The 71919-nt window shown below is 45.7% G+C and overlaps 5 protein-coding genes and 1 pseudogene across 5 annotated transcripts; 4 read left to right on the top strand and 2 right to left on the bottom strand.

The window, feature by feature from the left end:
- The first annotated feature begins 17779 nt into the window (after positions 1 to 17779).
- Positions 17780 to 20142, top strand: LOC125511097 (L-type lectin-domain containing receptor kinase SIT2-like). The gene has a single exon (XM_048676382.1). The coding sequence runs from the start codon at positions 17872 to 17874 to the stop codon at positions 19891 to 19893; it is 2022 nt and encodes a 673-aa protein (XP_048532339.1). The 5' UTR covers positions 17780 to 17871; the 3' UTR covers positions 19894 to 20142.
- Positions 20143 to 23241: 3099 nt separating this feature from the next.
- Positions 23242 to 25574, top strand: LOC125511096 (L-type lectin-domain containing receptor kinase SIT2-like). The gene has a single exon (XM_048676381.1). It carries the CDS (start codon positions 23306 to 23308, stop codon positions 25352 to 25354), a length of 2049 nt encoding a protein of 682 aa, XP_048532338.1. The 5' UTR covers positions 23242 to 23305; the 3' UTR covers positions 25355 to 25574.
- An 11535-nt stretch (positions 25575 to 37109) lies between these two features.
- LOC125511095 (calcium-dependent protein kinase 8-like) lies at positions 37110 to 41628 on the top strand. Its single transcript, XM_048676380.1, has 8 exons — positions 37110 to 38094; positions 38543 to 38666; positions 38978 to 39121; positions 39204 to 39356; positions 39578 to 39693; positions 39841 to 40008; positions 40101 to 40334; positions 41128 to 41628. Exons 1-8 carry the CDS (start codon positions 37579 to 37581, stop codon positions 41275 to 41277), a joined length of 1605 nt encoding a protein of 534 aa, XP_048532337.1. The 5' UTR covers positions 37110 to 37578; the 3' UTR covers positions 41278 to 41628.
- Positions 41629 to 48180: 6552 nt separating this feature from the next.
- Positions 48181 to 49673, bottom strand: LOC125506234 (protein ELC-like). Its single transcript, XM_048671093.1, has one exon. It carries the CDS (start codon positions 49353 to 49355, stop codon positions 48405 to 48407), a length of 951 nt encoding a protein of 316 aa, XP_048527050.1. The 5' UTR covers positions 49356 to 49673; the 3' UTR covers positions 48181 to 48404.
- Positions 49674 to 57156: 7483 nt separating this feature from the next.
- LOC125506233 lies at positions 57157 to 57688 on the top strand (annotated as a pseudogene).
- A 12717-nt stretch (positions 57689 to 70405) lies between these two features.
- Positions 70406 to 71129, bottom strand: LOC125507511. The gene has a single exon (XM_048672071.1). It carries the CDS (start codon positions 70868 to 70870, stop codon positions 70406 to 70408), a length of 465 nt encoding a protein of 154 aa, XP_048528028.1. The 5' UTR covers positions 70871 to 71129.
- Between the last annotated feature and the right edge of the window lie 790 nt (positions 71130 to 71919).

Here is a 71919-nt window from a genome sequence, read left to right as displayed (position 1 = left end):
AAGTTGTTGTTCTAAGAATGATCATGATGCCCTCATGTCCGTATTTTATTTTTATCGACACCTCTATCTCTAAATATGTGGACATATTTTTCGATTTCGGCTTTTCGCTTGAGGACAAGCGAGGTCTAAGCTTGGGGGAGTTGATACGTCCATTTTGCATCATGCTTTTATATCAATATTTATTGCATTATGGGCTGTTATTACACATTATGTCACAATACTTATGCCTATTCTCTCTTATTTTACAAGGTTTACATAGAGAGGGAGAATGCCGGCAGCTGGGATTCTGGGCTGGAAAAGGAGCAAATATTAGAGACCTATTCTGCACAGCTCCAAAAGTCCTGAAACTTCACGGATGATGTTTTCCAAATATATACAAAATACTGAGCGCATGAACCTCACCAAGGGGGCACACACTTCCCACGAGGGTGGGGCGCGCCCTACCCCCAGGGCGCGCCCCCCTACCTCGTGGGCCCCCTAGTGGCCCTCCGGTGGCCACCTTCTGCTATATGGAGTCTTTCGATGGGAAAAAAATCATAAGCCATCTTCTCGGACGAAACTCCGCCGCCACGAGGCGGAACCTTGGCGGAATCAATCTAGGGCTCTGGCGGAGCTGTTCTGCCGGGGAAACTTCCCTCCCGGAGGGGGAAATCATCGCCATCGTGATCACCAACGCTCCTCTCATCGGGAGAGGGCAATCTCCATCAACATCTTCATCAGCACCATCTCATCTCAAAACCCTAGTTCATCTCTTGTATCCAATTCTTGTCTCCAAGTCCGGGATTGGTGCTAGTAGGTTGCTAGTAGTGTTAATTACTCCTTGTAGTTGATGCTAGTTGGTTTAATTGGTGGAAGATCATATGTTCAGATCCTATATGCATATTAATACCCCTCTGATTATGAACATGTTTATGCTTTGTGAGTAGTTACTTTTGTTCCTGAGGACATGGGAGAAGTCTTGCTATTAGTAGTCATGTGAATTTGGTATTCGTTCAATATTTTGATGAGATGTATGTTGTCTCTCCTCTAGTGGTGTTATGTGAACGTCGACTACATGACACTTCACTATTATTTGGGCCTAGAGGAAGGCATTGGGAAGTAATAAGTAGATGATGGGTTGCTAGAGTGACAGAAGCTTAAACCCTAGTTTATGCGTTGCTTCGTAAGGGGCTGATTTGGATCCATATGTTTCATGTTATGGTTAGGTTTACCTTAATACTTTTGTTGTATTTGCGGATGCTTGCAATAGAGGTTAATCATAAGTGGGATGCTTGTCCAAGTAAGGGCAGCACCCAAGCACCGGTCCACCCACATACCAAATTATCAAAGTACCGAACGCGAATCATATGAACGTGATGAAAACTAGCTTGACGATATTCCCATGTGTCCTCGGGAGCGCTTTACATCATATAGGAGTTTTTCCAGGCTTGTACTTTGCTAGAAAAGGATTGGGCCACCTTGCTGCACTTTATTTACTTTTGTTACTTGTTGCTCGTTACAAATTATCCTATCACAAAAGTATCTGTTACCACTTATTTCAGTACTTGCAGAGAATACCTTGCTGGAAACCGCTTCTCATTTCCTTCTGCTCCTCGTTGGGTTTGACACTCTTACTTATCGAAAGGACTACTATAGATCCCCTATACTTGTGGGTAGGCCTGGGCGTTCGGTTCCCCCGAACCGATTGGTTCGGTGCTTCGGGTTTCCACAAAAATCGGTTATTAGATTTTGCTGACCGATCGGTTTCCTAAATAAGCACTAACCGACAAAATGGTTCACGTACACTTCGGCTTGGGCTCGGTCAAGACCGAACAACACCGATGTTCTGCAAGACCAACTTCGGTCTCGAAAACAAAACAGAATCACAGTCTTGAAGGTAAGTGACAAAAGGAAAACCAAGCATGCAATAGAGATTCAGACATCCAGGCTATATGACATCGATCAAGATCAATTATAGCAAAAATACACACTAATTACAAGCTGTAATTCATCCATCACCTCAGCCCTCTCCATCCCCGCTGTTAAAAATTAGAGCCCCAGATCCATGCGCCTACCCACTTCCTTCTTTATTCCATCACATACCAAGATTTCCAACACGGATCTGTGCATCGGGCTTGAGCAGAAGAGACGGTCGCTGCCTGGCCGGTCATCTTCCATCTCCACGAGCAGGAGCACTGCCGTCAGATGGATAGGAGGGTCGGGGCTGATAGGTGGAAGTGGACCGCGCCGCCGGCCACAGGGATCAGTAGAAGTAGAAGACATGGGGTGGCAAGATTGTGAGCTGTAGGAGTGCGTTGTAGGCGAGGGGCACCTTCTGCTTGGCGTGGATGCGGAGGCCGAGATGCTGGCCGTAGGTGGAGTCGGCGCCGCGCAGCCGGAGGGAGGTCTCCATCGCCACTGGCGGCAGCGGCAGCAGGTGAGGAGTGAGAGAGAGAGATGGATATGGTTAGTTGTTGCGGCGGTCAAGAGAGTAGCGGGCGGCGGCTAGGGATGCGGTCGAGGTGTCGATGCGGATGCGGATGCGGCAGGGATTGGGAGAAGGATTTATGGCTCTCGAGGCCGAGTAGTTGGGTTGTGGGCTATGGGCTATGGGCCTGTGACTATGTAGGTTTCTCTCGAGTCCATCTTCTTTGGTACTTCGGTGTATTCGGTTACTCGATACGTACACCCGAATTGACCTAAGAGAGTACGGTTTTTCAGATTAGCTGACCGAATTTATGGCTGAAGAATTCAGTTTCGGTGACTTCGGGTTCGGTCACGGTTAGTTCGGTTCGATACGTCGGTCATCGGTTTATATGCCCACCCCTACTTGTGGGTCATCATACTCCTCTTGGGGTGCCTCCTCCTGGTCGGCCGCACCTCCCCCTTGCTCTTTTATATATGGGGGCAGGGGGCACCCCACAGACACAACAATTGATTTGATATTTTAGCCATGTGCGGTGCCCCCCTCCACCATAGTCCACCTCGATAATACTGTAGCGGTGCTTAGGCGAAGCCCTGCGTCGGTAGAACATCATCATTTTCACCACGCCGTCGTGCTGACGAAACTCTTCCTCAACACTCGGCTGGATCGGAGTTCGAGGGACGTCATCGGGCTGAACATGTGCTGAACTCGGAGGTGCCGTGCGTTCGGTACTTGATCGGTCGGATCGTGAAGATGTACGACTACATCAACCACGTTGTGCTAACGCTTCCGCTTTCCGTCTACGACGGTACGTGGACAACACTCTCCCCTCTCGTTGCTATGCATCACCATGATCTTGCGTGTGCGTAGGAATTTTTTTGAAATTACTACGTTCCCCAACAGTGGCATCCGAGCCAGGTTTTATGCGTAGATGTTATATGCACGAGTAGAACACAAGTGAGTTGTGGGCGATACAAGTCATACTGCTTACCAGCATGTCATACTTTGGTCAACGGTATTGTTGGATGAAGCGGCCCGGACCGACATTATGCGTACGCTTACGCGAGACTGGTTCTACCGACGTGCTTTGCACACAGGTGGCTGGCGGGTCTCAGTTTCTCCAACTTTAGTTGAACTGAGTGTGGCTACGCCTGGTCCTTGCGAAGGTTAAAACAGCACCAACTTGACAAACTATCGTTGTGGTTTTGATGCGTAGGTAAGAACGGTTCTTGCTCAGCCCGTAGCAGCCACGTAAAACTTGCAACAACAAAGTAGAGGACGTCTAACTTGTTTTTGCAGGGCATGTTGTGATGTGATATGGTCAAAGCATGATGCTAAATTTTATTGTATGAGATGATCATGTTTTGTAACCGAGTTATCAGCGGCAAGAGCCATATGGTTGTCGCTTTATTGTATGCAATGCAATCACCCTGTAATGCTTTACTTTATCACTAAGCGGTAGCGATAGTCATAGAAGCATAATATTGGCGAGACGACAACGATGCTACGATGGAGATTAAGGTGTCGCGCCGGTGACGATGGTGATCATGACGGTGCTTCGGAGATGGAGATCACAAGCACAAGATGATGATGGCCATATCATATCACTTATATTGATTGCATGTGATGTTTATCTTTTATGCATCTTATCTTGCTTTGATTGACGGTAGCATTATAAGATGATATCTCACTAAATTTCAAGATAAAGGTGTTCTCCCTGAGTATGCACCGTTGCCAAAGTTCGTCGTGCCCAGACACCACATGATGATCGGGTGTGATAAGCTCTACGTCCATCTACAACGGGTGCAAGCCAGTTTTGCACACGCGGAATACTCAGGTTAAACTTGACGAGCCTAGCATATGCAGATATGGCCTCGGAACACTAAGACCGAAATGTCGAGCGTGAATCATATAGTAGATATGATCAACATAGTGATGTTCACCATTGAAACTACTCCATCTCACGTGATGATCGTACATGGTTTAGTTGATATGGATCACGTGATCACTTAGATGATTAGAGGGATGTCTATCTAAGTGGGAGTTCTTAAGTAATATGATTAATTGAACTTTAATTTATCATGAATTTAGTCCTAGTAGTATTAGCATATCTATGTTGTAGATCAATAACTCGCGTTTAGCTCCCCTATTTTATTTTTGATATGTTCCTAGAGAAAACTAAGTTGAAAGATGTTAGTAGCAATGATGTGGATTAGATCCGTGATCTGAGGATTATCCTCATTGCTGCACAGAAGAATTATGTCCTTGATGCACCGCTAGGTGACAGACCTATTGCAGGAGCAGATGCAGACGTTATGAACGTTTGTCTAGCTCAATATGATGACTACTTGATAGTTTAGTGCACCATGCTTAACGGCTTAGAATCGGGACTTCAAAGACGTTTTGAACGTCATGGATCATATGAGATGTTCCAGGAGTTGAAGTTAATATTTCAAGAAAATACCCGAGTTGAGAGATATGAAGCCTCAACAAGTTCTATAGCTAAAAGATGGAGGAGAATATCTCAAGCAGTGAGCATATTCTCAAATTGTCTGGGTACTACAATCGCTTGAATAAAGTGGGAGTTAATCTTCCAGATAAAATAGTGATTGACAGAATTCTCTAGTCACCATCACCAAGTTAGTAGAACTTCGTGATGAACTATAGTATGCAAGGGATGACGAAAACGATTCCCGAGCTTTTCATGATGATGAAATCGATGAAGGTAGAAATCAAGAAAGAGCAGCAAGTGTTGATGATTAACAAGACCACTAGTTTCAAGAAAAGGGCAAAGGGAAAGAAAGGGAACTTCAAGAAGAACGGCAAGCAAGTTGCTGCTCAAGTGAAGAAGCCCAAGTCTGGACTTAAGCCTGAGACTAAGTGCTTCTACTGCAAAGGGACTGGTCATTGGAAGCGGAACTGCCCCAAGTATTTGGCGGATAAGAAGGATGGCAAAGTGAACAATGCTATATTTTATATACATGTTATTGATGTGTACTTTACTAGTGTTTATAGCAACCCCTCGGTATTTGATACTGGTTCAGTTGCTAAGAGTAGTAACTCGAAACGGGAGTTGCAGAATGAACAGAGACTAGTTAAGGGTGAAGTGACAATGTGTGTTGGAAGTGGTTCCAAGATTGATATGATCATCATCGCACACTCCCTATACTTTTAGGATTAGTGTTAAACCTAAATAAATGTTATTTGGTATTTGTGTTGAGCATGAATATGATTTGATCATGTTTATTGCAATACGGTTATTCATTTAAGTTAGAGAATAATTGTTGTTCTGTTTACATGAATAAAACCTTCTATGGTCATACACCCAATAAAAATGGTTTGTTGGATCTCGATCGTAGTAATACACATATTCATAATATTGAAGCCAGAATATGCAAAGTTAATAATGATAGTGCAACTTATTTGTGGCACTGCCGTTTAGGTCATATTGGTGTAAAGCGCATGAAGAAAATCCATGTTGATGGGCTTTTGGAATCACTTGATTATGAATCAGTTGATGCTTGCGAACCATGCCTCATGGGCAAGATGACTAAGACTCTGTTCTCCAGAACAATGGAGCGAGCAACAGACTTGTTGGAAATAATACATACTGATGTATGCAGTCTGATGAGTGTTGAGGCTCGTGGCAGGTATCATTATTTTCTGACCTTCACAGATGATTTGAGTAAGATATGGGTATATCTTCTTGATGAAACATAAATCTGAAACATTTGAAAAGTTCAAATAATTTCAGAGTGAAGTGGAAAATCATCGTAACAAGAAAATAAAGTTTCTACGATCTAATCATGGAGGAGAATATTTGAGTTACGAGTTCGGTCTTCAATTAAAACAATGTGGAATAGTTTCACAAACTCATGCCACCTGGAACAGCACAGCGTAATGGTGTGTTCGAATGTCATAACCGTACTTTATTTGATATAGTGCAATCTATGATGTCTCTTAACGATTTACCACTATCGTTTTGGGGTTATGCATTAGAGACAGCTGCATTCACATTAAAAAGGGCAACATCTAAATCCGTTGAGACGACACGGTATGAACTGTGGTTTAGCAAGAAACCTAAGTTGTCATTTCTTAAAGTTTGGGGTTGCGATGCTTATGTGAAAAAGTTTCATCTTGATAAGCTCAAACCCAAGTCGGAGAAGTGCGTCTTCATAGGATACCCAAAGAGTAACTGTTGGGTACACCTTCTATCACAGATCCGAAGGCAAGATATTTGTTGCTGAGAATGGATCCTTTCTAGAGAAGGAGTTTCTCTCGAAAGAAGTGAGTGGGAGGAAAGTAGAACTTGATGAGGTAACTGTACCTGCTCCCTTATTGGAAAGTAGTTCATCACGGAAATCTGTTTCTGTGAATCCTACACCAATTAGTGAGGAAGCTAATGATGATGATCATATAACTTCAGATCAAGTTACTACCGAACCTCGTAGGTCAACCAGAGTGAGATCCGCACCAGAGTAGTACGGTAATCCTGTTCTGGAGGTCATGTTAATTGACCATGACGAACCTATGAACTATGAGGAAGCGATGATGAGCCCAGATTCCGCGAAATGGCTCGAGGCCATGAAATCTGAGATTGGATCCAGGTATGAGAACAAAGTATGGACTTTGATTGACTTGCCCGATGATCGGTGAGTCATTAAGAATAAATGGATCTTCAAGAGGAAGACGGACGTTGATAGTAGTGTTACTATCTACAAAGCTTGAATTGTCGCAAAGTGTTTTCGACAAGTTCAAGGTGTTGCCTATGATGAGATTTTCTCACTCGTATCGATGCTTAAAAGTCTGTCCGAATCATGTTAGCAGTTGCCGCATTTTATGAAATCTGGCAAATGGATGTCAAAACTGTATTCCTTCATGGATTTCTTAAAAAGAAGAGTTGTATATGATGCAACCAGAAGGTTTTGTCGACCCTAAAGGTGCTAACAAAGTGAGCAAGCTCCAGCGATCCATCTATGGACTGGTGCAAGCATCTCGGAGTTGGAATATATGCTTTGATAAAGTGATCAAAGTATATGGTTTTATACAGACTTGCGGTGAAGCCTGTATTTACAAGAAAGTGAGTGGGAGCACTACAACATTTCTGATAAGTATATGTGAATGACATATTGTTGATCAGAAAGAATGTAGAATTTTCTAGAAAGCATAAAGGAGTATTTGAAAGGAGTTTTTCAAAGAAAGACCTCGATGAAGCTGCTTACACATTGAGCATCAAGATCTATAGAGAGAGATCAAGACGCTTGATAAGTTATTTCAATGAGTACATACCTTGACAAGATTTTGAAGTAGTTCAAAATGGAACAGTCAAAGAAGGAGTTCTTGCCTGTGTTGCAAGGTGTGAAGTTGAGTAAAGACTCAAAACCTGACCACAACAGAAAATAGAAAGAGAATGATAAGTCATTCCCTATGCCTCAGTCATAGGTTCTATAAAGTATGCTATGCTATTTACCAGTCCTATTGTATACCTTAGCATCTTTCTGGCAAGGGAGTACAATAGTGATCTAGGAGTATATCACTGGACAGCGGTCAAAATTATCCTTAGAGGACTAAGGAAATATTTCTCGGTTATGGAGGTGATAAAAGAGTTCGTCGTAAAGAGTAACGTCGATGCAAGCTTTTTACATCGATCTAGATGACTCTAAGTCTCAATCTGGATACATATTGAAAGTGGGAGCAATTAGCTAGAGTAGCTCCGTGTAGAGCATTGTAGACATAGAAATTTGCGAAATACATACGGATCTGAATGTTGCAGACCCGTAGACTAAACTTCTCTCACAAGCAAAACATGATCACTCTTTGGGTGTTAATCACATAGCGATGTGAACTAGATTATAGACTCTAGTAAACCCTTTGGGTATTAGTCACATGGAGATGTGAACTAATCACATAAAGATGTGAACTAGATTATTGACTCTAGTGCAAGTGGGAGACTGAAGGAAATATGCCCTGAGGCAATAATAAAGTTATTATTTATTTCCTTATATCATGATAAATGTTTATTATTCATGCTAGAATTGTATTAACCGGAAACATGATACATGTGTGAATACATAGACAAACAGAGTGTCACTAGTATGCCTCTACTTGACTAGCTCGTTGATCAAAGATGGTTATGTTTCCTAGCCATAGACAAAGATTTGTCAGTTGATTAACGAGATCACATCATTAGGAGAATGATGTGATTGACTTGACCCATTCCGTTAGCTTAGCACTTGATCATTTAGTATGTTGCTATTGCTTTCTTCATGACTTATACATGTTCCTATGACTATGAGATTATGCAACTCCCGTTTATCGGAGGAACACTTTGTGTGCTACCAAACGTCACAACATAACTGGGTGATTATAAAGGTGCTCTACAGGTGTCTCCGAAGGTACTTGTTGGGTTGGCGTATTTAGAGATTAGGATTTGTCACTCCGATTGTCGGAGAGGTATCTCTGGGCCCACTCGGTAATGCACATCACTTAAGCCTCGCTAGCATTGCAACTAATGAGTTAGTTGTGGGATGATGTATTACGGAACGAGTAAAGAGACTTGCCGGTAACGAGATTGAACTAGGTATTGAGATACCGACGATCGAATCTTGGGCAAGTAACATACCGATGACAAAGGGAACAACGTATGTTGTTATGCAGTCTGACCGATAAAGATCTTCGTAGAATATGTGGGAGCCAATATGAGCATCCAGGTTCCGCTGTTGGTTATTGACCGAAGACGTGTCTCGGTCATGTCTACATAGTTCTCGAACCCGTAGGGTCCGCACGCTTAAAGTTTCGATGACGGTTATATTATGAGTTTATGAGTTTTGATGTACCGAAGGTTGTTCGGAGTCCCGGATGTGATCACAGACATGACGAGGAGTCTCGAAATGGTCAAGACATGAAGATTGATATATTGGAAGCCTATATTTGGATATCAGAAATGTTCCAGGTGAAATTGGGATTTTACCGGAGTACCGAGGGGTTACCGGAACCCCCCGGGGGCTTAATGGGCCATAGTGGGCCTTAGTGGCCGCGCGCCCCTCCCCCTCTAGTCCGAATAGGACAAGGAGAGGGGGCGGTGCCCCCCCTTTCCTTCCTCTCTCCCTCCTCTTTCCCCCCTTCTCCTAATCCAACAAGGAAGGGAGGGGGTCCTACTCCAGGTGCGAGTAGGACTCCTCCTGGCGCACCTCCTCCTGGCCGGCCGCACCTCCCCCCCTTGCTCCTTTATATACGGGGGCAGGGGCACCCCCAAACACAACAATTGATTTGATCTTTTAGCCATGTGCGGTGCCCCCCTCCACCATAGTCCACCTTGATAATACTGTAGCGGTGCTTAAGCGAAGCCCTGCGTCGGTAGAACATCATCATCATCACCTTGCCGTCGTGCTGACGAAACTCTCCCTCAACACTCGGCTAGATCGGAGTTTGAGGGACGTCATCGGGCTGAACGTGTGCTGAACTCGGAGGTGTCGTGCGTTCGGTACTTGATCGGTCGGATCATGAAGACGTACAACTACATCAACTGCGTTGTGCTAACGCTTCCGCTTTAGGTATACGAGGGTACGTGGACAACACTCTCCCCTCTCATTGCTATGCATCACCATGATCTTGCGTGTGCGTAGGAAATTTTTTGAAATTACTACGTTCCCCAACATTAGCAGGAGCAACCATAGGTGGGGGAGCAGCAACACGATTGTCCAGGACATGAGTAGTGTTAGAGCCAACGTTGTGGGTCAGGAGACTCACCAACCTCCTCCTTCAAATGTTGATGCTCCTGCCCATCCCCTGCATGCAAGAAGGGGCACCCAACTCGACTAAAATGTTGATGGACTCTACGTCAAGCGGTGGTTCATTCAGATCAATCATTATGAACAATCAACCTACAACAAACTGTGTGTTAGCCCACCACAAAAGCATGCATGACCTTTTTGAACAAACTAGTTGTAGAATATAAAGGAGCAACTACAAACACTTGTTTGGGCAACTATAAAGTTAAACAGAGGCAATTTCTATCTTCTTTTTTTCTCAAAAGTTTCTCGTTTCTTTTTTTTCTTATATGTTTTATGTTTCTACCAGTATGACACGCATAGATAGCAGCAAAGATTTTGTTCACATGACATGCGCTGATTCATTTGTGCCTTTTTTCAGCAGCAAATTACAACTTTTGATGATGGGAAACAACGTGCATATCTGACAGAGAGCTTACCAGGAGCAGGAGGCCTATCATTTGATGTAGTTTATGTCTTTTTTATTTTTTTAGTGAGACCATATGCAATGTAGCAAAGTATCCTAGTGTGGGATTGTTCGAATCTGTTTATCATGTGTCCTTTTGTTTTGTGCGTTTGTCGTTTGTGTCTTTTTAGCGAGAACCATACTGATATGGAAAAAGTTACTACTTTCTACCCCCTTGCTTTCTAACATGAAGTTTTATGTTCTTGATAGTACACATTTTAATGCACAGGGAGTTGCATGTGTTTTTAGTACTAGAGTTGCCATGTTCTTACATATGGTAGAGGCAACTGTAGATTTTTTGAACAGCTATGCTTGCACAACTCTTTTTTTACCAGAGTTGCTTCAAAAATGAACATGGTTGCCTCACTTAACTGTTCGAGTTGTCAGGTTTTGTACCCTGATCAGGGTCGCTCATGAACCCCAAGCACCTTATAATAGGATAGGAAGAAAGCCAAACATGTTTCGATGCATACAATATAGAGAAATTATGTTTTGATGTTGCAATGCACCTGCAAAACTGTGCAATGGTCCTGCATTTTTGTTTCGCACTATAGTTGCCCTATTTTTGTACTGGTGATGCTTTTTTGTATCATAACAGTTGCTCAAGATGCATGCCATACATAGGGTTGGCTCAAAGCAGTCTACAAGTTGCTTTTTCACCAGATCAAAAGAACGAACTAAAAACTGGACTAGTTGATGTTCAAGCAGGGAAGGGCTGGGGTGGTTGAGTAGGGAAAGAGAGAGGAGTAGGGTGGAGGTGCTGCTTACCTTTTTGGGGGGAGGTAGGTCTCTTTTTTGTCTCCAGATCTGATTTTTGGAGCAAGGAGGAGGAAGGAGGCGTTCCTGCGTCGGCTTTGTTCTTTCGAGACACCATTGATGGAGCAGATCTTGTTTAGAGGAAGAAATGAGGAGCAAGGAGGAAGAAGGGGCCCCTTGCGTGGGCTTGTCCTTCAAGGAAAAGGGAGGAGGGGGTCGTGTGAGGAGTCCGCAAGGGAGCGTGGGCGGGGGTGCAGGGAGGGGGTGGGGACCGAAGCTTGGGGGCGACGAAGCGGGGACCAGGGGGATCAGGTGTGATCGGGGTGCACACGCGATCCACTCGTGATTCACGCGGGCTTGGATTGGTCGGTTTCGCGCGGGGGGGATTCTTTCCTTTTTGGGCTGTCTGGTCACGCGCACGGGTGGCTCCTTCCTTTTCTGGGAGAGCGCTCGGTGCTGCGATCGGGTGCTCGTGCGCCAGCGAGCCACATCCAAATTTGTATCGTTGGTTGGAATCGAACCCACGACATCTCGCTGGATAGCCTCGACATCAGCCACTGCAACTAGCGACTGGGATTAGTAGTATTAAAGTACAGCCCAAGTTTAAAGTATTATGGTCAGCGGCAGATCCGTATTTTTAATCTTCATTCAAAATATTGTTTTCTTGAAGAAATTTCAAAACTCAAACAAACTCTTAAAGAGTGTTTTTTTAAACATGAACAATTATCAAAAACATGAAAAGAAAAATATATAGGATGAACGATTTTCAAATATACATTGAACATTTTTGAGGTCTACGATGAACAATTTTTAACTACAGGGTGAACATTTTTGTGATATACATTGTAATAATTTAAAACATATTAAACATTTTGATGATATATGATGAACAAATTTTAAATATTGAACATTTTTGTAATATAATCTGAACAATTTTTAACTACACATTGAACAATTTTGTGATATGCGCTGAAAAAACATTTAAATACCTGTTGAACATTCTATGATATACACTGAACAATTTAAAATTATGAACAAAATTTGAAAAGGTGAATAAATTTGAAAACTCTGAACGAACACTTTTTGAAATCACGAACCAAAATTGTGATTTCAAAACTTTTTCTTTAAAACAGAGTATAAACATAAAAAACGAAAATTGATAAATGAAGGAAAAGGAAAAAGGAAATAAATAGAAACAGAAACAGTAAAAAACAGACACAAAAAAGTAAAAAGAAAAAATAAAAAAAGAAACAAGGAAAACCCGGCAAAAGAAAAAAAACCCGGTTCAGGGAACCTACTAGAAGGTTCCCAAAACCGGGTACTGGTTCAAAGTGGGCCGGCCCGTGTTGCCTCGTTCGCTCGCTTCGCTTCAGCGAAGCAGCGACGATCGGACGCACACGGGCGTCTTCTGTTCCACTTCCTCGGAGCCACGCACCATTGCGCCCACACATACACACACCTGCCGCCCATGCAGGCGCATGCCAGAGCCATAGATCCTACACTATCAAGGAGCGCAGCCTACGCCGTACCAAGCCTTACCTTTTTTTGCGAGAAAACGTTTGATCTATTTATCAGTCGTCAAGGTAATACAAAGAACATTAGAAGTAAATACTATATCCAGGTCCGTAGACCACCTAACGACGACTACAAACACTAGAGCGACCCGAAGACGCACCGCCGTCATCGCCCCTCCCTCGTCGAATTCGGGCAAACATTGTTGCAGTAGACAATCGGGAAGTCGTCGTGCTAAGGCCTCATAGGACCAACACACCAGAACAGCACTCGCCGCCGATGAAGAGAACCGTAAATCGGAAGGATCCAACCTGCAGAGACACAAACATAGACGAATGAAGACCGGATCCAGTCAGATCCACCGAAGACAAACACCGACCGGATCCAACAAGATTCGTCGGAGACAAACCTCCACGCGCCTTCCGACAATGCTTGAAACATCACCGGGATGGGGGCTAGACGGGAAGGACCTTATTCCATTTTCAAGAAGTCGCCGCCGCCGCCTCGTTTTCTTGAGTATTGACACAAACCCTAACAAAACTCAGAAAAGCACCTAAAGACGGAGCCCTCCCGCCGGCAAGGGTCAAAATCCACCACGTCTTCATTGTCCAAGGACCATAGGAGATGAGGCGGACCGGCGGTGGCGCCGGCGAGAGGCGGGGAACCCTAGATGAGTTCGCACCTACCAAGACGGCCACGGCATCGCTGTAGCTGGCGACCAGCACAGAAATATTTGAACCGATGAATGCTCCTAGCGCAGTAATTTTTCTGAAGTGTTGTGCAATAATTATTCGTTCTCAAATCTTCCCATTGCCATTATGATTGAAACGTGCAGGCTGTAGCACAGTTGCAGTAGATTAAACATGTAAACCATACTCATGGTTTAGCAGCATTGGCTAGGGTTTAACTCCTAAACAGGATATAGCTCATTCGGTCAGCCAAGTTTGTATTCTTTGCTTCATCATTTCTGGCAAGCATTTTGACTGCTACTTTTTGTGTTTGTACATCGTCTTTTAGTATGTCCATTAACACATGCTACAAGTCATGAAACACATTTTTCATTTAGTACGTACATTGTTGCTTGGAAATTACTCTCTTCGTTCCTAAATATAAATCTTTTTAGACATTTCAAATGGACTACAATATACGGATGTATGTAGATATATTTTAGATTGTAGATTCATTTATTTTGCTCCGTATGTGGTCACTTATTGGAATCTCTAAAAAGACTTATATTTAGGAACGAAGGGAGTATATGCCATGTTAAAGCGGTGCATTAGGGTGGCTTTGAAACGACCACACCTTTCACCAAACTTCACGCCGTCTGGAACAACAACTACAGCAAATTCTGAGTGGACAATAGCTGGGTGATCACGATGTGCTACAAAATCCGCGCCATACCGCAAACCTGACCGCACCACCCACTTCTTCGACCTAAGAAGCGAGTATGCCTTGTACACTGGGAGTAATATGTGTGTCAGGGTAATAGATCGTCGCCATTAGTTTCCATATACAGAATAACAGAAACTACCATGTAGATATACTGGACAACCTGAGACAAGCGCATCCTGTTGCCATCCCCTTCGCCTTGAAATTACGAGGTAACCAAGCATCAGATGTTGGAATGAGAAACTCCAGGGATATCCAATTTATGGGCAACGTTTGATTATTACCATGACATCAGACAGAATGTAGTTGTGTTTCTCCTTAATGCAGGATGTGTTTCAGTTGAACTGCCTGCGAGATCGTAGATGTATAGCAAGCCTGCGAGATCGTAGACGTAGCAACCTGTCGTCAGGAAGAAAAACAAGTCAGTGCATTTAGTATCCCACAGATAGAAGATAAAAGCATCATCAACAACAATATAGACTGAACCCCGCTTACACAATCAATACAGATATGCACCTACTCCCTTCGTTCCGAATTACTCGTCACAGAAATGGATGTATCTAGAATTAAAATACACCTAGATACATCCATACCTGCGACAAGTAATTCGAAACGGAGGGAGTAGTAAATATAGAGGATATGAGAGAAGTTTCACATTAGACATGCACCTAGGGGCTAGGGGTAATAAAAGCATTGTCTTGCCTATAGTTTAGACCAGGCAATGACATAGCTGACATAATACATCATTCAAACTTGGGGCCAACAAGATGACCCAACAAATAGGCGAGAGTTTGGGTTCACAAATGTTCCTTCGTTTCTTATTCGTACATTTAGCATAGACTGATTACTGAAACACTTGTAGCCGTTTGCAGTTTACTCATAATCGTGAACCCACGAGAAGAAAAAAGGCTCTGCTCGCACGTAGGTTACTGAACATTTCACTTCACCACGAAAACAAGACGTTCTCTGTAACAAGCCTGCAGACCAAATGAAAGACCATGTCAGTTTAACAGGATGGTTTACCAACCAAAGAAAATGCAGAACATAGCAAGGTTAATTACACAAATCGTACTTGTGATCTTCTGTATATGGCATCTGTTGTATGCGCAATGAACATGGATAGTCTTTGTTAATAGCTGCGCCCCATTCATTGCTTCCTCAAAACTTTCATACTCAACAGAAAAAATAGAGGGCGTGGACAGAAATTAGAGAGCTTCTCGATAAATAAATAAAAACCATATTTAGCATAATCTCTTGTTTCTTTGGTAAGCCCTAACCAATAATCTTGACCATGTGTGCGTCTGCAGTCAGTCCTTCTGATAAAATCACAACTGAAAGTAACATAGCAGCCTACCTCCTAGCTCCTAGAACTAGTAACTGACATGGAGAACTGTAGGAGAGGTCCCGACGGTAGGATTTTGTTAATATGTTTTATACACAGGATATTTACTTGCCAGGGTTCTTGTGGCCAGGCTTACAGGTTGCCCCCGACAAACAACCATACTGGTAAAAAATATACATATTTGAATACACTTTAAGCATCGATTTAGAAAACAATGTATCAAATAACAAAAAGCTTCACATTCCATTTGAAATATTTTGGGCGGTAAATGGCAAGTATTTTCAGTTACCGCCAGTAACCGATACTCAACTTTTTTCTCTCAAGTTCAGCCGACATACACAAGATATTAAGTATTATCTACAAGTAGAACTGTATCTACTCCCTCCAGGAAAAGAAAAGGAGAATTCCAGACTTTGTACTCAATCTGAACTCTTAATACTTAGATGCCAGGTTCCCTTGATCCTAGATAATCTCCAGACAACTAGTCAGACAACAATGCTGCCGTCTAGACAAACTGTTCCATCGTTTTTCAGTTATTGTCCAGTTTTAAATGCAGTTGTTTACTTTTCTTCCTGTCCACTTTACTGATATTTTTGACAGAAAAGACTACAAGAGGTTGACTAGGATCGCCTGCCCTTTCTGCAACGGAACAGTGATGTTCAGATTAAAGCTGGAGCTTCGAATTGGGTACGCTTACTAGGTGCTGTGACCTTCTGCCCTCCGATTCAGACTGCAGGATAAATGACTCAAAAGGACAACATCAGAATAATGTCATGGAAAGCAACATCAGTGGCAACAAAAATCAAAGTCTAAAGCACAAGACGTTGAATGTTTCTTTTTCCCTTTTTCCGTAAGCTGAGATATTATTTTCTAGATGATATTTCTGCAACGGTGGCTACATTAGAAATTTGGTAAGCTTCAAAGGTTCCTAATACATGAGGCTACACAGGTTTTCCACAGAATGCAATTAAATGATCGATTCGGACAGCAAGATTAGTGGACTTGAAGGACAACATCAGAGTCATGACATGGAGAGCAATTTCAGTGGCAACAAGAATCAAAGTCTAAAGCACAAGACATTGAATGTTTCTTTCCTCTAACTGGGATATTATTTTTAAGATGACGTTTCTGCAAGGATGGCTACACTAGAAACCGGAGAAATCTGGTAGGTTTGAAAGGTTCCTCATACATGAGGATACACAGGTTTTCCACAGAATGCAATTAAATGATCAATTCAGACAGCAAGATTAGTGGACTTGAAGGACAACATCAGAGTCATGACATGGAGAGCAATTTCAGTGGCAACAAGAATCAAAGTCTAAAGCACAAGACATTGAATGTTTCTTTCCTCTAACTGGGATATTATTTTTAAGATGACGCTTCTGCAAGGACGGCTACACTAGAAACCGGAGAAATTTTGGTAGGTTTGAAAGGTTCCTCATACATGAGGCTACACAGGTTTTCCACAGAATGCAATTAAATGATCGATTCGGACAGCAAGATTAGTGGACTCGAAGGACAACATCAGAGTCATGACATGGAGAGCAATTTCAGTGGCAACAAGAATCAAAGTCTAAAGCACAAGACATTGAATGTTTCTTTTCCCTTTTTAATAAACTGGTATATTATTTTTAAGATGACGTTTCTGCAAGGACGGCTACACTAGAAACTAGAGGAATTTTGGTAGGCTTCAAAGGTTCCTCATACATGCTACACAGGTTTCGGACACTAAGCAATTAAGAATACTACAGCTCAATCATAGGAAACCATTAATATCGCTTAGGTGGGTGAGAAATAATACTAGACCACATGTCTGGCCATCTTTTATATTCAAGTAATATCCATTGTCTATCTCTTATCCCAGTTAGAGGAAAGACCTTTGATCTTATTTGAATGCTATTGTCTAACTTAAATGCAGTTGTTTACTTTTAGTCCCGTCTTCACCAATTTTACCATCATTTTCAGTTATTGTCTAACTTTAAATGCAGTTGTTTACTTTTAGTCCAGTCCACCTCACCGATTTTACCTGACAAAAGACTACCAAGAGGTCGATTGGGATCCTCTACCCTTGCTGCAACGGAACCGTGATGTTTAAATTAAGCCGAATCTTCAAACTGGGTACACCTACTAGGTAGTGTGGCCTTCTTCCCTCCGAGCAGAGAGAAAAGTTGAGTGTTTCTTTCTGCACTGCACAGACATATTCATCCACACACCTTCTCTTGCCATCGTGTCCATGGTCAGGCCAAACATGAAACCCATTGTCCAGTTCTTTCTAAAGCTCCTCCTCATTGTCCTTAGTGCACCACAGTTTATTGCCGGCGATGACAACCAGCGGTTTGTCTACTCCGGCTTCGCTGACACTAGCCTCGCCCTTGACGGCATAGCCTCAGTCACGCCAAGCGGACTGCTCGAGCTGACCAACGGCACGGCGATGAGCATGGGCCACGCCTTCTACCCACCTCCGCTGCGCCTCCGCGACTCGCCCAACGGCACGGTGCAGTCCTTCTCCACATCCTTCGTGTTCGGCATCATCTCCATCTACGACTTGAGCAGCCATGGCCTAACTATGTTGGTCGCACCGAGCAAGGATTTCTCCAAGGCCACACCAGTACAGTACCTAGGCCTTGTGAATGGCTCGAACAATGGCAACACAACAAATCATATCTTCGCCGTCGAGCTCGACACATGGCAGAACACCGAGTTCGGGGACATCAACAACAACCACATCGGCATCGATATCAATGGCCTCAGCTCCGTGCAGTCCCATCCAGCCGGTTTCTTCCATGACCACAACGGCATGTTCAAGGACTTGACTCTCAGTAGCCAAGAGGCAATGCAGGTGTGGGTGGACTACGACAGAGAGAAGATTCAGATCGATGTTACCATGGCTCCTCTCGACATGGCCACCAAGCCCAAGAGACCAACAGTGTCCACCAGGTACAACCTCTCAACTGTGCTCAAAGATGTGGCGTACATCGGCTTCTCATCTTCAACGGGCAAGATAAAAACACGGCACTACGTGCTCGGATGGAGCTTCACCATGAACGGTCCTGCTCCAGTCATCAATGTCACCATGCTTCCAAAGCTTCCTCGGCATCATCCCAAGGGTAATCGATCCTGGGTGTTAGAAATAGTTCTGCCAGTAGCAACAGCAGCAGTCCTCCTGTCTTTGGGCACCATTGCTTTTCTCTTTGTCCAGAGGCATTTAAGGTATGCACAGCTACGAGACAGCTGGGAGATGGAGTTTGGTCCACACAGGTTCTCGTACAAAGATTTGTATCATGCAACGGGGGGATTTGAGGACAAAAACCTTCTAGGAGTTGGAGGATTCGGGAGAGTGTACAAAGGGGTGCTTCCGAGATCAAGATTGAAGATAGCCGTGAAGAGGGTGTCACATGATTCAAAACAAGGCATGAAGGAGTTCATCGCAGAAATTGTCAGCATAGGCCGCCTTCAGAACCGTAATCTTGTGCCGTTGCTTGGCTATTGTCGGCGTAAAGGTGAACTCCTCTTGGTATATGAGTACATGCCCAATGGAAGCCTCGATAAGTACCTGCATGGCAAAGGGGATAACACAGTGTTGAGTTGGGCTCAAAGGTTTCATATAGTCAAAGGAATTGCATCTGGTTTGCTTTATCTTCACGAGGAGTGGGAAAAAGTGGTTGTTCATCGAGACATCAAGGCAAGCAATGTGCTCCTTGACGACAAGATGAATGGGCGATTGGGTGATTTCGGCCTTGCAAGGCTATATGATCATGGCATCGACCCACAGACTACACATGTGGTTGGCACCATAGGCTACCTAGCTCCAGAGCTAGCACACAGCGGAAATGCCACTCCTCCTACAGATGTCTTTGCTTTCGGCATGTTCATCCTTGAGGTCACCTGTGGACAAAGGCCTGTCAATTACCAAAACGCACAAGGCAACCAGCTCATGTTGGTTGATTGGGTGATTGACAATGTGCAGAAAGGATCATTCGATGATACAATGGATGCTAGGCTAAAAGGGAGGTATGATGTTGATGAGGCCTATTTGGCGCTAAAGATAGGGCTACTATGCTCACACCCATTCATCAACGCGAGGCCTAGCATGCGGCAAGTTATGCAATACCTAGATGGGGAAATTGAACCTCCAGAGTTAAGGTCCGAGTCGCTAGCCTTAATGCAAAATGATGGGTTCGAGCCATACACCATTTCCTATCCTTCGTCAACTACAAGCATTGGCACAGTGTCCCACGTCTCAGGAGGAAGATGAGTATATATATTAAGTGTGATGAGTACATATATATACCTTAAGGATGTTTTAGTTTGTCTGTACAAACATCATTGCTCGTTTGGTTCTATCTGCATCTAGATATGTTGTGTATTTGTTACCGCTGATTATTTTACTGGAGCATCTTGTTGTATGAGATCCACCTCTTGAATAATCGATATCACTAGTGCCAAAAGTCACTAAATTTACCTATATAAGGTCTTCTGCCAATAAATGCTCACAGCATTCAAATGGAGTATGCTTCTTTTGGTATAACAATTCATATGTGCCATCCGGGAGAATCTTAAAGCCAGATGGATAAAAATATGACAAGACAAACCAAGCTAGATACAACTTGTTCATTCCCCCATAAATCCACATATATTCTATCTTTCAAGAATGTTTAGCGCTTTGGACAGGCAATTTTGGTGGGCAATGTATGAAACACCAAGGGTTTATGTTACCAATGTATGCATACTTATGATTATTTGCAATTTGGTCATAAATAAAGTAGTACAAGAATATCTCATTGTTCTTTAAAAAAAGTACTCTCTCTGATCCAAAATAAGTGGATCGGAGGTAGTATATCAATTCACTACATATATGTAAGAAAAATTTATGTTAATCAAATTACAACACCAGCTATTTAGAACGTAAAAGTTTTACTGAAAACAATTCAGGTCTTGCAAGCATTGGGAAGAAAAACATCACCTAATTGGGTTCTAAGTTGTTCAAGTAATGCATGTATGGTAAGCATGTTTGAAATACTAGACGTGTAATACCGCTCCGCTAGTTGACATTTATTGACTTGAGGGATTAAAATTAAAAAGTATCACTTGATGACCGATTCAGACTGCAAGATATAGACTCAAAGGTCAGCATCAGAGTTATGTCACGAAAAGCAACTTCTATGGCAACAAGAACCAAAGTCTAAAGCACAAGACGTTGAATGTTTCTTTTTCCCTTTTCTCGTAAGCTGCAATGTTATTTTGAAGATAATGTTTCTCCAAGGGTGACCCCCTGTAAACCAGAGAAACCGGTAGGCTTCAAAGGTTCCTCATGCATGAAGCTATAAAGGTTGTCCACAGAATACAATCAAGACTACTAAAATTCAATCATAATAAAATATTAGTATCTCTTAGGTGGGTAAAAAATACCACTAGACCACATGTCTATCCAAGTTCCCCCCGTCCCAGGCAACATCCGCAAGTGACAGTCAGACAACAAAACTTTGGACAAACAGTCCATATTATAGGTACGCAACAAAGCTGTACGCGTTGCAAGAAGCTTCATTTTCAGTTATTTCCCGTCTTTAAATGCATCTTTTCAACTTTCCTCCGTATTTAAATGCAATAGCATTCAGGTAGCTGATATTTATTGATTTGAGGAATTAAAATTGAAAAATATCACTTGATGACCGATTCAGACTACAATATAAATAGACTCAAACTTCAACATCGGAGCCCTGTCATGGAAAGCAACTTCATTGGCAACAAGACTCAAAGTCTAAAGCACAAGGCGTTGAATGTTCCATTTTCCTTTCTTTGTAAAATGAGATATTTCTTTTTAAGGTGTCGTTTCTGCAAGGGTGGCCTATAAGGCTATAAACTAGAGAAATTGGTAGGCTTCAAAGGTTCTAGATACATGAGGCTACAAAGCTTTTCCACAGAATGAAATTAAGATTACTACGATTCAATCAAAGAAAATATCAGTATCTCTTAGGTGGGTAAAAAAATACTACTAGACCATTTTCCCGGGTACTCCGATTCAAATACCCATGGATTTTTTGTTTCTTTACTGGCTTCATATAATTCTGAAAACACAAGTTTTCTTGAAGCCTCTTGCTCATATCACTCATCGAAGGGTATTATTCTATAATGTTTCTTTAGCAGATCCCCCGCTAATAATCTGAGTGAGCTTTCAAATATTTGTGTCTATCCATCATTTTTCAAACAACATCCATCGTCTATCTTTTATTAATAAAACTATATACATGCATGTGGGTTAAATAGATAAATACTCCCTCAAGCCTTATGGCTGATGTAGGTCTCTCCTTTTTTTAACAGGGGCTTCCAACCCAGCGTTAACAAAGGCTAGACAGACACCCGGCACCGATTACAGGCAACGATACTGAACTACGGCTAAGTGTGTTTCCTTTAGATACTTTCCTCAAGAAACAGACCATATTCTCAAGTCCATTCTACTGAATGTACATCTCAGTCAGAGAAAGAATAATGTCTAGAGAAATTGTGCTATGACCATACGATACGCATCAAAACATTGAATGTTGCATGAATCTTTTTTCAGTTATTGTCCATCTTTAAATGAATCTGTTTACTTATGCCCATTCCACATGACAAAAGAGAGAAGACTATAGAGGTCCATGCATATGCTCTGCCTTGCTGCAACGGAACACGCAGATTAGACCTTTTCTGCAAGTAGGACTTTTTTGTTTAAGTACGATAACAGCTTCTGGCCTTGCTACATTCAAGTTCCCCCCATCCTACGCAATATCCGCAAGTGACAGTCAGACAGCAACACTTTGGACAAACAATGCATATCATAGGTACTCAACAAAGCTTTACACATTGTACGAAGCTTCATTTTCAGTTATTTTTCCATCTTTAAATGCATTTTTTCAATACCATTCAGGTTGTTGATATTTATTGACTTGAGGGATTAAATTTGAAAAGTATCACTTGATGACCGATTCAGAATGCAAGATAAATAGACTCAAACTTCAACATCAGAGTCATGTCATGGAAAGCAACTTCATTGGCAACAAGAATCAAAGTCTAAAGCACAACACGTTGAATGTTTCTTTTCCCTTCTTTTTTTTGTTTTGTAAACTGAGATATTTCTTTTGAACATGATGTTTCTGCAAGGGTGGCCTGTAAGGCTGGAAACCAGAGAAACTGGTAGGCTTCAAAGGTTCCCTATACATGAGGCTATAAAGGTTTTCTACAGAATGCAATTAAGATTACTACAATTCGATCATAGGAAAATATAAGTATCTCTTAGGTGGTACAAATACTACTATAGCATCTCCCAAGCTACGCCAGGAAATTAATCTGAACCACTCGAAACTTTCTTTACGACATGCTATTTTAACTTTATGCCAGGAAATTAATCTGAATTACTCGACATGGACATGCTATAGTAACTAAATGGGACTAAGAATATTTGTTAGGGTGCTCCTTATAATCAATTTGAAGATGTTATCGACAAACCTGAAGAAATATCACTGTCCCCATCAACTATTAAAATTGTAGACAATGATAGATGTTGAAAAACCAGAGTAGACTTGGTATGGATGCTGCAAGGTAATTACAATATAAAGTTATAAACCACTGCACCACAAAGTGCAGCCTGAAACAATATATTGTTGATTGCCCACAAAACACTTACCTCTCGCATGCCGCTTATTCAGTTGCAGCTTGCAAGTCCTACAATGAAGCATACATCCTTCCTTCAACAATTTGTCTTCCTGTTTGGTCTTATCGTCACAACCTTGGTCTCTGGTGATGATCAATTTCTCTTCTCCGGCTTCAGCCAACCCAGCCTAACCCTGGACGGATGTGCCATGGTCACAGATGGTGGCCTTCTTGATCTGTCCAATGGCACGACTGTTCTCAAGGGCCATGCCTTCTATCCCACTCCTCTGCACTTCCGCAAGTCACCCGGTGGTAAAGTTCAATCCTTCGCAGTCCATGTAGTCTTCAGCATCTTCATCTCTTACGCAGACTTGAGCGCTGATGGCATGGCTTTCTTCATTGCACCCACAAAGAATTTCTCTGATGCACGGGCAGCAAAGTACTTTGCCCTCCTCAACGAGAAGAACAATGGCGACACAAGCAATCACATCTTCATGATCGAACTTGACACCTACAGAAATTCTGAGCTCCAAGACATTGATGAAAATCACATTGGTATCAATATCAACAGTGCAGTCTCCATGCAATCCAGTGCATCTGGCTTCTACGAAGACAAGGGTGGTGCCTTCAAGAACATGACGCTGAATGGCAACCAGGCTATGCAGCTCTGGGTAGACTACAATGAGGGTGATACGCAGATCAATGTGACCTTGGCTCCGATCAACGTGGGAAAACCATCAAGGCCACTGCTCTCTGCAACCTATGATCTCACAACTGTACTCTCGGACTCAGCTCAGTACATTGGATTCTCATCCATGGCTACTCCCATCAACACCCGTCAGTACGTGATGGGTTGGAGCTTTGGCATGAATAAACCAGCTCTATCCATTGACATCTCCAAGCTTCCGAAGTTGCCTCGTGTTGGTCCCAAGGCCCAATCCAAGCTCTTGGTGATCGTCCTACCAATAGCCACTGCAACATTGATCCTCTCTATGGGCACTCTTGTCACTCTAGTTGTGCGAAGGCGACTGAAGTATGCTGAGGTGCGTGAGGATTGGGAGGGAGAATTCGGTCCGCATCGGTTCTCCTACAAGGATCTGTTCCATGCTACGAGAGGGTTCAAGAACAAACACCTACTTGGAGAAGGAGGTTTTGGGAAAGTATATAAAGGAGTGCTTCCATCGTGTAATGTGGAGATTGCTGTGAAGAGGATGTCTCATGAGTCAAGACAGGGCATGAAAGAATTTGTCACCGAGGTTGTTAGCATTGGTCGACTCCGACATCGCAACGTTGTGCAATTACTTGGCTATTGTCGGAGAAAAGGTGAACTGTTTTTGGTTTATACTTACATGCCAAATGGTAGCCTTGATAAATATCTACATTGTGAAGAGCAGAATGCCATTTTGAATTGGGTTCAAAGGTTTCGAGTTATCAAAGGCATTGCTACCGGCTTACTCTATCTCCATGAGAAGTGGGAGAAAATTGTAATCCATAGAGACATCAAAGCAAGCAATATACTGCTGGATGGTGAAATGAATGCGCGACTTGGTGACTTTGGCCTTGCAAGGTTATATGATCATGGCACTGACCCACAGACCACACATATGGTTGGTACCAAGGGGTACCTAGCCCCCGAGCTACTGCGGACAGGGAAGGCATCCCCTCATACAGATGTTTTTGCCTTCGGCATGTTCCTTCTCGAGGTTGCTTGCGGTCAAAAACCTGTCAAGAGAAATGCAGAGGGAAATGAAGTTTTCTTGGTAGAATGGGTACTCGAGCATTGGAACAATGGGTTGCTTATTGAGACAGTGGATGCTATCCTCCAGGGTGATTACAACATTGATGAGGCATACCTCGTGTTAAAGCTGGGACTTTTGTGCTTGCACCCATTTCCTAGTTCGAGGCCCAGGATGCGGCAAGTTATGCAATACCTCGACGGTGAGATGCCACTGCCCGAGCTGAGGAAGACGGAGCTGAGCGTGAACATGGCGGCCTTGGTGAAAAGCAATGGACCGAACTCGGTCACCTTGTCATACCCGCAGATCACATCGAGCTTCTGCACGATATCTGGCCTCTCAGGAGGAAGATGATATCCACGGTGCTTCGCCGCTGACTAGTTATGCTGTTTAGTGGAGTAGTATAAGCACATGTATCAATGCAGTAGTATGTCCTAGAAATAAACGTACGCAGAGTATCAGTTACATGTCTAAAGTCTGTACTACAACATTTTCATTCAGATGCTCATAAGGTTGTATCTTGTATGTAACTATGTATTCGATGGTTTTATGTAGTACTTAAGTATTTTGAACCCTTCTGTGCAGCATGTTTGGGGAATCCGGAACATCTGCCTTTGTTTCATGTGTGTGAGTTTTGTACAGATTTGTGGCAGCTTTGCTGTTCAAATTGTACTGCAGGGATTTCAGATATGCATGTGCACTCACAGTTTCAGAGATGTTTGTGTGCAAACTGAATCGATTTCTGGTGCTACTCCTAGCGCGCGCTAATCAGATTCGAGCTTCAGGGATTGCGATTACCTCGTAATTTCAGAGTCGACCCCGTCGCAGTCAGGCCGCTGGTCTCGTCGGCATCGTTCTGCCGCCCGTCGGATTCAGGTCGCCGCCCGCTTGAACCAGGAAGCATCCTGCTGCAGCTGGGCCTCCGCTCTTCGAAATCGGCCCGCAGTGGACGCTGTCGAGGAGCTGCCGGAGCAATCGACCGCGACCTCACCTCGCCCGCCGCCGAGCTCCGCCGCAGGGGAGCTACATCCTTTCAGTGAAACCAGAGGAAACAGATGGCGGCCAGCGAAAGCGTACCCACTCGGTTTACGCTTTGTAGTAGCGAAAACGTTTGCCTCACTAACACATTTACTCCCTTCATTCCAATGAATAAATCAAACTTGGACCATAAATTAGATTAACAGTATATATTTTGTGATGTCAAAAAGAATATTGTCACTTCAAAAATATACCACTGCAAACTTCTTTTCAATATGAATTCAATGGTATAACTTTTATCACATATATAATCCACATTTGGTTGGTCTGATTTATGATCAAAATTGAATTTTAGAGTGTGTGGGTGCCTTATTCATTGGAATGGAAGGAGTATCAACTTGAAATATCGTATTATTTATTTCCAGAGAAACTCGCATAGTATTATAATATCATATATTACCTGAATTTATTGTACTTTTAAAATATATATTTCTTGTACCATTAAAATATAATATATGAATAAATCGCCTCATCACTGCAAGAAACTTAAAAATAAAGTGGTAGTGAAAATACATTTTAGGTAATAAGCACCACAAAAAAATCAAAAAATATACTTCTTTCTAATAAATAAAATACATTAGTTAAATGCATATGCCACGGGAGTAGTCATGAAACCATAACGATCGGACATCTAATTTGTTTCCATAATTATTTGGCTACTTTCAGATAATTGTTTAATATAGTATATGTAAAAGTGAATAGGAAAAAAACACATTGTACTAGGTGAAGGGGTTCATCGGATCCCGCGCGAACAGATCGTGTAGCTTTAAGTTTTACGGCCCTAGTAGTTTATGTTTTGGATGTTTGATGTCATGGCTTCGACAAGGGCAACCACGGCACCAGATATTAAAGCTTCAAAACCTTCTCCAACACGGTGTTCTGCTCGTTGGGGGGGGGGGGGGGGGGGGGGGGGGGGGGGTGGATCTATTCAAGTGAGGATGGCGGCAATGGCAATCTATGATGGACTTGTGTCCTCGGGCTCAACCGCTTGGCTGGTGGTCCTTCGTGTAAAGTCTAGAGTTTTATTGTCTTTCCGATTTTGTCAGGTTGGCGTCTACATGGCTTGTAACTTAATCTTTATTATGTGAATGAGACATGTGTTAATGAAGTAAAAAGGTTTTTGGAAAATCGTGGAGTTTATTTACCATGTCCAGTCTCTCTCATCCATTTCTATTTTCATTTTTCTCTCTATTGCATATTCTATTGTCCTCCATCCTCTCTGTATTTGTGGTGTTTGCAGGTACTCCCTCCGTTCACTAATACTTTCATAATTCTTGTTGTGGTTTTAGACTTTGGAATAGAGGAGTATAAGATGTTTTTAATATTTTAATATGGACTACATACAAACCGAAGCAAATGAACAAACACATTACAATGCATCATATACATCTGTTTATACATCGTAGGATGCCCAATGTGGTTCACTCCTGAACCGAAATGGGGTCCTCAGCCCGGCCCATCAGGCCGGGAGCCGACGTGGTGAGAGAACCCCTAGCCGGACACCATCAGATAACATGTTGGGCATTTTTCAAATTCGTGAAATATTTTCGAAATATGGGAAAATGTTTTGAAATTCAAACATTTTTCAAATTTGTGAAGATTTTTTAAAATATGGGGAAATTTTATCCATGATTTTTTTTAATTTGGGAGTTTTTTCAATTTCGTGCATTTTTTTCAAATTCATGAACTATTCTTCAAATCTGGAACAACTTACAAACTTCGAACAGGTTTTGAATATACGGGAACATTTTCAAATATGTGAACAATTTTGTAAATTATAAATATTTTTAAAATTCGCAAAAATTGAAATTATGGAAAAATAATAAAATCCAATAAAAAAATTTCAAACTCCTGAACATTTTTTCATATTCATGCAGGACTTAAATCCAGGAACATTTTAAAATTTGCGACCATTTTTTGAAATAAAAAACATAAGCATGAACTTTTTTTGAATCAAAGAAGATTTGTCAAATTCATGATCATTGTTTTTGAAATTCAGAACTTTTTTGAAATCCCAAGTATTTTTTAAGAAACAAATAGAACACAAAAGCAAACACAACAGAAGAAAAAAATGATAAAAAAACAAGGGGCCCTGCCCCACATATGGGCTGGCCCAAAGGTAGCGCAGGAGAAGTTGAGCATAATTGGTTGGATGCCAAAAATTGGCATGCCAACATTTAGAAAATGCCAAATATTGGCTAGTGCTTGCTTGGCTACCATGTTTACTTGTCAACCTCACAAAAAGTTGTCAATTATTGACAACTTTTAGTATTACCAATTATTGGCTTGCCAAGTATATTGACAATGTCAAATGTTGACATCAAAGCAATTATCCTCGTTGAATCTAGGTTGCACATTTCCTCTCTATTCCTCGCGTAGGTCGAAAAATTGGAGGTCCCACATGTGTTTCCTGAGACTCCCGTGGGATCGATTTTGCTACCTACAAATAAAGGCCTAAAGGAGTTTCAAAGTTTTTTTTATAAGTGAACCGGTCTGTAAGGGTTTGGTCGGGTCATTGGTCCCGCTTGACACTATTTTTTTTAACATAGTACCGACGCAAACACTCATATATACACGCATACACTCACCCTTATTAACACACACACGCACACCTTACCCCTCTAAGCACTCTGAGAGACTGATCCGACATATCATTTTGAGATTTTATGAAGTTACCGTAGGCGCCTCGTAGTTGACGGGAACGTGTTTTTTCACTGAACGTGCATCATCGAAAATCATGAAATAAATTTAGGACAAATACGAGCACCAGGACTTGAACCTTGGCGGGCTGGGCATACCACTATTCACCTAGTACCTAACCATCCAACCACAGATTGGTTCGTCCCGCTTGACACTATTAGAACCAACATTTCAATTAAAAACTTTCAAAGAAATTAAAGAAATTCAGCATACATTTTAAGAATTTCCAAAAAATGCTAAAAAAATTAGAAACATTCGTGAATTTAAATAATTTTTCTATCATCAAAATACCTCACAAATATGAAAAATATATTCATGATTTCAAAAAAGTGTTCAAGAGTTTCATAATTATTCATGATTTTTTTAAAAATTCACAATTTGTTTTAAATAGCCATAAATTTGAAAAAATATTTGTAAATTTAAATAGTGTTCAAAAATTTTAAACAGTTTTTTAATTTTAAAAATATTCACAAATAAGTTTTTCAATATTCACAGTTTTGAAGAAAAAATTAGAAAAATATTCAAGAATTCTAATTGCGTTCCTGGTTTTTTAAAAGTAAGCCATAAGTTTGAAATATATTCATGAATAAAAATTTAAAAGTACATAAAATATAAAAGCGAACTAGAAAATAAAACATAAAGGCGCAATAGTAAAAAAGGGAAACAAAATTGAACTGAACGTTCCCAAAATCGAGAGGACCGGCGTAGGTGGCCAACCCAATAGTGTCCACGGGTGTCCAGTTTGCTAGACCACCTCCGCTGTACGCATGAAATGTGAATTGCCGTCGTAACCTTTGGGTGAGAAATAAATTAAATTCCAAAACCAGAAAACAGCCTTTAATCTTTCTTCTAGGTGCAAACGGACCCGTTGGGCCTGGCCGTTTGGTCGACGTGCTGCTATCGGCTCGCCAACTTGCCAGATCCAGACAACCGCAAAAGACGGCAACAACACGCCCCTTTCTTTCTTTTTTTTGAGCTTCAAAGATTATTTATTAAATCAACCTTCCCCAGAGGGGATTTCGTCCGAAACTACAGGTAAAATAAAATCTGGGGGCATAAACTGCCACACCTGACATAAACTACAGGTAAAACAACACGCCCCTTTCTAGAACGGGAAAACAAACACGCGATGGACCGGATGGCAAGTTCGTTCGCCACTACTAGTACGACAGAAGAAAAACGGAAACCTTCCATCCTTGCCGCTATTAAATGTGTGTGAACTATTCAGGTATAGAACCAACTCAAGGGATGTTTGGTTCAGAAGTTCTAGAACTTTTTTTAATTCCAGGGACTAATCAAAAAAGACTCTTCAATAGAGTTTTTTTCTATTCCTTGTAGAAAAAGTCCTTTCTGTTTGGTTCCTAGAGACTTTTTAGAAACTTTTTTTTAGTCTCTGGGATAGTCCCTGAACCAAACACCCCCTCAGATCAAACGCTACATGCAAACACAAGTGAACTAAGACCACGAGATGGTCTTTCTTACGGACGCGGACTAGTCATGAGCTCATATGCTCCCTAGCTAATGTATAGTAAAATAAAAAATAGTAAATAAATATAGTTCTTTTTTGGCTTAATCTTTGACAAATGTTCTCAGTGCTTGAATATTTTCATTTTGAAATAACATTCATGGAAGTCGTGATAAAAAACAAAATTGACACCCAAAAATTGCTATTTTTGGAAGCACTTTAAATTGTTTTTTTCCTTTTGACCTGACCTCCACAAATGTTATTTCGGGATTAAACGAATTTACGGGTCGCCGTTGAAGATGCCCTAACCTTGTAACTATTCCTATGAACATCGTTGGTCAAAAAAGTGCGGCGCTACTAAAAAAAGGACAGTTGATTCGCTGGTATGATTCTGATTCGATGGTTAACCTAGCATCAGTGGGTGCAAGAACCTCAAAATGAAAAAAAAACGGATGCAAGAACATGGCTCAAGATTTACCAGTTGCAAACATTTAGTTCTCGTCCCATCCTAGGGAGTCTAACTTCTTAGCTGGTGAGTGGGCTGTAGGAGGGCACGTGTAGGCGTCGCCGTCTCGGCGACCTCCTGACGAACTCGCCCGGGCGGCGCGCTCATGGCACGTACCGCCGGAGCCACGAGGCTGCCTAGCGTGTCACCCGCCACCTGCAGTGCCAAGTCGACCCGAGCTACCTACACACGTGTTCCCAAAGATGCACCCGAGGCTCCCGTGGGATCCTTGCATCTTCTTCTTCTAGACCGTACTAGGACTAGGAGTAGGAGTAGATGCAAATGAACCAACTTTTTACCAACGGCACCAGGAGCGTACGTGTGTTTCCCAAAAGTGCCCGAGACGTACGCCAGTGGCATGGCATTTTCCATCTTCTTCTAGGCGCAAACCAGCCAACGGCAGGCCGTTTGGTCGACGTGCCATCGGCTCGCGAACTCGCCACGTCCAGACCAGACTAGACACCGGAAAAGACAGCGGCGGCAGCGCGTTGGCGGCCTACCTGCTGCGTACGTGCGCCGTCGCTGCTCCGTGTTCGTTCTTTCTTGAAGCGGAAACGCAAGCGCGTCACACGTCGACCGACCGACCCGGCCGGCGAAGTTGGTTCGCCACCGCGACAAAGATGGGAACCTTCCTTCCTCCGTTGCAGCAAAAAATTAATGCATCTTTTTCAGGGAATTCCAAATATAGACCGTCATGGCATTGAATGGGAGTACTCAGATCAAACACTACACGCAAACACAAGTAAATGAACTGATCTTTTTCCTTTTTTCTCTCTCTGGCTGGAAAGTACAAGTCCACTCTCAAGCTGTCTCGACTTACCGTGGCTACCTACCCACCAACCTGATGTAGTAGCACATAATGCTGTACGTTTTCCAGGGCCGTTGATACTCATCGGGCTTTCTCGAGTCAAGTCTGAACCCTTCTCGCAAAGAAATGAAAAGAAAATAAGTCTGAACCCAACCCAACCCAACTGAACCTTCCGCTTTCCTTCACGCAGGTACTGTGCTATGTTTCTTCTCCTCCCCTTCGAGTTGTTGATCTCGTCAAGCAACGCCTCTCCTGGTCACTTGGTCAGCAGACGCCTAGACATCTTATTGCTAGAATAGAATAATCAGACGACTATACATTTAGATTGTTATGAGCGCCCTATGCATAGTTACGTAGTACAACACTACATGTCCCATTTTCCATACGATAGTGCAGATGAGTGAAGTGTATTATATGTTCTCAAACTTTTTCAGAGATGTCACATATACTTTTGAATTATGAAAAATGTCATCCGGGTCCTCGAAGTGTAGTAAGTGTGTACATATTTGGCAGCTAGTTCGAGGACCAACATGACACCTGTAAAATAGTTCCAGAACCTGGATGACACCTTTCATAGTTTGAGGATCTATGTGACACATCTGAAATAGTTTAAGGACCTACAATGGGGTCCACTCAATGCAGATTGAGACGTTCATGCATAGGATTAAACTGCAGCATACCATGGGATTAGCCATCGTACTATGATCGGATATAATAAGTATCGTAGCTCAGATTGTTATCTGCGTGCGTAATGAATCTTGTCACGCGCGTTCTAAAGTCCTGACATAACGAGAGAGCGGACTAAGAATGGAAACCAGAGCCAGCTAAGTTGAAAGAAAGACTTCTGTGGTCGCACCGTAGCAACATGAAGCAAAGTCATCACCCAGCCTCTCGGAGCACCTCTTGAATCTTCAGCCACGTATTCTCAGCACACCGTGGCTCCAACCCTACAACGCTCTATAAACTTCATAACGAGAGAGCAATTTCACTTTCATTTGAACTGACACTTGACTTTTGCGTCAACCTCTAGCTACATCTCTTCCCTACTAACATTCCCACACCATCAAAACAACGATTCTACACTCCCACACCATCAAAACAACGGTTCTAGTAGCAAATATCGCGCACAATGGTTTACTGTCTAACCGCGAAATTGCGTTAACGTCGTGCCTCTTCAGGACGAGATATGACGTTTTCTTTTGTTGCAGGATTTCAACCACAATGTCGCCGAGGAAGAAAGGTTCCTCACTCACGGTTGCCCTTCTCCTCCAAGTACGCCTACTCGCTACTACTCTCCAAGGAGACTATGGAGAACCACAATACCACTATCATTTGGTCCTCGAGAGTGCCCATCAAGATTCAGATATTTCATATGGACATTGTTCAAAGATCGCCTCAACTCCAAGGTCATTCTCTTCCGCAAGACCGTCGTCCTCGAAACCACATGTTCTAGGTGTGATGTCCCCTTCGAGGGTGCTCTCCACATGTTTGTTCAGTGCCCTGTTTCCACCCAAGTTTGGAACACGTTTGGGACATCCAAACTCCGTGCAGCCTTGACAATGATATCTAGCCATCGATGACCGTTACCATTCTTTGGAAGCTATGGGATTCCACGAATGCTTGTGCCCCTCAGTCACTTGATCCACTCCTTTTTACGAGAGAACCTAATTTTTTGTTGGATAAAAGAGAGGGCTTTTATGAGAGAACATAGCAAGTTTCATTCCTTTATGACAGGTGAAAGTGCGTTATATCGACTAGAGGGGGGGTGAATAGGCGATTTTTATGAAAGTCTTCAAAACATGGGAGTTATGAAGACAAACAGCAAAGATTATGCCTATTACTATGCAGCGGAAGTTAGATTACACTAGGCCAGCCATGGTCAAGTATTCAATAGAGTGAAAGCACAATGACAAACAGCTGCAGTGTAATAAGGATCAGGTAGGAAGAAGTTATGAAGCCAAACAGATCATACATTCACGTTGTGAAGACAAAAGATAGAGCAAGCGTGCAATGGCTTCACAATGAGTAACAGTAAGAAAAAGGAAGTGAAGATGAAACCAGTGACTCGTTGAAGACAATGATGTGTTGGACCAGTTCCAGTTGCTGTGACAACTGTACGTCTGGTTGGAGCGGCTAGGTATTTAAACCTTAGGACACACAGTCCCGGACACCCAGTCCTGAACACGCAGCTCAGGACACCAAGTCCTCACCGTATTCTCCTTGAGCTAAGGTCACATAGTCCTCGCCCAATCACTCTGGTAAGTCTTCAAGGTAGACTCCCAAACCTTCACAAACTTCGTTCACTGGCAATCCACAATGTCTCTTGGATGCTCTGAACGCGACGCCTAACCGTCTGGAGGATTCACAGTCCTCAAGTGTAATAAGTCTTCAGATCACACAGAAAAGAAGACTTAAGTGATGCCCAATGTTCTCTGGCTCTGGGTGGTTAGGGCTTTTCTCCTCGCTAGGAATTTTCTCTCAAAGGCTTTGAGGTGGGTTGCTCTCAAACGACAAAAGCCGTGCACTGAAATCTGAGCAGCCAACCGTTTATGGTTGTAGGGGGTGGGCTATTTATAGCCACTTGGCAACCCGACCTGATTTGTCCGAAATGACTCTGGGTCACTAAGGAACTGACACGTGTCTCAATGGTCATATTTCAAACTCTCATGGCAACTTTACTTGGGCTACAAGCAAAGCTGACTTGTCCGGCTCTGGACAAGATTCGCTCTCATTGTCTTCACTCGAAGACATAGGTTTTTGATTTAGGCATCACTTCAGTCATTTTGACTGATTCTCCTGGACCCCACTTAACAGTGCGGTGGTTCCTATGACTCAACACAAAAGAAAAAGAACTACGAAAGATCTAAGTCTTCGAGCTCCATAGGCTTCATAACGTATCTTCTTTTGTCATAGTCTTCAATGTGAATATCTTCATATACCACCTTTGGCTTCAATGTCTTCATACATTTTTAGGGGTCATCTCTGGTAGTAAAACTGAATCAATGAGGGACTTCTACCTGTGTTATCCTGCAATTCTCACAAACACATTAGTCCCTCAACTAGGTTTGTCGTCAATACTCCAAAACCAACTAGGGGTGGCACTAGATGCACTTACAACAGGGTTACGGAAATACACATTCTGGTGGTTGCAATGTAGATCGAGCGATGACGTGTAAGTGGGCCTTGAAGCTGCTGCAGCTAGCGTGGATTGATGCAAGAAGAACCTGGCTCAATGTTGGTTGTCGATCGTAAAATGCTACTCTCTACGTTCCATACTATATAAGATCATTTTTGACACTATAACTATATATAGAGGGAGTAGCTTTCTCTCCGTGAAGTTTTAGATCCTGTTCGGTAATTCACCAATTTCCGGAATATGCGGAGTGAGAAAACCGCAACTGTGTCATTTTGAACTGCAACTCCACCAGCTCCGGAAGCGGAATTGTGGAGCGGAGCGACACCGAACATGGGCCTTGGTTTCGCAGCTGATGAGTTGGCTAGGAAGGCACGGGTACGCGTCGCCGGCGATCTGCCGCCCGTCGGCCAAATCTACCGTACGTGTCTCCCGGGTATACCTGGCCATGGAAAACCCGACCCAACCCGGTCCGAAAAAGCCCGACCCGACCCGGCCCGACGCTGCTCCCGGGCCGTGCTCGGGCCTAGATTTTCAGCCCGAAAGCCGGGCCCCTCATTTTTGCAATTTCCTAAAGAGGCCTAGCCTGAGGCCCGAGACCCATCGAGCTTTTATGAGTTCGGGCCGGGCTCGGGCCTGGGTTTTTTGACTCAGGCTTGGCTAGGCCCGGCCCGAGTTTTGGCCAGGTATACTCCCGGGTATACCTAGCCATGGGAAGCCCGGCCCGAAAAAGCCCGACCCGGCCCGGCCCGACGCTGCTCCCGGACCAGGCTCGGGCCTAGATTTTAAGCCCGATGACCGGGCCGGCCCGGGCCCGGGCCCGTCATTTTTGCGTTTTTCTGAAGGTTCGGCCGGGCCAGCCCGGAGCCCGACAGGCTTTTACATGTTCGGGCCCAAAAAACAGGCCCGATGGCCGGGCCGGGCCCGGGCCTGGGTTTTTTTACGTCGGGCTTGGCTAGGCCCGGCCCGGCCCGAGGTATGGCCAGGTATACTCCCGGGACACCCGTGTTCGTGGGATTTCCCGTTTTCGCATCTTCCGTGTCTTGGCCAGTTTGGGGTGACGTGCTCGTTCGGCTCGTACTGTAGCCGAAGAAGGAAAACGGAAGGAAGCAAGAACCGGACCCCTTTGAAGAAAATTATGAGAACACCGACTAGTACCAGTATGTCATTAACTGCTGTGGACTAGTACAGTAGTACTACTACTATTACGGTATATGGAAGGAACGGACTCAAGCCCTGTTTGATTCCAAATAAGTCACCAACTTATAAGTCGAAAAGTAAAAAAAATGACTTATTTTGCCAAACGGATCCAACTTATAAGTCACCCCAACTTATAAGTCATAAGTTCCTCCATCCCAACTTAAAACTTATAAGTCACCCTCTTTTGCGTGGGTCTCATCACCATTACATTAAAAAGCAAGGTGAGAAGGTGTGGTTTAGGTAACTTATAAGTCAAGTGACAACCAAACGGACGTAACTTATAAGTCACTGGTTTTAAGTCACCTGACTTATAAGTCAGGTGACTTATTGAAACCAAACAGGCCCTGAGATCAAAACGATGCAGCACACGTAAACACAAAGTGAACTAGACCACGAGCTGGTCTTTTTATCATATTATATTATTTATAAAAAAACAAGAATTAGTCTTTTCTTTTTCCCTCTCCCTCTCCGGAGAGTGAAGAGAGCCTCAAGCATAAACTCACTGTAGCTACCTAACTGATTTTCCCGCGGCCGTTTTTTTTTTCTTTCGAAACGGAATCCCCCGCGCCGTTGTGGAGTCTGATAAAGTCTGAACTCAACCCCACCACCCTCCGTTTCCCTGCACACCTACCTACTCACCCATCGTTGATCCCGTCAAGCAACGCCGGCGCTCCCGGTCAGAGGACGACCGGCGGAGATGGGATTAAACCACCGCTAGAATAATCAGACGACTCGTCCGTAATAAGATTTTTATCCGCCAACTGCGTAACGAACGGGGCAGGCTCATCAGGATGATCTCGCTATCGCGCTCACCGAACCCTAGCCCGTTTTCTTCGCCGCTTGTCGCCGTCTGGTCCAGCTGCAGAAAAAGTCCCGCTCCCATTTTTCTACTCCCATCATGCTAGTCCCCCTTCACTTTACTTTATTTTTCAAGTCCAACGCGCCTCCGCCAGCTAACCACCCATCGAATTAGCACAAAAACGGCCGTCCTATAAAATAGCACCCTCGCTAATCCTATGCTAATCTCACACCACTCCACAAACATCCTCTTTTAAAAAGACAGATTTCTAAGCTAAAAAAAGAGAGATTTCTGCAGGCAGGGGTATCGTTTTAGCCGACATTTTGTAGCTATAAACCACTAAAGTTGGCATTATTATAGTGTGAAGACATCAGAATATGGCATGGAAATTCCATGCGTGTGGACTTTTGAAACAAAAACGAGGGCGGTTGTGCTGTTTCCCGGACAATAACTGCCCAACTTCTAGAACCACGGCACCAACTGCCCCATCCTCCTCCTCCTCCTCCTCACACCACCACCCCCCACGCTGCTGCTGCTTAACTTAATCCCTCTCAAATTCGCACAAAATCTCCGCCCCTAAAGGCTGGATCTTCATACCATACCACCATCATTACCGTCTCCAGTGAGCCACGCCACAAAGATTTCATCTTTGCTTGGTGGTAAAGGTCGCGGTGCGCTGCTGTTCATGGCTGGCTTCTTCTAGAAGTGGGGCGCATCCAGCCGGCCGGAGTCCGCGGACTCCCCGCCCCAGCCCACACGCCAGCCCCCTCCCAGGCAGCAGCACTACATACAAACCGCTCAGGAATTTCCCCCTCGATTTTCTTTTATTTTCCTCCATAGCCGTCGCCGCCGCCTCCTCCGCTGAATCTAGCTCTCGCCGCCGGCCGCCCGCCCCCGAATCAGCCCGCTCCGCGGCCGTAGCTAGGCGCCATGGGGAACTGCTGCGGCGCGCCGTCGACGCAGGGTGGCGGCCGGGGGAAGAACAGGAGGAAGCCCAAGGCCAACCCCTACACCGTCGCGTACAACCGCGGCGCGGGGGCGCCGCCGGCGCGGGCGGGGCTGGTGGTGCTGCGGGACCCCACGGGCCGGGACCTGGACGACAAGTACGTGCTGGGCGGCGAGCTCGGCCGCGGCGAGTTCGGCGTCACCTACCTCTGCACCGACGCCGCCACGGGCGCGCGGATGGCCTGCAAGTCCATCTCCAAGCGCAAGCTGCGCACCCCCGTCGACGTCGAGGACGTGCGCCGCGAGGTGGAGATCATGCGCCACATGCCGCCGCACCCCAACATCGTCAGCCTCAGCGCCGCCTACGAGGACGAGGACGCCGTGCACCTCGTCATGGAGCTCTGCGAGGGCGGCGAGCTCTTCGACAGGATCGTCGCCCGGGGACACTACACCGAGCGCGCCGCCGCCGCCGTCACCCGCACCATCGTCGAGGTCGTCCAGGTAAACAAGGCAGCTTGCTTCTCTTGCTCGCTAAGCACTAGTACTGCTTGTTATGCCATATATTAGTTCAGTTATGAGAAGAATTGTCGGCTATTGCTCAAGCTATGTTAATAGTTTTAGTTGCTACCACTGGCAGCTTTGTGTTCATGAATTTAGCATAGATTAGTAAAGAAGAGGAACTCATGTTAGCTTTCAGCTTAGCTGAGCTTCAGAACTTAATTTAATTGTTCAGTTGTTCCGGATCGATAACCTGGTAAACCATGGGGATTGGTTTCATTTGTGTTAAACGTTTAACCGAACTGGCAATTAGTGAAATTGCTTTAAGGAGCATCCTGATTTCTAAGCATATGTTCATCCAGCCTTTGCATCATGGGTTTGCATCATTGGATTGTTTTGTGACCTCCGAGTATCTGACATGTACTCTTGCTTTGCTATTCTATGGTGACAGATGTGCCACAGAAATGGTGTCATCCATCGGGACCTCAAACCGGAAAACTTCTTATATGCAAACAAGAAGGAGAGTTCTCCTCTGAAGGCAATTGATTTTGGGCTATCTGTGTTCTTCAGGCCTGGTATGCTCAGCAGACACCTGGTGCTCAGTAACATACCTTTGCACCTTATGATCTAGATTTGCTAAAATAAGCGATGTAGATCTTCCCTTTTTTCTTCTCTGATCCATGTAGTAATTTCAAGCCTCTCAAAGCAAATATTAAAACTCGTATTAAGTGATATAATAGATTTCCCACTGTATTTTAGTGCTTGATTTCCCATCCCTGCAAAATGGAGCTGATTTTGTTGATACATTTTGTTGAGAATATATGCATGACATTTTTGCCGCAGAACTGAAGGGTTACTCATCATCGATGATGGCTTCTGTATGCAGGTGAACGGTTTAGCGAAATCGTAGGCAGTCCATACTACATGGCCCCAGAGGTTTTGAAGCGCAATTATGGCCCTGAAATCGATGTCTGGAGTGCAGGAGTTATACTTTACATACTTCTTTGTGGTGTGCCACCATTTTGGGCAGGTACTTACCTTCCTGGAATAGACTGAATGTATGTTGCGGGGAACTTATAAATCACCTTACAAATTCCTGTTATGTTGTGCAGAAACTGAACAAGGAGTAGCACAGGCAATTATACGCTCTGTGGTAGATTTCAAAAGAGACCCGTGGCCCAGAGTATCTGAGCCTGCTAAAGATCTTGTCAGGCGGATGCTGGATCCAAATCCAATCACACGGCTTACTGCAGCACAAGTACTTGGTGAGCATTATGGTGTTTCCTTTTCCATTGCGTAATAACATACATAATGCTTTCTCACTCTCATTCGAATGGTGAATTGTGGTTGTATCTTATGCGGTGATATGCCTGTTTTATGTCCTAGCCGTGAGCAGTTGATGAATATGAACTGACATGGTTATACCAATTGCATCTATCAGACAGTTCTCCTATTTCTTTTGTGACATTGTTGGTTGCATGTGCAGAACATCCATGGTTACACGATTCCAAAAAGAATCCTGACATTCAACTTGGCGACACTGTCCGAGCAAGACTGCAGCAATTTTCTGCAATGAACAAATTAAAGAAGAAAGCCTTAAGGGTAAGACTCATTACATGGTAGCTCCAAGTTCCAAGTACATCAGTGTCCTCACTGAACAAAAAATTTAATCAGAATTGATGTCATAAAATAAGTCACATTTCGAACGCTTCTCTAGTTAAACCAACTCATATGCTTTAACCCTTGCAGGTGATTGCAGAGCATTTGTCCTTAGAAGAAGTAGCTGACATAAAGAAAATGTTTGATAGCATGGACGTAAACAATAAGGGCCAACTAACCTTTGAGGAGTTCAAGGCTGGACTTCGTAAACTCGGAAACAAAATGCATGATTCAGATCTTCAGATGTTGATGGATGCTGTGAGTTACTGAACAAAAAATTCTACTACATATAAAAATATAGTCTGGTTTTTGAGAGGTCTAAAGGTAGTTACTTACATTTGCTTTTGCAGGCTGATGTTGATAAAAACGGCACCCTTGATTATGGGGAATTCGTTGCGGTGTCTATCCATGTGAGAAAAATAGGCAATGATGAGCATATCCAAAAGGCTTTCTCATACTTCGACCAAGATAAGAGTGGGTACATAGAGATTGAAGAGCTTAGAGTGGCTTTGACTGATGAGGTGGATGGAGCTTGCGATGAAGACATTATCAATGGCATCATTCATGATGTAGATACAGACAAGGTCAGCCCTCTCATACCTTCACAACCCACTAAACTGTACAACATCTTTCTCAGAAGTCAGAACATATGCTAATGACTTATCTACCACTGAAAACTGAAACCAACCTACTACTGAAAACTGATTTGAATATTAGTTTCTGGAATGGTTCTACATGCATGACCCACGCCGGCGGTCAGAATTCAAATGTTGCTGCAAGACTTGTTCTTTTAAAGGATTCCCTCTGGCTAACTAAAATATTGGCGGCTGCTATCATTGCATCTATAATAATATGTTATAGAATCAAAGTCATACCGGACAGTCAATGGTAGTACTGGACGCTATAAAATAAGCGACATACCTGCCAGACAAGGATAACGTTTAACCTAACAGGATTTGATATAAAGGAAATAACAGTTGAAAGTAGCAACATACTCCCTCCGTTCCTAAATAGAAGTCTTTTTTAGAGATCCCAATAAGGGAATACATACGGAGCAAAATGAGTGAATCTACACTCTAAAATATGTCTATATACATCCGTATGTAGTTTGTATTGAAATATCTAAAAATACATATATTTAGAAATGGAGGGAGTATATGACTTGTTCAACCTCCCTTAGGATCAAAGGCATACCAGACAGTCAAGAATAGTACAGTACTAGACATTGCAAAGTAAACGACTTACCAGCCAGACCAGGTCACAAGGATAATGATATGATGTAACATACAATTTGCGGTTGAAAGCTGCAAGCTTGACTTGTTCAACCCCCTTAAATTCAACCTGACATCGATGTGCGTATATCTTTGGACATTACAGGACGGGAAGATAAGCTACGACGAGTTTGCGGCGATGATGAAGGCGGGGACGGACTGGAGGAAGGCGTCCCGGCAGTACTCGAGGCAGAGGTTCAGTAACCTCAGCCTGAAGCTGCACAAGGATGGGTCCATCAGCGACGACCAGAAGTAGACCAAGCAGAGATGTAAGAAACAGAAGGGGTGCTCTGTTTCTCACACCGAGTGCTCTGTCGAGCAGAACCATTGATCGTGATCGCCCCGAGGCGCGGGCGGGGTATATATTGACCATGGAGTGTCATGTTGTTTCGCTGTGCCGGGGTTTTGTTGTCGGGGTTTTGTCGTCAGATTTCACCGGCTCATTTCTTTCTCCGGTTCTTTGTTTCTTTCACACGGTAAATGCAGCTACCACTCGATTCTTTGTTGTTTGTAAAGAAGATAGCTTGTAAGTAGTACAATCGTTTGCAGTGTAATGTAAAAAGGTAGCATGGGAAATGCTTAACAGAGGAGGAGTCTTGGCTTTTCACCTTTGCTGCCGAGTGCTGACGGTTTTGCTGAGTCGAACCGGCGTTGTGGGACGCAGAGGTTCCGGTTTGTCAGACAACACGGCAAATAGATGCAAGTTTCTGCCGTGACAGGTTATTTGGTCGTGCGTGGGAATTCTTCAGAAACACAGTACATAATTCATCATCACTGTGAGCACTTCAATCTGAATGAACATGTTCCCCTACATGGAGCCTAGCCATCTGGCCTATGCTTAGTTTGCAAAATAACCCTTCCTCATCATGCTAATACTGCAGATTGTTCTTGTATGCCCAATACCTTGCATAAGCAGTGATTTCAAATTCAGAAGTCAGGTTCTGACTGTTCCTGGCTTGCCTCCGATAACGCAATTCCGGGAGGAGTCGGTGGTTGGGCACTGGACCCCTTCGGACCTGGAGAACGTGTGATACTGGGTCGGGGTTTGGTGAACCAACAGGTCGCTCCTTTAGTTGAAGTATATAAGTGTCGGTCCTATGATCTGTACACGTGTTGCTGCAAGGTTGACAAGTAGGATCCCACAAGTTTATTTCTGTCTTTTTCATCCTAAATGGTTGCATCCCCTACTTGCAATTTTGTTGTTGGAAGCTAGTTCTGAGTATCTTCAATTCCTGCATGAAATTTAAACAACATCCAAACACACATATATTACATAGCATTAAGGCAGTTTCTGTTTTACATAGGAGGCACCACAGATAGAATTACATAGATAACACAGATAGTCCGACAATGTTTTCAAGTCACTAAAACTAAACCTGAACCTGAAACTTGGAAACACTGAACATAACTGACACTAACGATAACTGATGAAACTAAAACTTTCAGTTTCAGTCAGTTTCACTTAGGCACATGCCCTAGTAAGCGTCCTAAGCGTCGTACCTCTTGCTTGACTTGGGCAATATTTGGCAGCTCCTGAACATCTTCTTCGTCTTTGTCTTCGTCTTCATCGATGTCAATGATGGGAGGAGGACAGCGGCGAGGTTGCAGTGCTGGCAGGAGACGATCTGTAAGTCGTCGTCGTCGTCTTGGTGCAACTCTGCGTTAACTTCACTTGTAGCTTGTGCCAGAGCGACATAGCAACCTTCATGGACACTGCATCTACGAGCCCTTGGACGTTGGTGTATCTCATGACAACCTTCATATAGTCGAGAAAGAGATCTTGGTCGCCGCGCCTCGAACCAAGAAGTATGGCAACCCATCCCTTGCCAGTTGGGAAACAACCACTTTATTTGTCCAATTTGATCTGCTTTATTTGTCGCCGCCATGTATCACATAGTTTTACTGGTACTTTTTCTACATATGATCTGCTTTATTTGTCCAATTTGCAATGTATTCTAATGTTCTTTTCATTTCCTATCGATTTGGTTCTCGGGCTTCACATAGCTCCACCATTACTTTCTCTACATCTGATCTGCTTTATTTGTTCAATTTGCAGCGTATCCTAATATACTTCTCATTTCCTATCGACTTCTATGTATTACCATGGCTTATTTTTTCCGGTGGTTCTAATAGTTTGGACGGTAAGGCGTTGCCCTTTTCGTTTTGACTCGTTACCTCCAATTCTTAAAAATCTTGCCATCTGAATGATGCACCTTATCTTCAGATTGTTTCAATAGGATATGCAGAAAATTTGGGCATACCTGCAGCTTATGTCCCGCTTTCTGGAGGGCTTTATCTTCATTTGCTTTAGCTTTGTGATAGCGGCCTTATTTTTTTTTGGACGCGTCTAGCCGGCGTCCAGCCACCCAGTATGATTAGCGAGCGGCCGATTATTTAAGGAAATTTTTTGTCCCTTCTCCTAATTAGAAAATCTTTTTCGTTTAATCCATTTTCCCGCAACGTATTAAATAGCAACACAGCCATATCTTTCGGTGCATGCACTTTGTTCTTCTATGCATTTATTTGTTGGTTCAGAATTTTAAAAAGACATAACTTTTAATCTGCACATCAAAATTGCGATCTGTTTTCACAGTTGGAATCTTCGTGACGTGCTCTTCAAAACTAGATCCTGCATGGGTATGTTTCGACGAACTAGTCTTCCTGCCAACTAAACATCAATATGTGTGCAACTAGACTACATGCCGTGCCAACTGAGCATATGTGTGTGTCAATAGTATTTCTGTCAACTAAACATCAATGTGTGTGCAAGTAGACTACATTCCCTTGCCAACTGAGTATTGTTGGAAATATGCCCTAGAGGAAATAATAAAAGCATTATTATTATATTTCCTTGTTCATGATAATTGTCTTTATTCATGCTATAATTGTGTTATCCAGAAATCGTAATACATGTGTGAATAACAGACACCAACATGTCCCTAGTAAGCCTCTAGTTGACTAGCTCGTTGATCAACAGATAGTCATGGTTTCCTGACTATGGACATTGGATGTCATTGATAAGATGTGATGGACAAGACCCAATCCTAAACATAGCTTAAAGATCGTATAGTTCGTTTGCTAGAGTTTTCCAATGTCAAAGTATCTTTTCCTTAGACCATGAGATCATGTAACTCCCGGATACCGTAGGAGTGCTTTGGGTATACCAAACGTCACAACGTAACTGGGTGACTATAAAGGTATACTACGGGTATCTCCGAAAGTGTCTGTTGGGTTGACATGGATCAAGACTGGGATTTGTCACTCCGTATGACAGAGAGGTATCACTGGGCCCACTCAGTAATGCATCATCATTATGAGCTCAAAGTAACCAAGTGTCTGGTCACGGGATCATGCATTACGGTACGAGTAAAGTGACTTGCCGGTAACGAGATTGAACGAGGTATTGGGATACCGACGATCGAATCTCGGGCAAGTAACATACCGATTGACAAAGGGAATTGTATACGGGGTTGCTTGAATCCTCGACATCGTGGTTCATCCGATGAGATCATCGAGGAGCATGTGGGAGCCAACATGGGTATCCAGATTCCGCTGTTGGTTATTGACCGGAGAGTCGTCTCGGTCATGTCTGCATGTCTCCCGAACCTGTAGGGTCTACACACTTAAGGTTCGGTGACGCTAGGGTTGTAGGGATATGTATATGCAGTAACCCGAATGTTGTTCGGAGTCCCGGATGAGATCCCGGACGTCACGAGGAGTTCCGAATGGTCCGGAGGTAAAGAATTATATATAGGAAGTGCTATTTCGGCCATCGGGACAAGTTTCGGGGTTATCGGTATTGTACCGGGACCACCGAAAGGGTCCCGGGGGTCCACCGGGTGGGTCCACCTGCCCCAGGGGGCCACATGGGCTGTAGGGGGTGCGCCTTGGCCTACATTGGCCAAGGGCACCAGCCCCAAGAGGCCCATGCGCCTAGGGTTCACAAAAAGGAAGAGTCCCACTAGTGGAAGGCACCTCCTAGGTGCCTTGGGGGGAGGGAAACCTCCCTTGGCCGCCGCCCCCCTAGGAGATCTTTGGTTGCCTCCTTCTCCCTCTCCTACACCCCCTCCTCCTCCATAGCGCTTGGCGAAGCCCTGACGGAGTATTGCAGCTCCATCACCACCACGCCGTCGTGCTGCTGCTGGAGCCATCTTCCTCAACCTCTCCTTCCCTCTTGCTGGATCAAGAAGAAGGAGACGTTACGCTGACTGTACGTGTGTTAAACGCGGAGGTGCCGTCCGTTCGGTGCTAGGATCTCCCGTGATTTGGATCACGTCGTGTTCGACTACCTCGTCCCCGTTCTTTGAACACTTCCGCCCGCGATCTACAAAGGTATGTAGATGCATCCGATCACTCGTTGCTAGATGAACTCATAGATGGATCTTGGTGAAACGTAGGAAAATTTTTGTTTTCTGCAACGTTCCCCAACAAGTATATGTGTGTGCCAATAGTCCTGCCAACTAAACATCAATGTGTGTGCAACTAGACTACATTGCCGCGCCAACTGAGCATATATGTGTGTAACTAGTCCTGTCAACTAAATATCAATGTGTGTGCAACTAGACTACATTGCGGCGTCAATTACACATATGTGTGTGCAACTAGTGTCCTCCCAACTAAACATCTGTTGGGGAACGTAGCATAAATTCAAAATTTTCCTACGTGTCACCAAGATCTATCTATGGAGAGACCAGCAATGAGGGGAAGGAGAGTGCATCTACATACCCTTGTAGATCGCTAAGCGGAAGCGTTTAAGTGAACGGGGTTGATGGAGTCGTACTCGTCGTGATCCAAATCACCGGAGATCCTAGTGCCGAACGGACGGCACCTCCGCGTTCAACACACGTACAGCCCGACGATGTCTCCCACGCCTTGATCCAGCAAGGAGAGAGGGAGAGGTTGAGGAAGACTCCATCCAGCAGCAGCACAACGGCGTGGTGGTGATGGAGGAGCGTGGCAATCCTGCAGGGCTTCGCTAAGCACCACGGGAGAGGAGAAGTACTTGGGAGAGGGGAGAGGGCTGCACCAAAGGCAAAGGTGTGTCTTGAGAGGCCCTCCTTCCCCACTATATATAGGGAGCCCAAGGAGAGGGGGACCGGCCCCCTCAGATCCCATCTGAGGAGGGGGCGGCGGCCAGGGGAGGATTCCCTCCCCCCCAAGGCACCTAGGAGGTGCCTTCCCCTCCTAGGACTCTTCCTTTTAGGGTTTCCCCACCCCAGGCGCATGGGCCCTAGGGGGAAGTGGCGCCCCAGCCCACTTTGGGCTGGATCCCTTCCCACTTCAGCCCATGGGACCCTCCGGGATAGGTGGCCCCACCCGGTGGACCCCCGGGACCCTTCCGGTGGTCCCGGTACAATACCGATGACCCTGAAACTTGTCCCGATGGCCGAAATAGGACTTCCTATATATAAATCTTTACCTCCGGACCATTCCGGAACTCCTCGTGACGTCCGAGATCTCATCCGGGACTCCGAACAACATTCGGTAACCACATACAAACTTCCTTTATAACCCTAGCGTCATCGAACCTTAAGTGTGTAGACCCTACGGGTTCGGGAGACATGCAGACATGACCGAGATGACTCTCCGGTCAATAACCAACAGCGGGATCTGGATACCCATGTTGGCTCCCACATGTTCCACGATGATCTCATCGGATGAACCACGATGTCAAGGACTTAATCAATCCCGTATACAATTCCCTTTGTCTATCGGTACGATACTTGCCCGAGATTCGATCGTCGGTATCCCGATACCTTGTTCAATCTCGTTACCGGCAAGTCTCTTTACTCGTTCCGTAACGCATCATCCCGTGATCAACTCCTTGATCACATTGTGCACATTATGATGATGTCCTATCGAGTGGGCCCAGAGATACCTCTTCGTTTACACGGAGTGACAAATCCCAGTCTCGATTCGTGCCAACCCAACAGACACTTTCGGAGATACCTGTAGTGCACCTTTATAGTCACCCAGTTACGTTGTGACGTTTGGTACACCCAAAGCACTCCTACGGTATCCGGGAGTTGCACAATCTCATGGTCTAAGGAAATGATACTTGACATTAGAAAAGCTTTAGCATACGAACTGCACGATCTAGTGCTATGCTTAGGATTGGGTCTTGTCCATCACATCATTCTCCTAATGATGTGATCCCGTTATCAACGACATCCAATGTCCATGGTCAGGAAACCGTAACCATCTATTGATCAACGAGCTAGTCAACTAGAGGCTTACTAGGGACATGGTGTTGTCTATGTATCCACACATGTATCTGAGTTTCCTATCAATACAATTATAGCATGGATAATAAACGATTATCATGAACAAGGAAATATAATAATAACTAATTTATTATTGCCTCTAGGACATATTTCCAACAACATCAATATGTGTGCAATTAGACTAAATTACAAGCCAACTGAGCATATGTGTGTGCAACTAGTCCTTCTGGCAACTAAACATTAATGTGTGTGCAACTAGACTACATTATAAGCCAACTAAAACATCAATGTGTGTACAATTAGAATAAATTACAAGCCAACTGATTTTAAAAAAAGTTGCACCATGTAGTGCTAAAGTTGCACAATGCAGTATTTTAGTTGCACAATATAGCACCAAAGTTGGCATCAAAAAAATTTCGTCGAAACATATCCATGCGGGATCTAGTTTCAAAGATCTCGCCGCGATGAATCCAATGATGAAAACAGGACTGAATTCTGACGTGTGGTTTAAAAGATACGGCTTTAAAAGAATTTGAAATCCCGAAATAAAAGTACGTGGATCTGTTTTCTCTAACTGATGGGACTAGTGTGAATACATTTAATGCCAGCACCAACATGCACTATGAGACAAAAAAAATACATATGCATGTGTGTCACAGAGCGGCCGCTCAAGATGTCCAAATAGCGCGTGCACTTTTTAGTTTTCAGGTTTTTTTCTTCTATAAACCTTCCAAATTCAGATGTCTTTGCTATTGTTCTCGGGTTCCTCTCTAGTGAGCAAAACCTATATTTTCCTACTTTTGAGTTTTTTATATGCACCAAACACTAAGCGGGTGGTTATTTTTTCAGTATGCCTCTTTTAAGGTGTCCGTTAGAGTTGCGCTTAGTACGCTCATAACGTACCTTATCTTTATATAGAAAGGAGGCAAAAGAAAACAGTAAAACGGCGGTTATTTTTTCAGTATGTCTGTTATTTTTTCAGTATGTCTGTTCTAAGAGTAGAAAATGTTTGCATCATAGGTGCAGTATATACAACTAGCAAACGCACGTGGAACCACATAGTACATCGGCAGAATCAGGTCTCTGAATTTTTCTGTATCTGAAGATAATTAAGACTGAAGGTTTGCTTCCATTCCATGGAAGAAAAAAACCTTCCTAGCTAGCAAAGTTTGGTCCAGAGAGCACGCTGGAAGAACTGCTCCCGCGCCAGCGCGCGCACGCTCCGGAGGTAGCCGCTGAACGGCACGGTCCCGTGCTGCACCGCCTCGTCCAGCGCGTACATGGTGTCCTCCAGCGCCAGATCCATGGCCGCGCACTCGAGCCGCTGCACCGAGAGCGCGTCCGCGGGCTGAACTGCCGCCCCCGCCTGCGCGTCGCCGTGCGCGGCCACCGTCGTCCGGTTCGCCCCGACCCAGGCCTCCAGGGCGTACGCGGCCACCGTCACGTCCTGCAGCCGGCGCTCCAGCGCGTCCACCTCCTCCCCGGCCCGGCGCACCAGGCCGTCCGCCGCCTTGCCCCGCCCGCGCAGCTCGGCCTGCACGGCGAACAGCGCTTCGACCTCGGCCTCGCTCGCGGCGTGCAGGGCGGCCACGTCGGCGCAGGCCATGGCGGCGAGGGCGTCGCGCCTGTAGGCGACCTCGGCGGGGAGGAGGGGCGGGTCGATGCCGAAGGCGTGGGAGAGGGACCGGACGAGGTCCCGCAGGTTGGAGGACGGGAACGCCCAGGAGCGGAGGTACGGGGCGTCGGCGGCGGCGACGAGGCCCGAACGGTCGACGAGGGGGTGGTCGGTTCTGAGGACCGTGCCGCGGGCCGGCGAGAGGAAGACGAGGGGCGGGCACCGCGGGTAGCGCTCCGGTAGCCAGACGACGGCGGGGAGGTCATAGGAGCCCCCCGCGTGGGCGATCGGGATGGTGCCGGCGGCCTGGAGCAGGCGCGCGGCGCGGCCGTCGTCGTGGGTGAAGAGGGCGGTCCTGGGGCGGAGCGAGGGGAAGGCCTCGGCGAGCGTGGCGAGGTGGTCGGGGACGAGCCACTTGACGTCGTCGGCGTAGGGCAGCGCCGTGTCGGGGAACTGGTGCTGCGCGCCGCTCGCCGGCGGCGCGGGAGGAGCCATCGATCACAGCACAGGAATAGATGGATGGATCGCAACGGCGCAGCCGGCACGTACGTACGGTTTCTTATTGGAAAATTGTGTTTGGTTTGTTCTCCATGTAGGCCGCGTTGGGGGGGAAGAAGTCAGGATTCGGAGAACTACCGACACGTAGAACGCGACACCGAGAGCGGCAGGCGTGCGGGGCGTAACCTCACAATTCCGCCAACTGTTCAACGACATTGCTATTGCTAATCAACAATTGCAACAAGTCATATCCAGAACGCGACGCTCAAACATGTCGATCTGTTGAATGCAAGATTTTACAAGAAAAGTTTCTTCCTCCACCTGGCAAAGCATTATAGCGAGGTTTATTCCCTCGATCACGGTCCTATCAACATGAATTGTCATGAATGTATAGAAAACCAGTTTAGCTGCACGCCTGAAAATTAAACTAGGGCTAGTCGATTTCTATTTGGGAAGAAAGAGGCGCGGGAGGTGCAGGTGCAACAGTCGCCGGCTCACCGGGAAGCAGCCGACCTCTGGGTCTATCTTAGGGGTGTCGGGGGTGCTTGTTCTCTGAACAAATAGGCAAGTTCGCCGGCACGCAGGCCGAGGTCGCCGTCGTCACCATGGAGGACGTGGCGGAGGACAAGATGGCGCCACCCTCGCTGGTGCATTGCAGCATGATCATCAGTGAGGCCCATGCCCATTACATGGACACGGTGCGGGAGAAGCGGGGAGCAGCAGTTCCGTGAGGCGCAGGTCGACAACCTCCGGCTCCTCGAAGAGCATTAGCAGGCGGAGGAGCAGCTCGCCGCCAGCAGGGTGATCGGGCCGGACGTGGACATGGCGGGGCATGCGAGGCTGCTCGAGTCCCACCGCTCCTCCCACGAGATCTGCCTCGCTCGCTGGCGTTATTGCCGGCATTAGGCGGAACTTAAGGCCATCTACAAGGAGTTCGACGAGGCTGCAGACAAGGTGTGGGGCAAGAGTGATGACGGGGAGGACATGCCCGACCCCGCCAAGGCCGCGCCCCGTCGCCACTACCACGAAGCCAACATGTCTACGGGCACCGCCTGCAGCGAGGAAGAGTAGTGCATGGTAGGTCACCGCCGTATGGGTCCCAAGAAGGCCACCGCTCCTCCTCTCCTGTTGAAACCAAGCTTGGTGGGCTGAACATCGACGACTGATTAGTCGCTTGGCGGCGACGTGGAGGTGGACATCTTCACTTTCCGGGGCTCCGGAGATGGAGGTTATGAAGGCGGAGTTGGAGTGCGCCGTGGTGGACCTAGAGAAGGCGAAGGCAATAGCCGGAGCTTCTGTTCTCGAGGCTCATGACCGGGCATGGGGGAAGGGCGCCGACGATCATTTATATTAGGTTTAGAGTAGGTTTTAGTCCGGTTTGTATAAAATTTAAAAAGTAATGATTTTCGTCCGGTTTATATAAAAAATGCTCAAAATGTAATGAAAATTTTGTTCGGTTTATATGAATTCCGCCATGTTTCCACGAATTTCGTTCGGTTAGTTCAAATAGTCGTTGAAATGTATGCAGACAGCATAGGACGGCGTCCTCCAAAATCAGTGTCGCGGATTGATCTCCCCTGTCTGCGGACGGGTGCGAGAGCAAATTTACGGATCGGCGTTGAAGATGCCCTCATGTTACAAAACTAAACATGGCTTGTTCTTCAGGTTTGCCGCGTTGAGGGATGTCTTCACATCCTTGCTCGGCACGTCATAGTCCGAGCTAGCTTGCATCAAGATTCAAACTTTTAACAGTTGAAAACGAAAACTGCCGACAGCTAGAACGTGACACTGAAAGCGGCCGGCGTGCAGAGTTTAACCTCGCAATTCCACCAGCTTTTCAACGACACTGCTACTAATCAACGACTGATCAACCATCTAAAGCGGCCGACTAATCAACGAAATTTGGAACGAGTCATATCCAGAAGGCTGCAACCTCAAAGTCATCACGGTACCGCGACACCTTGTAAGTGCGGGCGTACCGGCGGTCCGCGCTCGTGACGAGCTCCCCGTCGTCGCCGTACTTGACTTGAAACGTGGTCACCACTAGCAGACACTCGTCGCCGTCGGGCAGGCTCTCCTTCTCGTCGGTCCCCTCGCGTCGCAGGCGCTCGACGAGGCAGTGCTGGCCGCGCTCGGCCATGTGCACGAGCTTGGCGTCGACGTGCCTCCAGTCCGGGTGCTCGAGGAGCACCTTCTCCCCGCCGACCTTCCACTGCGGTTGCGGGGTCCGGTCGAGGTCGCTCGTCGGAACTGGAACGCGGCAGACACAGAGGTGCCCGTCCGTGTCGTAGCCCTTACGGTGGAGCCCGACCCAGGCGTCCAGCTCGGCGTCGTAGCCGGCGCGGCCTACGAACGGCAACGCCCAGCCGCCGCAGCGCGTCCAGTCGTCTCTCGCCGTGTCGTAGGAGAAGGTCCGGACGTCGTTGTGAAACGCGCTTGCGGACACGAAGATGGCGCGCCCGGCCTCCGCGTGCGCCACCATCGCCTCGGGGAAGAAGGGGGGCGACTCAGGGTCGGCGCTCCAGAAGCACCGCGAGGAGCCGGAGAAAGGCAGCCAGCACCACCGGCTCTCGTCGGCGTCCCGGCCGCGGTCCGTGGTCATGCAGTGCATGCCTCCCGGGCAGGGCCGAAGGGGCTCGATCTCCCAGCCGCGTTCGTCGTGCAGCTCCGTCACGTCCTCGAACGCGTACAGCCTGCCCCCGGCGGCCACGGCCTCGCGGAAGCCGTCACGCAGGCCTTTGGGGACGTTGCACGCGACCGAGAGCGCCGCCGTGTCGGTGTCGTAGACCAAGGTGACGCCGTAGTGCTCTTCCCTTAGGCCGTAAGTGTTTGGGCTGGAGCCCGTGGTGATGATGCAGCTGCCCAGGGCGGCGAACCGTGCGGCTAGATCTTCTATGGCGGTTGGCACTTCCACGCGGATGACGGCGGGATCGGGAAGACGGCGGGCAGAATCAGGGTCGGAGCCGACGTCGTGGTCGCCGTCCAGATCGCCGCCGACGTCCAGCTTGTAGATGCCGTACTCGTGCTTGTGGTCATCCAGCACCACGTACAGATGCCGCCTCGTCGTCGTCGTCGCCGCGGCCGGGTGATGCGGATCCCTGTTGGCGGCGTCCGAGACGTGCCTCCGTGGTGATGCGGTCAGATGGTTCTTGCCATGAACCGTCGTCCTCTGGTTTGCGTCCTGACGGTGGATAGCTGGTCGGAGGGTACGAGGGATGCTCAGGGGGTTGGGTCGACGGAGAAACGATCGGCACGCCCACATCGCGTCAGGTGCCGCCGTCGGGGAAATCGATTGGGGATGGGGTTCTGCTCAGATCGATTGGGGATGGGGTTTTGGGCACAGCGCGCCGGTCGAGTCGCCTTTGGTCCACATTATAGCCCTCAATTTTTTTATTTTTTTGCGGAAAATTATAGCCCTCAACTTGACACTCAGTTTAAGATTCAACCTCCAACTTCAAAACCGGTCGCCTCACACCCTTAACTTGCCATCCGGTTCTAGCTCTTTCCTAGCACGCCCTCGTTCTTCTACTACGAATCCATTGTCTAGGGAGCCTAACAGGAAAGACGGAGAAAGTGGTGGCCAGACCGCTCGATGCAAAACTAGCAAGGTGGAGCCACCCCATAACAAAAGCACGAAGCAGAAAACCAGTTCTCCCCTCCCTCTCAATGAAATAACCCAGATGTGAGAGAGGTCCTATTCCGTGCACACCGCGTCGAAGGAGGACCAAATGCGCACGCCCTATGCTCACTTTGGTTGGCTGGCTAGTTGCCCTATTGGGCCTAGGCCCATGTGAAGAAGTCGAGGAAAAAAGCAAAGAGAAAGGAACATTAAAAAAAGATAGAGAGAATATTTAAGATGTGCCAAACTATAAAAAAATTTAACGAACTAAAAATATATAAAAATGTTTGTGAATTTGAAGTATGTTTATGGATTTGAAGAAAATGTTCACAGATTTAGAAAATATTCACCGATTAGATAATGTTTGTGAATTTCGAAAATTCAAAAATGTTCTCGAACTTGAAAAATGTTCATGAATTTATAAAATATTACTGGATTCCAAAAGAAGCTCCAAATTCTAGAAATATTCATGAATGTAAATGTTCAAAATTTAAAGATTTATCTACAAATCAGTGTAAGAGTGCTATGTTTGCCCGCTCCCGAGTCGTCCCCCGCGTGGCGACCGGGAGGCCCCCAGATCCTGTCGGCCCGCCTCCCCCTCTTCTCGTCCTCCTCCCTCGTTGCCGCCCGATGGCGCTGTCAAGCGAAGCCTTGCCGTCGAAGGTGGTAGTGGGGACTCGGGACCCTCCTGCTCGTGAGGGGCTGGCGCGGGCCGGCGCCCCCGGGCTGGCGTGTGGCGTGCGGCCGGGCGTCATGATGGGTGGTGGCGAGGCTTCGGCGATCCCGTACCTCCGCGGCAGGCGGCTTCAAGGTCTGGGGCGTAGCGGTCGCCAGGGGCGGCGGCGGCGCGGCCGGATCTGGGCCGAGGCGTGGGCTTGATCTTCGGGTCGCGGTGGGCACGGTGGCGGGTGCGACACATCGACAATTGGGTGGATCTGCGGGATTCCACCCTTGTTTAGTCCTTGACAGCGCAGGCAAATCCAAGGGAAACCCTAGATCTCCTTGGGATTGAGCGCTGGCGGTGCTTTTACGTCGTAGTCCCTCTTTAGGGCATCGTTTTGGAGTTTCTTCGGTTGAAGGGACCAACGTCGGCGGCGGCACACGCCTGGTGGCGCAACTGCCGATGAAAATTGCGCTGACTACGGTCATTACAGACGATGGCAGCGTCTTTGATGTCGTTTCCTTGTCAAGCATCGTCGTTGCAGTTTGCGTCATCAGGCTCAGGGATGCTCGGGGGGGGGGGCTAGATCTAGGTCTCCCGGATAGAACGATGGTGGCATTCTCAGTATCGCTTTCCCTCCCATGGGCATCGTTTTGGAGCAAGTGATGGCTGGATGGCTGGAGGTGACAAGAGGAGGAGTTGTGTTACATCTACTACAAGGCCGACGGCAGATCACGGCGGCATGGTGATGTAGAGTTTCGACGATGGGCGCGTGTGGATGGACACGCACAAGATGGTGGCGTTGTCTGATACCATGGTGGCGTCGATGGCAGGCCAGACAAGGTTAGTGTGTCAGTACATGCTCTGGAGATGGATCAGTGGTTGACAGTGGTGGCGTCCTCTGAGGGTGCGCCAGACCGGTGTGTGACCCATTCCGGCATCGTGGCATGGTTGGGGCATCCAGGTTTAGATGTTAGGCTTTGACGCGATGTCCATTTGGTATTAGGGTCGGACATTTGGCACCCCTCCATTAAGGGGATAGGAGTACTGACAAGAGTGTTGTCAAGGTGGTGGCTTCAGACATACTGATGTATTACTTTATAATGTCTTTATGAATAATTAATAAAATGGCTACATGCATCGTCCAGATGCAGAGGCCAGGGATATATCATCCATTTCAAAAAATAAGAGTGCTACGTTCACGTGTGAATAGGCCCTCCCTAATATGTGGGGCGATGACTGCAAAAACTAGCTCGATACACCAAAAGGCTTCATTCCTATAGGGAGCTTAGTAACTTAGGAGATTGCTGAACCTTCTCCTCAATTGAATCTATCTTGCCCCCCTCCATACGGACCCCTCATGTTGGCGCCGCCTTCTCGCAACGCCTTCTTCTTCTTCTTAGCTGTCTCTCACAGCTCAACCTTCTCTCTTGTGGTTTCTCTCAAACACATACCATGGAAGAAACTTTCAGGAAACACACACACACCCACGCATGGACCAAGGAAGAAGGAGGCCATAGCTTTGCCAAAAGACACCTTTCTCTTGGTCAGCTGTGGCTACATCTTTTCTTATTAACTCAAGTGATACTTATACACAAGAGACTAGGCCATGCCCATCCACTAACTCACGCACGCACAAACTAGGCTGACCGGCACACTCGGCCACTACCTCACGAACCCACACACTAAGCTAACTACCCTGGAATCACTCCAACATGCACACGACTCGGTACCCCACTAACTAATCCATGCATGCAACCATTGATTAGATAACTCACTAGCTAATGATTCGGCTGACTACACATACACACGACTAGATGACTCACTCCATGCAAATACAATCAATATGACAAGATTAATGCTAACACCTCATGCATACTAAGAATATTGTGGCCATTTGTTTTTCTTTTTTCCTTTTGTAGAGAAAAGAAAGCACTTGGGCATGTACCGTTGGAATTATGTGTCCTGTAACTATATTCAAATTACTAGAAATTACTAATATTTGGAATACCTTATTATGGAATTATACATCTATTTATGCATGAAATTACTTTACATGATTATCATGTAATTATCACTTGTTGGAATATACTTAAGTTATATGCTTAAGGAAGCTGGTCGATTATTAGTGGAATACAATATATTATTTATATTGAAAAGACTACAACAAGTTGGCTGACTGATTTTTTTTACAAAACATGAGGGCAATTATTTGTCTACTACAATGGTAACTATGAAGTTAAAATATTTGCCATTGTCCATAAACTAAATTTGCAATGTTTTAGAAAGCAAATTTGCCATGACCCATAAAGTAAATTTGCCATGGTTAAGTGAGAGAAAAAAAATACTAAAGCTTGCCATGGGAGTGTTGCAAAAAGATCTAAATTTGCCACACGTATGGGAGACAAAAAATGTTATGAATTTGCCATGTGGAAAATTTAGAAATACTTTTAAGTTTGCCATGGGTAATTTCGCAAAAAAAGGTTTGCCATGGGTAGTAAAACATGATTATAATGATCTCCACACATGATTCTGTTATTTTTCATATTTTTTCGTGAATTATAGATCATATTTGTATGTTTGGGAACATGACAACTTTGGGAATCAGTAATAATTACATGGATAATTTAAGATTTTTTCTAGGATTTAGTTGTCCGAAACACATTGTGAATTTAGTTCACAAGGCAAATTTAGGTGAGAAGGCAAATTTAGTTCTTTGAAAACATGCCAAATTAGGAAATGTGTAATGTACCCTGAAGAAAACACAAGCATAGCAGATAAAAAATGATTGATTACAGTAGCAGCAAAACTAAATAGAAGCATCGCAAATTTAGTTGAAATGGCGAAATTCTGGTGAGATGGAAACTTTGGAAAATCTGTAATGTACCCTGAAGAAGAAGACACAAATCAAAATTGATTGGTTGACCTAAAATTGATTGGTTAAAGCAGCAGCAGCAGCAAGAAAGCGAGCAACACTAAATTGACCTGAGACGGGAGGGAGAAGAGGCACTCACGGTCACGGCCAACGAGGGACTCAAGCGTACGTCTAGCCGACGGACGCCATACGAGGCCGGGCAAGACGATGACGAGCGAACTCGGTGCTCCTCCACGCGCGGCGATGGAGCGGGCAACCGCGAAGGCGACCTAGAGACGCTGGTGCTCGTCCTTTCGCTCGTGCGGCTGCCGCGGACTGCCTCTGCTCCTTCACCGAAGGTGACCACGCAGCTCCGTCCGACGGGCTGACTCCGTGATCTACTCGATCCCTAGCGAAGATGGAAACGGAAACTACTAGAGGAGGCCGGCCCCTACTCGAGTCGTCCCCGTGGCGAATATGAATACGACACGAGTACGACCCCGAGTCTAACCTAGACCCCGCCTCACCGCCCCAATAAATCCTCCCGGTTCCCCACCCTAGCCCAACACGTACGCAAAGAAGCTCCTGTGTCTTTCGTTCGCTCTTCCGCCGCCGCGTCTTTTCGCTACTAACCAGGGTTTCGTTTCGCCTCCCAATCCTCCGATCGATGGCGGCCGAGGAAGGCGAGAAGAAGATGATCACGCTCAAGAGCTTCGACAGTGAGGAATTTCAGGTCGAGGAGGCGGTCGCCATGGAGTCGTAGACCATCCGCCACATGATAGAGGACGACTGCGCCGACAACGGCACCCCGCTCCCCAACGTCGACTCCAAGATCCTCTCCAAAGGTCATCGAGTACTGCAAGAAGCACGTCCAGGCCAGCCCCAAACCGGCTGACTCCGGCGCCGCCGTCGACGCCAGCTCCTCCACCTCTACTGCAGCAGCCGCCCCCACCGAGGACCTCAAGAGCTTTGACGCCGAGTTCATCAAGGTCGACCAGAACACCCTCTTCGACCTCATCCTGGCTGCAAACTACCTCAACATCAAGGGATTGCTCGACCTTACTTGCCAGACTGTTGCAGACATGATCAAGGGCAAGACTCCGGAGGAGATCCGCAAGACTTTCAACATTAAGAATGACTTCACACCAGAGGAGGAGGCGGAGATCCGCAAGGAGAACCAGTGGGCTTTTGAGTAGAAAAAAAAGTAACACCTAGCTAGGCACTGTTTCGTTGAATTACTGCTTACTATCTGTCTTTCTTTTTTAGACTTCGTATTATGCAAGAAGAAACCTATCGTGGTACTTGTCAAACTGAATTGTTATTTGTCAAGTGGATATTTTGATTGGTAATATCATCCTTAGCTGATTTATGCGTGTGATTTCAAATATTTTTGGCTATCTTGAAATAGCCTTATTGTTTCCGATTTTATATCTACATATTTGCTAAAGAAGTAAAGATATGTCAAAATTTGTCAGACATGATTTTCATTTGGCAGCGTTGGATCGTTAACGCGCAGCGGCATCATTTGCTCGTCGTGCGGAGCGGCATCATTTGTTTGTCATGCGGAGCGGGCGTGCGGTTTAGCTGACACTATGCCCAAGAGCTGGAGTGGAGTTTTTGTGCGCTTTCTTTGTCTTTAGTGGTTGTTTGGGTATCAAGGGAAAGACTCCGGAGGAGATCCTCAAGACTTTCAACATCAAGAATGAATTCACACGCGAGGAGGAGGCGGAGATCCGCAGGGAGAACCAGTGGGCTTTTGAGTAGAAAAAGAGTAGCACCTAGCTAGACACTGTTTCGTTGAATTACTGCTTACTATTTGTCTTTCTTTTTTAGACTTCGTATTATGCAAGAAGAAACCTATGGTGGTACTTGTGAAACTGGATTGTTCTTTGTCAAGTGGATGTTTTGATTGGTAACATCATCCTTAGCTTCTGATTTACGCATGTGATTTGAGATATTTTTGTCTATCTTGAAATAGCCTTATTGTTTTTGATTTTATATCTACATATTTGCTAAAGATCTGTCCACATTATTTTCATTTGGCTTCAAGTCAAATTTAGTGACCGTTGGATTGTTAACACGCAGCAGCATCATTTGTTCGTCGTGCGGAGCGGGCGCACTTTTTAGTTGACACTACCCCCACGAGCTGGAGTGGAGTTTTTGTGCGCTTTCTTTGTCTTTAGTGGTTGTTTGGGTATCAATGATTATACATGAGATTTTAGAAAACCAGTTTGTGGAGGATTTTTAGGAAAACCAATTTTGGATAGTTTTATGTCACAACAAGTATATACTATTCCTTGTTTGGTTCCAAAAAGACAAGGAAACACGATTATACAGTCCATTCAATGGCAATTATTTTCTTCATGGCAACTAGAGAGTGGTTGAGGTGATTTGGAGGAGTGATTGGTCGTGGACATGTTTGGTTTAGTTTGATTTTCTAGATACATGCTTGTTTCTCATCAGTAGTCCTTTGCATTGGATCCTCTCGATGGATAATCATAGGAGAAAAGAGTAAATAAGTACGGAAATGTTAACGTCCACCAACACGTGTGGACGTTGACCATCTCGACCACACGCATCTATCACCGTCCAGTACTATATGCATTTGACACAATCTAGCTAATTTTCTGTGCCACGTAGGACAAAGCGTGTGTGTGGTGTGTGTGACATAGTTCGCCCACACATCTGTTTTACCACACGGAGGGGCCGGTGTGTGGGCGTTTAGTAGTTCACCCACACACCAGTTTTCAGTCACGCATAAGGGCTGGTGTGTGGGCATTTGCCATCTCGCCCACACGCCCGTCTTCTTTCCCGCACGTAAGCTACTAGTTGCCATGTGTTTTTGCAGCGCACATGGCAACTGCCTCTAGTGTGCTTTATAAGCAGGTGGCAACTCTCTTTTTTTACCCGAGTTGCCATGTGTTTTTGCAGGGTACACGACAACTGCCTAGTGTGCACGTAAACAGATGGCAACTGTCTTTTACCGAGTTGCCATGTGTTTTTGCATGGTACATGGCAACTGCCCAACGTACTCGTACATGGCAACTGCCCTAACGTGCACGTAAGCAGATGGCAACTCTTCCTTTTTTACATGGCAACTGCCCTAGCATGCTTGTGAGCACATGGCAACTCTCTCAACTGCCTAGTGTTAGTATGTGGCAACTCCTAAAGTTATGAAATCATGGCAACTACATTAGATCAGACCATACATGACAACTGCAGTTGAGCAACCATGGCAACTGCAGTTGTTCGACATGGCAACCGTAGTTTAGCGACATGGCAACTGCAGATAAACGAATATGGACGAGGGTCTGGACCATGGCAACTGCGGGCGCGCGGTGGGCGTCACGTGTCGCGTGCGGGGCCAGAAAGGTACGAGGCCTAACATACGGGCGTGTGGGCGTTATCAACTTCGCCCACACGCACGCGTGCGAGAGGATTCAAGAGGGAAAAAAAGATGTGTGTGGGCATTAGTTGTTTTGCCCACACGTAGGTGTGTGGGCTAGTTGTTGTTCATGCCACACGAGGCGTGTGACACAACTACCCGATACACCACACGTGTGGCAGTTATCGGGACCCAATAAATATTGGTAAAAAAGGAACAATTAGTGCTTAGTTGGCTAAGAATTCATTGATTTTACAATAATGTCCATACACGTTAAGAAAAGGTCATTGTGCTATCATTTAAGTGTTTGCTCACTGACTATGGTTGCATCATTCGGTCGTAATAATTTTTAACGGTGGAACTAAACAGAACACACTGTCTTCGCGTGAACAAAAGAAAAGAATGGTTCACCATGTTCTATCTATATATTCCTCAAAAACAAGAAAATAGAAGATTTAAGGGCTGATAGCACTTTGGATCGGGTAGGCTTAGAGTTTACGGTGGTTTGTGGTGGTTTACCTTTTCCATAGGTGGATGAACCCGCCGAAGTGGTCATGGTGGATAGCTACGGCGGTGATGGCAGAGAGTGCGTGAGTGGTGGCGGTGGAGCTTCCCATCGCTTCAGCGCCTCCCTCTCGATCGGACTAGGGTTAGGAGTGGGGAACAGTGGCGGCAGTGAACCTCGTACATTGTGTCGTGGTCCCCACCTCCTTTATATGTTGTGTAGACAGAGCATATCACATATATCTTATTAGAAGCAATCGTCTGTGTTATTATCGGTCTTCGCACATATTTCTAATTACAGACATGTTTGCCGCGTATCACACACATCTTAATATATTTAACCGTTTCTATTCTCTTGTCTCAACGCAAACAGTTCATCCGAGTGAACCGCATGCCGTATATCGCACACACCTTGATCTGGCTGACTGTTTCTTTTGTGTTGCCTAATCACAAATAGTACATCCGAGTGAACTGTATGATGTATATCGCACACACCTTCATATGGCTGCCCGTTTCTTTTGTTCCTCCTCATCGCAAACAGTTAACTGAACTAAAACGTGTGCCCTGCATCGCACACGCAACTAAAATCTGAACCGTGTTTGATGCATCCTCCATCGCAAACGTTTTGCACCTTTTTTATGAGTTTTTTATACCACCATTTGCGATTATTACATCGCACACAGTTTTATCGAAGGGTCTCTGATCGTAGTGTCGCGTTAGCAGCATCCTGCAGTAGTGGCTGGATCGCGAAGACGTTCGACTACATCAACCGTGTTAACCTAACGCTTCCGCTTTCGGTCTATGAGGGTATGTAGACACACTCTCCCCCTCTCATTGCTATGCATCTCCTAAATAGATCTTGCATTATCGCAGGAATTTTTTTGAAATTGCATGCTACGTTCCCCAACAGGAAAGGGGGGGGGGTGGCGCCCCCTTCCCTAAACCAATTCGGCCTCCTCCCTTGTGGGGGCGCACCAGCCCCTTGTGGGCTGGTTAGCCTCCCTCCTATGGCTCATATCTTTCCCCGGGGGTTCCGGTAACCCTTCCGGTATGTACCTGAAACACTCCGGAACCCTTCCGGTGTCCGTATGCTACCTCCCAATATATCAATCTTTGCCTCTTGACCATTTCGAGACTACTCGTCATATCCGTGATCTCATCCGGGACTTCGAACAAACTTCGGTCACCAAAACACATAACTCATAATACAAATCATCATCGAACGTTAAGCGTGCGGACCCTACGGGTTCAAGAACTATGTAGACATGACCGAGACACATCTCCAGTCAATAACCAATAGCGGAACCTGGATGCTCATATTGGTTCCTACATATTCCATGAAGATCATTATCGGTCAAACCGCAATAACAACATACGTTATTCCCTTTGTCATCGGTATGTTAATTGCCCGAGATTCGATCGTCGTTATCTTCATACCTAGTTCAATCTCATTACCGGCAAGTCCCTTTACTCGTTCCATAATGCATCATCCTGTAACTAACTCATTAGTCACATTGCTTGCAATTATCCTCCCGTAACTAACTCATTAGTCACATTGCTTGCAAGGCTTATAGTGATGTCCATTACTGAGAGGGCCCGGAGATACCTCTCAGATACTCGGAGTGACAAATCCTAATCTTGAACTATGCCAACCAAACAAACACCTTTGGAGATACCTGTAGAGCATCTTTATAATCACCCAGTTACGTTGTGACGTTTGATAGCACACAAGGCATTCCTCCGGTATCTGGGAGTTGCATAATCTCATAGTCAAAGGAATATGTATAAGTCATGAAGAAAGCAATAGCAATAAAACTTTACGATCATTATGCTAAGCTAACGGATGGGTCTTGTCCATCAGATCATTCTCCTAATGATGTGATCCCGTTCATCAAATGACAACACATGTCTATGGCTAGGAAACTTAACCATCTTTGATTAACGAGCTAGTCTAGTAGAGGCTTACTAGGGACACTGTGTTTTGTCTATGTATACACACATGTATCAAGTTTCCACTTAATACAATTCTAGCATAAATAATAAACATTTATCATGATATAAGGAAATATAAATAACAACTTTATTATTGCCTCCAGGGCATATTTTCTTCAGCCTCCCACTTGCACTAGAGCCAATAATCTAGTTCACATCGCCATGTGATTAACACCCAAAGAGTACTAAGGTGTGATCATGTTTTGCTTGCGAGAGAGTTTTAGTCAATGGGTCTGACACATTCAAATCCATATGTATTTTGCAAATTTCTATGTCTACAATCCTCTACACGGAGCTACTCTAGCTAATTGCTCCCACTTTCAATATGCATCCAGATTGATACTCAGAGTCATCCGGATCGGTGTAAAAGCTTACATCGACGTAACTCTTTACGACGAACTCTTTATCACCTCCATAACCGAGAAATATTTCCTTAGTCCTCTTAGGTAAATAAGGATAACTATGACCGATGTCCAGTGATCCACTCCTAGATCACTATCGTACCCCCTTGCTAAACTCATGGCAAGGTACACAATAGGTCAGGTACTGGTACTTCTTTCATATGGGGCTGTTGTTTCTCTGCCATTGCCAAGAGGCAAAATTAATTCTATAGTCTTTCATTTCGAAGAGGCAATAGGTTTTACAGGGACCTTTGTCACAAGATCCATGTTTACTCATTCCTCCCTTATAGAGCTAACGACAGGTGTTGTATAGGTCATACAACATGCTCCCCCAGATACATTCTATTCGAGTCTTAGGTATTTTCATACCATGCTCCCCCAAATTACTTCATCTTCACCAAAAATGGGGTATCTTTAAACTTTATCATTTGGGTTTATTCTGTTAATACTTTCTTCTGTTTGTCACTTTAAGCACCGTCTTAGTATTCTTTAGTCTACTTTCAGAACTGTAAAAGATCTAGGAATACAACTGTTTTCTTCTTCTTTAGGGGTATTATGACCGTCGTACTCCCGAGATGATCACATTCTTTATTAATGGATCACTTTAGATGCATAATGTGCATCGCATTATCTAAAGTATAGGGGAAGTTCATCATTCTTAATTTATCTCATATTTCTTTCTCCCCCTCGAAATGTGACAAGATCTTTTCTGCCACAATTTCGAAAAAACATTCATAACTCTTGTGGATTGAGGAAACTTCGATTATCTACTTCATTTATCTGATTACTTCATACGAAATGAAGTTATCTGTTAACTGGTATGGGAGTACTTTTTCCTTATTCCATTTCAGAAACTCAACAGAGTTCTTTATCATTAGTACTTTTGCAAGTCACACTTGCATATCAATCTTATCTTTAGGTCCATCTGTAACTTTTATTCACTTTGGATTTATTGAGTGCTTAATGACGGTTACACATAAGGTGTACGGTTGATACTAGGAAAGCATAATAGCTACTCCATACTTTTCTCTCAGAGTGGGACACATTAAACACACATGAGTCATCATATCTTTGTCCTGTCATACAGGATAAGTCCTTTGCCAAAATTTCTCCTGCCATACAGGATGTTTGACATAATACTATGTCAACTTTACCCAGTCACGCAGGTATTTCCCCAGACTTTTCCCGCCATGCGGGTTTTATTACAATCATCTTTTCCCGCTATGCGGGTAATTCCCTGTAAGGGACATAAATGCCAGAATTGGCTCTTTTGACTGCATATTCAATCATTAAATTCAGAAATAAATCCGAATGCTCTTTGACACACATGCTTGATCCGGCGTTGGTCAAATTAAACACGCATATTGCTTGTTTCATCTCAAAATGATCTTCATAGAGAGTACATGAAAAACATTCGTCAACCAAGACTCTCAATGATCTATCTCTTTTCTTTTCTTGGATTAATATCCCGGAATTCTTTTTTTAAGCCATTCTTTAGAGAGAACATACTACCTCACGTTATGACCTTTCTTGGTCATCTTTCGGGTCACAAGTACCCATCCATTCGCTTTCATGAATGAAAGCATAAAAAACTTTTAGTCTAAGAAAACTTAGCCAATAGTCAACAATAATGAGCATAAAAATAACCCTACGTTGGTCTGGTTAAAAAATATGCACATTAAACTTTTTAAAACTTTCATTTTATATTCTAAATCACCGTTGTGGCAGAATTAGAATAAAACATCATCCTTCTACATTAATTCCATAACAATGTGATGATAGTATTTCTATTGAACATCTTTTCTAAGAAATAATCATCATCAACTTTATTGTAGTGGGAACAAGAAATATACATTTCTCTAGCTCAAGAACATTTCTTGATCTTTATCTGTTCTCTAAAAAATGGTCACTTTGATACAAAATCTATTAGAGATTCAAGCTTTCAACATAAGACTCATAGAATTACACTACTGTTATCATCAACATTGGTCAGAAAATAACAATACCATATTCTAACTTTAAAACAAATATCTTTCTTTTGTCATAGCGGAAACTATCTGAATCTGATTTCACCCACAGGGGAAAAACATTGCTAAGAATAGTTCTTCCAATTAAATTTTCCCGTTGGTTCCAATTTAATTGGAGGATAAAACTTTTACTTTGCAGCAGAAAACTTGAATAAAAAAGCATAAACTTTTACTTTTCTGAAACATTACTTTTACTTTTCTATTTTCTAAACGATAATTTTTCTTTGAATAATTTTGAATAGCAAAACTCTATGAAATTTGTCCAAAAACTAGACAAAAAACAGAAGACAGATGCGCGCTTCTCTCTGTCCTGTTGAGCGCGTGCCGCTAGTGGCCGTAACCGGCCCAATGGCCCAGCGCGGGGCGCTGCTCTCTGGCCTGGTCCGCCAGACCAAAATCCCACCTTCTTTTGGCCCTAAAGCTCGACAACGAGCTAGGTTTTTCCTCCTAGCCGTCCGATTTGATCGGACAGACGTCCGCGCTCCTCGCTAGATCAAAATGAGGCAGCGACTCTAGCCCCGAAAACTCTAGCCCCCAATTCTTTCTCTCTCGTCACGCTCTCTCTCTTGACGACGGAAGCACGGGGTTGCGCCCGGCCGCCGGCGATGGCGCCAAGAGACCACCGCACCGCGTCCGGCCGCCGACTCTTTCTCATTCCCCGTTCCTTTCATCATCCACGCCGCTCGGTGCTCTCTCTGATGCGGCTGGGGCTCGAGGCCACCAGCGAGTTTTCACTGGCCGCCGGCAACGGCAACGATAGTAACCGCGCTGTGCGCGCCACCCTCTCCTCCACCTTTTCCTCTTGTACTCTCCTCTTTGTCTCCACCACCAGTGCCTCCTCTTTCTCGATCTGGACGATGACTGCGGTGAAGGTTCCGACGGCGGCGGCGTGGCCTACCCCCTCGCCGGCTGTGCGCCCACCTTGCGGTGAGCGTGCCGCCGTCGAGCGGTTTGGCTGCGGTGCCCCCTTCTCCTTTTCTGGCGAGCCCTTGGGCTAACTCTGGTGGTTCTTCTTCTGGACGGCTCGGCGCGCCGATGCCCGTCCGGATCGAGAGGAAAGGTGCGGCCTTGCGGTGGCGCTTTTTGCCGGGGAGGCCCGAGGCCCTTCTCCGGTGAGGTGTTTTCTTTACCCTGTAGATTAGGGTTCTGTGGGGAGGGCTTTGATTCTTTTGATTTCCACCGAAAAACTCAAACCTAATCTTGTTGATACCATTGATAGCACTCTGGATTGGGTAGGCTTGGAGTTTACAGTGGTTTGTGGTGGTTTACCTTCTCCATAGGTGGATGAATCCGCCGAAGTGGCCATGGTGGATGGCTACGGCGATGATGGCAGAGAGTGCGTGAGTGGTGGGGTGGAGCTTCCCATCGCTTCAACGCCTCCCTCTCGATCGGACTAGGGTTAGGAGTGGCTAACAATGTCGACAGCGAACCTCGTACCTTGTGTCGTGGTCCCCACCTCCTCTATATGGCACTGCGTGACTGGGGCCCACCAGCCTTGCTTGGGCTGGACGCCCCCGACCAAGGCGTGGGTCAAGGGTCCAACGGGCCGTTGGGCCCATTGGGGAAGAGATCTATCTAACAAGGGCATCTCCAAAGTGTACCCTTAAATCTTCACTATATGTCCGGACAGCAGTGTCCGGACCACTTTTGCCATTCAATGTGGATCTGTATATGTCTGCTTTGCAGTTTGGACGTACAGATTTCGGTATCTTTGAGATAAGCGTGGGGACTTTGCCGGAGTCTGACATGCATTTGACCAATCACATGCATGGTTTTCTCTTCTATCTCCTGCCAACCACACGTGGTGGTCACTCTTTTCTCTCTTTTTTGCCAACCGGACACCAAAATAGAAAGATCCCACCATATGCACGGTCCCGACCTACTTTTTCTCCTCCTAGAGGGATACTTTGTGATTAGGTATTGAATGGTTCCCTCCCGCATCATATCTGCGGACCACGTCCAGACATAAAAACAGACATATACCAAAGACATTTGCAGATCAGCTTTGAAGATGTCCTAACCCAACAAGAAAAATGGTTCGACGGACATATAATAGGTACATCTTCTCGCAAAAAAAAGACTGGTACATCATGCAGAAAAAGAAAAAAGAACTATGTATTTATTTTTTTTGCAAGAGAAATTTCCAATCTATTCATCAATCATGGCAGTACAGAGAACACATGAGGCAATAAAAATTACAACTAGGTCTATGGACCACGTATCGACGACTACACGCACTGGAGCGAGCCGAAGGCGTGCCGCCGTCATCACCCCTCCATCACCGGAGTCGGGCAAACCTTGTTGTAGTAGATAGTTGGGAAGTCGTCGTGCTAAGATCCCAAAGGACCATCACAACAGTCGAGAAGTCGTCGTGCTAAGGCCCCGAAGGACCAGCACACCAGAGCAGCAACCATCGCCGATGAAGATAGTTGTAGATTGAAAAGATCAAAACTGGAACCACACGAACGAAGAAGAACAAAAACTAGCTCCAAATAGATTCACCGAAGACCAGCACCGACCGAATCCCATGAGATCCGACAGAGACACACCTCCACACATCCTCCGGCGACGCTATTCGGACCATCAGGACGAGGATAGGACGTGCGAGACATTATTGCTACCAAGAGACATCGCCGCCGCCACACAGCCCCAACCAAGACGTTCAACCTAGCAAAAACAAGAATGAGGTCCCTACTGCCGGTGGGGGACCGAGATCCTCCGCACTTTCACAAGAAAAAAGGTCCGACGGGCATACACCTGTTCTAGGCGAACAAACACAACAACAACAACAACCAGTCCACCTCAAAGTGCATCAATCGTTAAGCAATGATCCAATGGTGTAGAAAATGATCCAAGACTTTGCTAATCTTAGTCAATCGAGATTTAACGAGCAACCAACCTATGGTTGCATGGTTAAAAAGTGATGGTGGTTATTCCAGCCCATTAGGATTCAAATCCTTGTGCTCGTATTTATCTCAGGATTTCCGGCGATGCGCATTCAATGGGAGGAGACGTCTCTGTCAATGACGAAGTGCCTACGGCAACTTAGTAAATTTCAAGATGATATGCTGGTTCAGTCTTTCGGAGATGCTCATAGAGATAGGGTGTGCGTGTGTGCTTTCATATGGATGAGTATATACACATGTATATGCGTGCTTGCGTCTGTACTGGGTTTAAAAAAGAAATTTAACGAGCCCTTTAATTTATTTGAATGCTGCATATAGACCATCTTTAGGTTATAATAAGTGTCATGTCCTATCTGCACGACCTGTCACGGCAACTCCGACTGCCTTCGATTTGACCTGACCATGAACTCAAGCCTCGAGGTGCGCGCTATGTGCATGGCATCACGCCAACCCTGACTTCGCACGCGCTGCAGTCACTTGCCCAAAACCCGCAAGGCACGCCACCTTCCAACTCGCCAGTTCACGCTGCCATTACTGCACGAGCACCAACCTCTCCTCCAGTGGTCTGTGGTCGATGCCCCGAGGACCTTAAAAATGGACAGGCACCCAGCATCCTGTGCACTCCAGTCTTCCTCGCAACACTCCTCCCGTTCCATTCGCTCCACTGCCTCCAAAAGTCGACATGGCTGCCCGCACCACCGTCCCCTTGCTCCCGGAGGGGGCGACGGCGTTGCGGATTCCCACCGACCGCCCGGCCTTCTACGACGTCTTCAAGGGCTACGATGTCCTCCCGGCCGCCGCCGCCGTCCGCCTGGCCGTCCCGCCGTCGCAGACGCCCCGGTCCCGTCCGGAGCTCGCGCACGTTACGCTGCGCCGCAGCCCGGAGGAGGTGCTCTACGCGAAGCGCTTCGCGTACGCGTACATCACCCCGGGGACGGGGACGGACCCGGTGCCCTTCATCCGCCGCGTCTTCCGCGCCCTGGCCCCCGACCTGCCGCACACCTTGGAGGTGTTCCCGACCTGCGGGTACGGCGACGCCACGCTCCGCTTCGGCACGCCCGCCGAGCGGGAGGCGGCCATGCGCAGGCAGCCGTTCGAGGTCGACGGCGTCACGGTGAAGCTCCTGCGGGATACCGAGAGCGTCCCCAACGTCCCCGTCCCCGAGACCGACTGCATGGCCCACGTCGCCCTGCACGACTACCCCGTGGAGCAGCGGACCGCCGAGGACATCGAGGACAACTGCCGGCGCTTCGGGTTCCTGCGCGAGATCGACCCGGCCTGCTTCACGGCGCCCGACCTCTCCACGGTCCGCGTCGTCCTTGAGCTGGGGCACCCTCGAGAGATCCCGCGCGAGCTCCGGATCGCCTACATGTTTGACGACTCCTCCAGCGTCGTCCCCGTCCAGATCGTCAAGGTCTGGAACTGCGCGCATTCCTACGACGCCCGGGGACGCTACGTGCGTCTCTTCCACGCCCCGGCCTGACGGATGCGGGGAGCAGAGTGCTGCTAGCTCTGTTTGGTTGTGCCTGAATCTATGCAATGGTTATGTCAGGAAGTAGTAGTTCAAACTCTTAATTATGTTTTTTTCAATTGAAGTTCTTAATTATGCTCTGTTGGCGTTAGCGCTTACTAGCTTTAACTCTTGAATCAGTGTGTGTTTGATCCCTGAATTAGTACAAGTTCTCTGTAGCGTGTAGCGGGTACTGGCTTAGCTCCTGAGTCAGTGTGTGTGTTTGTTGGATAACGGCTCACGGGCTGATGACAACTTGGTGCTGTTTTCTAAGGTTTGGGTGATTCTGATATTGTCGTTCGATGGATGCTGCATGTTTCTTTTCAGTGTCACGTTCGAAGCTGATGTTGCCTGTGGTAGTTTTCAGCTCTGGATTTTGATTGCAACCTTGAAACCACTCACGATTTGCAGTTTTTCGGTCACTGGTATGATCTCACGATCTGTTTACAGGACGTGTGCGTGTCCCTAGGTCGTCAATTTAACCAACCTAATACAAGTCATATATTACAAAAAATATACCAATATAAATTTTAGATGTTCTATTTTCAAACCGTATAATTTTTGTGTTATATAATTTATATTAAGGTGATAAAATTGATCACCTAGGTATACGCGTAGGACTTGTAAACTGAAATGAAGGTAGTAAAATGGATGCGGTAATCTGACACCATTTTAGACGCCTCGATTGTCGAAGAAATTAAAGTGGTGTTTGTTTCCAGGGACTTTGGGTGTTTGTTTCCAGAGACTTTTTTGTGTAGGGACTAGAAAAAATCTCTCTTAGAGACTTTTTTACGAAAGGGGGGGGGACTTTTTAGGGACTAAACTTGTCATTTGGGACTAAATGAAGAAGACTCTCAAGGTGAGTCTTTTTTGGAACTTTTCCAACAATGCCCCTCTGCATTCATTGACCCGTCACCCCATGATGTTGTTTGATTGTTATTTCTCTATATACTAGGGGCAACATGGTCATTTAATAACCTCTAGGAAGGGACTAGGGACTTTTTAGTCTCTGGAAACAAACATGAAGGGACTTTTTAGAGACCAGAGACTTTTTAGTTGGGACTAGAAAAAGTCTTAGGACTTATGAACCAAACAGGGCCTAAACGCCTTCCGTGCATGGACAGAGAGCATGCTATTTCCCTCGTCCGTCAGCCACTCCAACACAGGAACCCAAACAGACAAAAAACGTCATGTCCGCCTGACGGACATGGGACGAACACAACAGGCATCCAACGCAAGAACCCAAAAGCGGACAGAGCGGATAGCAGCTACACCGGCGCCCCGTCTCCTCTGTGCCGGCGCCGTCTCCCTAGCGATCCGCGGGGGCTCCAGCTCCTCCTCGCTGACCACGGTGAGGTCCTCGAGGCACGCGCTTGCCGAGCTCCTACTCGCTCGCCTGTCCAGCGACCCCAGCGGCAAGGGCGCCGTCTCCTCGACGACCCGCTCCTTCACTTCCTTGACGGGGACCTCGCAGCACGAGCTCGCCGAGCGCGGCGAGGGGAAGATCGTGGCCTTCGACGCTGCGGCGGCCGCCTCGTAGTCCCTGCTGAGCTGCAGGAGCAGGTCGGCGGCCGCCAGCTCCGCGGCCGTGAAGAGGCCCCGGAGCCAGCCGAGCTCCCACTCCAGCCCGCAGCGGACGGCGAGCGACGACATGGATGGACGGAGCAGCGACCGATCGGTTGCTACGCTTGGCTCGGCGGCGAGAGGAGGCCGAGGAGTAGGATTGAGGTGGAAGGGGAGATCTTTTTTCTTGTTCTAGAGATGTGTGGATGCGGATGAGAAGAAACGGGATGGAGGCGTGGGCTGCACGGGCGGCTTTAGCGGGGAGCCGGCTCGGTCGATGCGTGGGCGGGGCACTGCTAGGTGGGACCAGGAGCGGACACGAGCGGACGACAGCGGTCGACGAGAGCGTCCGCTTCTATCCGCTTCGTATCCAATTTTCCCTATATTTGGGTCAAGTTTGGGTCAGGGAGGACAGCAGGCGGACACCCGCGTCCGTTTGTGTCGTCCCGTTGGGTCAAGTTTTGTGTCTGGATGATCCAAACGGATAAAATGGGTCTCTCCCTTAAAGTTGCTCTCATAGCCTTGCCCAGTTGGGCTGTTTGGCTGGGACTGAGATCCAGTGCCTTGACCGAGCCAAGGCACCAGTGAACAGTGTGGTGCCTTGCCGACTTGGTCGTTGGATTAAAAACAGACAAACAGAAACACCACGATATGATTCCGAGACAATTGAAAAATATACCCGAGAAACTTCATTATAAATAACATGGTAATATACGCACATCAGAACTAATAAGTCATGTACAAACACTGCGGTAACTTTTCACCCTCAAGATAAAAGTTGTTCAAAAAAATATACCACTGGTAATTTGGTGTAAATAGCATGGCTATATACCGAAATTGCATAGGAGCACTCGGCGACGCTGCCCACCAGAATCCTACCCACCCAGTCATCTTGAGATCCGCAACCACTATATTAGCCACATTGTATTACTAACTTTATCCTCTTGTATTCTCATTTGCTTTTCACTTGTGTAGGCCTTAAAGTCCATGCGGTTCGGTACAAATTCTTCAATTCGGCTACGCGAGCTGAACTCAACTACAAACCACCAACCATCCATCTAAACTAAATGCAAAGACGCTCCTCGTCCTTCCAACTGGCCCCTCCTCACTTCTCCCTCATATTTTTCTTCTTTCACACT

Source organism: Triticum urartu, chromosome 5 (assembly GCF_003073215.2).
Source record: "Triticum urartu cultivar G1812 chromosome 5, Tu2.1, whole genome shotgun sequence".
Taxonomy (NCBI): Eukaryota; Viridiplantae; Streptophyta; class Magnoliopsida; order Poales; family Poaceae; genus Triticum; species Triticum urartu.
Note: the sequence above shows the minus strand (reverse complement) of the source record. Positions and strands in the feature narration are given on the sequence as shown.

What these genes read in the sequence shown, in the direction of transcription:
- LOC125511097 (XM_048676382.1), top strand. Translation starts at nt 17,872, where the DNA reads ATGGTCAGGCCAAACATGAAACCCATTGTCCAGTTCTTTCTAAAGCTC.
- LOC125511096 (XM_048676381.1), top strand. Translation starts at nt 23,306, where the DNA reads ATGCCGCTTATTCAGTTGCAGCTTGCAAGTCCTACAATGAAGCATACA.
- LOC125511095 (XM_048676380.1), top strand. Translation starts at nt 37,579, where the DNA reads ATGGGGAACTGCTGCGGCGCGCCGTCGACGCAGGGTGGCGGCCGGGGG. An exon ending in TGTGCCACCATTTTGGGCAG is followed by an intron (nt 39,122 to 39,203) that starts GTACTTACCTTC and finishes TATGTTGTGCAG; the next exon opens with AAACTGAACAAGGAGTAGCA. An exon ending in TAAAGAAGAAAGCCTTAAGG is followed by an intron (nt 39,694 to 39,840) that starts GTAAGACTCATT and finishes TAACCCTTGCAG; the next exon opens with GTGATTGCAGAGCATTTGTC.
- LOC125506234 (XM_048671093.1), bottom strand. Translation starts at nt 49,355, where the DNA reads ATGGCTCCTCCCGCGCCGCCGGCGAGCGGCGCGCAGCACCAGTTCCCC.
- LOC125507511 (XM_048672071.1), bottom strand. Translation starts at nt 70,870, where the DNA reads ATGTCGTCGCTCGCCGTCCGCTGCGGGCTGGAGTGGGAGCTCGGCTGG.